The 71,219-nt window shown below is 50.2% G+C and overlaps 1 protein-coding gene and 1 non-coding gene across 2 annotated transcripts; one reads left to right on the top strand and one right to left on the bottom strand.

Annotated features, from left to right (window-relative positions):
- Positions 1-41,100: 41,100 nt before the first annotated feature.
- TMEM114 (transmembrane protein 114) lies at positions 41,101-58,447 on the bottom strand. Its single transcript, XM_023616355.2, has 4 exons — positions 58,158-58,447; positions 57,758-57,838; positions 46,351-46,488; positions 41,101-45,186 (listed from the first exon to the last, which is right to left on the bottom strand). The coding sequence occupies exons 1-4, from the start codon at positions 58,375-58,377 to the stop codon at positions 44,954-44,956; spliced, it is 672 nt and encodes a 223-aa protein (XP_023472123.1). The 5' UTR covers positions 58,378-58,447; the 3' UTR covers positions 41,101-44,953.
- Positions 58,448-61,251: 2,804 nt separating this feature from the next.
- MIR1302E-7 (microRNA mir-1302e-7) lies at positions 61,252-61,306 on the top strand. Its single transcript, NR_032926.1, has one exon. It is a non-coding gene; the product is annotated as a microRNA mir-1302e-7 (primary transcript).
- The last annotated feature ends 9,913 nt before the right edge of the window (positions 61,307-71,219 follow it).

Below are 71,219 nucleotides of genomic sequence, written 5' to 3'. Positions count from 1 at the left end.
GAGGTAGGAGAGAAGAAGAAGGAGAGAAGAGAGAAGTGTGGCTGGAGGAGGGAGAGGGAGACGCCTCAAGTCTGTTTTGAAGATACATGAAAAATAACTTGGTGGTCCAGAGTCTATATACAAACAGACTCCTGGTTTTCTGTCCTCTCTCTTCTGATCCTGAAGCCTTGATTTGGCTCCCAGCTGCTCAGGGCAGGCAGCTGCCTAGGAAAACCCTCTCCACACCTCTCACAGCCCCTCCCTTCCCATCTACGGAAGGAGGGGGGGATGGGTTTCCATGGCCTAACTTTCCTAATTACCTTCACAGCGGCTCCCAGGTCCCTGGCTGACTCTCCTGAAAGAGAGAAATCGCCTCGAGATGTGGGCCCCAAGCAGGGAGCAGGCCTGCAATTGGCCAGAGATAATTGGGCTGTTGTCTGGGTCTCCAGGAATGGCCTGTTCAGGAACATTAGCTAAGGCCGCTGGCGTCTCACTGGGCTAGGGCGTGCAGAGAGGCAGAATGAACCGAGCAGGGGGCGTGGTGGTCATCAGAAATTCGCTGGGGCCTGGGCCGCCTTGGGTCCCCTGGGGGTAAGAAAGAGAGAATGGAGCCACTAGCACTTCTGGGAGCTGCGGCATTCTCTCTGGCTCCTTCTCCCAAGAACCCTCTTCCCCTTCAGACTCGCTTCTCCACTGGCCCCTATGGGGCGTAGCGGACAAAGCATTGTGTTTCAAGAAGCTCCAAAACTCTTGGGATCTACTCCCCGCTCTGCTGCTTGAACCTCCATTTTCTCATCTGTAAGGGGAGACAATGATGCTCTCCTGCCAGTCTAGTTCAAGGATGAAGGGAAATGATGGATGTAAACGTGTCCAGAAGAGTCCTTGGAATGTCCAGTAAGTGTCGTTCCTTCCATCTTCTGCTTTTGGTGGAGCCATTCTTGAAGTGCCCTTCTTTGCCCTGGCACCCAACTCAAACCACATGAGCCCCCAGACTCTCCCTGGACTCCTCCAGCGAAGATGATCTCCCCTTCCCCATGCCCAACACCACTCTTCATCTCCCCTTTCCTTCTGTATTGCCTCCTGCCTCCTACTGAGACCACCTGATGGGTGATTAATAAGGTCCCAGTTAGAACAATAGTTACCGTTTATTAAGTGTTCACAGTGCACCAGGCACCGTGTTGAGCATTTTCCATGCCTTATCCCACCGTCATCTTCATGTCTACCCCAGGAGGCAAGTGCCATTAATATCCCCGTTTTAGAGAAAAGGAAACAGATGCTCAGAAAGGCTAAAATGCTTCCCCAACGTTGCCCAGTTAGTAAATGGCACAGCTGGGCTTCAAGCCCCTGGCCTGTCTGACACCAGCGCTGACATCATGACCACCACGCTGTACCTGGATGACAGCATCCGCCTACCGTGTACGCTGCACTTGCTCACATCTAATTTTCTTGTTCAAGATTCATGATAACCCAGAAAAGGAAGAAGTATTCTCTCTTCTCTATCATACCCATTTCATAGATGACAAAATCAAGGTCCAGCAGGATAAAGTAATTGACTCAACACCAAGAGCAGCTACATAGTAGGTAAAACATGAACTCACTTCAATTGATGGATTTTAACCTAAGGTGCATGGAGATGAGGGAAAAGGCAATGCAGCCTTTTCCCATAACACAATCTCTCCCTTAGGGAACAAAAATCTAGTTATCCTAAGACCTCACTGCTGGATGCAAACTTGAAGTTGAAGCCTCATTTCTAACTCTGGAACAAAATCATTCACCCTTGGGTTTGAGACAGAAGAATTAACAGCCGTCGGTTATTCTCTGGTTACTTATATTTTTGCTGAAGGATGAAGGTGCTAAGATGGCAGGTGGAGGCACCTTCTCTGGGGTCTGCAGCGAAGACCCCAGGAGGAAAAGAGGAGGAGTTTTCCAGGCTGTCAGCCAATGGCCTATTCTTCTCTCTTACAGGATTGCAGTTTCCTACTTTCCTACCCCAGATCTTGAGATGCATTGGTCCTAAATGCATCAGGAAGGCAGGAGGCCAGACAGTGTCACTGTCCAGCGCATGGCTGGCTCTCAATCGGGGCTGGGCTGGAGCCCAGCTCTGCCACTTACTCACAGCGTGACCTTGGGCAAGTGACTTTACTCCTCCGAGGATGAGCATTCTCATTTGGAAAATGGGTGAGAAGATAACACCTATCCCACTGCACTGTCATGAGTGTTCAATGAAACCGTGGGTGTAAAGTCGTTAGCTGGGTGCTAAGGCTTAGCAAAAGCTCAAGAAACAGTAGCTTCAAAAGCCACAAGCTCCAGTACAGAGAGCAAAGTGCCCAGCAGTGAAAGAATGCAAGGGCTTGGAGGAAAGTGTTCCCTTCTTCCCAGCAAGATGGCAGCGAGGGGGAAGCAGAAAGTCCTGGAGTTGATTCCCGACCACACCAGGAGCTCAATGACAACTGCTCTCAGCTTCACTGTCATTAAAGGATTCTTATGAGGATAAAATAAAGCACTGCTTGTAAAGTACCCAGCCTAGAACAGGGCATTCAATAAACCTTGAGCATCTTTCTCTCCATCCGGCTGCATCACTTGCCCTGTGTTCAGCAATGGGTTCAGGAGGTGCGCCATCACCCTCCAGGAAGCCAGAGCTGTTCCCCCTTTGCTGCTCTCTCTCCTCTCTGCAGCCCTATCCATTCTCCTCCATCCGCCTGAGGCATCACCCACACCCCAGTCCTGGCCGCCATCTGTCTCCCACCAAACTCACGAGGCTCCCTTGAGATTCAGGTTTCGCTCTTTTCCATCGGCTCATTTCCTCCTTATTAACTCAACTCTGCCACCTCTCCCACGAGCCGTCCCAGAGGCCCCTCCAAGGCAAAGATGAGAATGTTTTCAATATGGCCTAATTGCCCTCTGGGGAACCTGATCCCTCCCCCGCTTTTCACCGACGAGAAGCAACTCCTAAATTTCCCCAGAGCCCCCTCTCGCGTCAAGTCTGGAGACAGGCTCCTCCTCCACCCCGGAAGTCAGGCAGCTCCTCCAATTGTCTTCTCCCGAGCCCGTTGTGGTTTCTCAACCCCGTTGGCCCCGATGTGGGCGTGTCTGAGTGGGTGGACAGCTTACCTCTCAACCAACCGGAACACACCCGATTATCTAAAATGTCCCCTCACACACTCAAGAGGGGAGACCTCCATCCTCAAACACGGCAGCTGGCTGAGACGGTATCGTATTTCTGAAAAATGGGGCTCTGTTCAGGTCCAATTTTCAGCACGACAGGAATCCCAGCAGGGCTGCCAAACAAGAGGTGAGCAAGGTGTTTCCCCTGGATGTGAGTATGAATCGTGGTGAGAACAGAAGATAGAGCTAAAGTGGTAACATCCGCCAGCTCGTCTAAGTGCAGAGTGAGGCTACAAACAAAAGCAGCCTGAGCTGGGCTGTTGGGAACAAATCAGAAAGTGGCCTACGTGGTGGGTTAGGTGAATGGTTCATGGGGACGTTTGGGTGGGTGGTGTTACACCAACATGAGAGCTGACCGTGCGCTTGTCTTCCTTACTCTGTGACGTCTCGTTGGTAGCTTGTAAGCAGCCAAGATGGGAATATTTGCATCACAGTCATTGGCAAACTCTACAAATCAGAGTTCTGTCTAGTTTTAGGGGGTTTTTTTTGGCAGAAAGCGGGTTGTTAAATATTACCAGCATACCAGTGGAAGCATGGCAGAGTGGTAGCGTTAAAGGCACAGAGGTTGTAGCCAGACAGACTGGGAAATCTGAGCATGCTATTTAACCTTGCTGAACCTCAATTTTGTCATCTATGAAAAGGGTTGAGTCCCCTTAAAGGGATTCATTCAGAATAAATGCTCCCCTGATACAAAATGCTCAGCCCAGTGTCAGGCGCCTAGGAAAACCTTTCTAATAATAATCATATTATTATAGCCGTGCTCCTGGTGCCACGTAAGAGGGTTAAAGGTTTCTCTCCCTTTGGTCCCCTTCACGGTCACGCCTGCCCAGCCTAAAGGAAACATTTAGGGCAGGACATGCAGCCCAGGAGCAAAATAAAGCTGATTATATATCTGTTTCATTTCAGAAGTGCCAGAGTCAAGAAGAAAATTTCTACAACTTCTCATCTCTGCCAACTCACTTTTTGGATGTTTGTTAAAGAAGTAGAATTCAGAAAGTCAAGTCATTCTAGGAGGATTTTTCAATAATTGCCTTTTTTTCCCTTCAGATGTTCGGAGATGATTCCCACCACCATCAAGATACAGATAAAAAGGAAGTCGAGTGTTTCCATGCCGAGCCCAGCCCACCTCGCGAGCAGGCAGGTTATAACGAGAAGAGCGCTGTCTCAGAGAACAGCTCATCCGTCGTTTTCAGGACCAACCTTTACAAACTGTGCCCGTGTGGCAGAGCGTGAGTCGCTGTCTCTAACAGCCTCTGAAAACAAATGCAAAACCTTTCAAGTTCATTCAAAGTCATTACAACACTCTCCAGAACCGAATCAATTACCGTAGCCTCCGTGAGTGGGTAAAAGACTAAATTACCAGCACCCTCGGAGAGCCGAGGATCAGCAAATTAGCAGAAATTGATAATGGGAGCTTGGGGAGCAGCCCCTGGTGTATGGAGTGTCTTGATGACAAACAGCAAGATATTATTTGCGAGATTTTGTTTGATGAAATCGTCTTGTCCGCTAATGGGGCTTTGTCTTGGTGACGATTGCTTTTGCCATCTAACAAATTGACATGGGGTTTGAGCTTACCATGTGGCGCTTGACGCAAACCAGACGACCCGGTCGTTCTGATAGATCCGGTCTCCGCTCTGCGTCACAATCAAGAGGAGAATTTGGTCCTTGCAAATGAGCTCTCCGTGGTTTCTCCTCCTTGGACACCATGGGTCACGCTCTCAGAACGGACTATTATTTAGACTCTGCGCGTGGGGAGAGTTCTTGTCCCCCGCGTCTCTCCCTTCTCACGTCCTATTTCTTACTTCTCTTCCCCCTTATTATCTAATGGATCCACTTTCAGAGCCAAGTTTCTTAAGGGGCAGGATCGCTAGACCCTGAAAGCTAAGGGACCCCAGTGTAGCCTTTTCTTCCACCTCCCTCTTTCTTGGTTTCTCTTTTGACGTGTCTCAAAGCAAAAGGCTGTGCCTTGAGTGGTCTTTGCTGGGAATGGAGAACGAAAAACAGCAGTGGGGACGACACCTCCCAACACTGGCAAGCTAAGACCTCTGGGGACATCTGTCTGGCTCACAGTGATGAAACCTCTGGGAAAGGATTCTGCCATAGGACCTCTCCCTCTGCCAAGTGAGCCATAGCTGAATGACCCCGGGCATGAGCACCTGACCAAAGCTGGGCAAACTGGATTCCCTCCTGGCAATTTGACATTTGGAAGACTAAGATTCGGAGGTTCTGTGTCGCTGGAGCTGAGTCTTGGCGGTCTAAACAGAAGCATCATGGATTCTCGACACCCTGCCTTTATTGACTTTGGGGTTACTCACTACTCTCTGAGCTCCTGAGGCCACCTGAGTACCTTCCCAATAAGGCGTCACTTTTTTAACTTAGTTCACCACAGTCCATTTCTGTTGCCTGCAAACTAAATGACTTCAATACAATAAAATTCAGAGAGAGTAAAACTCTAACTGGACTGAGTAATAGGACCAAGGATTTCCACGCTGCTTCTGTGGCAAGGGGAGAGAGTCTGTGCTTTGAAATGAGACCCAGACTTGATTCTAGCTCAGCTGCACGTTGGCTGAACAGTTTCGACTGGTTACCGTACATCTCTGTGCCTTGATTTCCACGTCTGTAAATTGGGGGTAAACTGCAAACCTCTTGGGGCTGCTTTGAAGAGTTCATGGGACGCTGTATGTAAACAGCATGGGCACCTAGGAGGTAATCAACAATTACTCTCCAAACGGGCAGCCTGAGACAGAGTTGAGCGTGTCCTCCAGGGTCATGCTGGAGCCGGGAATGGTCGTGGGGGCTGAAGGAAGAGGCTGGTGCAGCCTGAACCCACCTAACTTGGTCCAGAGGTAAAGGCACAGAAGAACGGCGCTTAGAGACCCCCTCCCGGCAAGACTAGACCTCTGGAGGATGGCGTCACCGACATTGAGAAAGGTGGTGTGTTCTCCCCAACTACCGTGTGTCCCTTGCAAAAGGCAATTTGGGCATCTTTGAGCAAGAAGCAAAAGCAGAAGAAAGAACTGGGGTGATGGGGCCCAAGTCGCTGTATACTCTCCAAGCCTTGACCTGAAACCTACACTTCCTGCCTATCCGTCCTTCCAACCTCCACCGTGCCCTCCGATCCAGCCACAGCAAAATGATACCCACTCATTCCCGGGGGTACAAGAAAAGCGAATGGATGTGGGTTGAGTTAGGTTCCCGCCAACCCATGCACATTTTCCCATCATCGCTTTAAACTTGGGACATGAAGATGTTATGGGAAAGATGCCACACAAAAGGACAAATACACTACGATTCCATTTCTATGAAATGTGCAGACTAGACAAACCCGTAGACACAGAACGTGGATGAGTGGTTGCCGGGGCTGGAGGGAAGGGAGAATGGGACTTGACAGCTGATGGGCGCACGGTTTCTTTTTGGAGTGATGAAAATGTTCCGGAATTAGATAGTAGTGATGGTTGCACCACTTTATGAATACACTAAAAGCCACTGGATGGTACACTTTAAAAGGATGAATTTTATGATATGTGAATTCTATCAATCAAAAAAAATGGGAGGGGGGCCTTCCCAGTGGCACAGTGGTTAAGTTCACACGTTCCTCTTCTCAGCGGCCCCAGGTTTACCCGTTCGGATCCCGGGTGCGGACATGGCACCACTTGGCAAGCCATGCTGTGGCAGGCGTCCCACGTATAAAGCAGAGGAAGATGGGCACGGATGTTAGCTCAGGGCCAGTCTTCCTCAGCAAAAAGAGGAGGATTGGCAGTAGGTAGCTCAGGGCTAATCTTCCTCAAAAAAAAATAAAAATAAAAACTTGAAAAAACAAAATGAGAGGAAGACAGTGGGAAGTGGGAAATAAGAGGGAAGAGGAAATGGAGGAAAGTCAGAGATGAAGTGGGGCTCTCGGGAATTAGCAGGAACTCTGAGGACGAGTTGGAGACGGCAAGGGTAGGGGTGGAGATCGGGGTTCTGATGTGGGCTCGAGTCCCAGCCTTCCGCTTCCCCACTCTGCCGTCTTAGGAAGATCATTGCACCTCTTTTGGCCTCGCTTCCCTGGAGGTAATACAGGTATGATTTTGGGGTTGTTGTGAGGATGAAACTAGATAATCTGTGTGATTGACACGTTAGCCTTGTGCTTGACACATATTCGGGGAACCAGGTATAGCGTCAAGGCTGTTTGCCACATGAATTAATGAAGACACTGTGGCACTGGCTATTCTGTGCTTGCTAGGTGGAAATGCCCCAGCTTTGGTGTCGGGGAGACTCCAGTTCAAATTCCAACTCTGCATATTACTATCCATGTAATTTGGGGCTCAGTAGTTACCCAAGCCTCAGCCCCCTCATCTGTGAAATGGGTATGACATGGACAAGTCCCCGTGGCTTAGTTGTGAGCACAAAATGAGATAATGCAGGTAAAACCCAAACAAGATGCCTGGTCTGTGGTAAGATTTTTTTTTTCATCATGGGATTTTGTGTGTTTTTAGCCAACCAACAATGAGCTCTTACCTAAATCCCTCTCTTGTGCTGTGTCTTTTGATCCTCGCATGAGACCATTAAGGAAGGTACTGTTTTTGCCCCACTTTGCAGAAAAGGAAACTATGCCCAGAGAGGTGAAGTAACTTGCCTAAAGTCACACAGCTGTAAACAGTTGATAAACAGGATCTGACTCCAAATCCACGACATTACCCTGTCTCTTTCCAATAAGGGGTGGGGGGTTCGTGAGCTATTTTTAGTAAGTTGTTATTTCCCATCCCATCACCTAGGGGATACCTGCCAAGCCAGGTCTCTTGTTTCCTGACAATTTCTAATTTGTTCATCCAAAATGTACACACACACACACTTTCTCTTTTGAAGGAATCCATGAATTCTGATGAAGGAAGAAGATGCATTTCACATCTACCCGCTGCCCCCCTCCTCTGCCCACGCCCCCATGCTGTTCCAGTTAATAGACATCAGCATCCTGCCGCCCCGTCTGACCTGCTCCCCCAGACACAGCCAGTTGTCCCACAGTTTCCAATCGTCCCTCCCTCGACCTCTCACACCACGGGGGAGTGCCCCGCGGGAGCCAGAGCAGGGGGCGATGCTTCCGTCCACCAGAGCACAACAGGCTCAGAGGGAAGGAGTCTGCCGCGCTTCGTTCTGTTAACATAATGAGGGGATAACCTGGTATTCAAATTGCAGCCATAGTGGTAAATCTGCATTGTCAGCCTTCAACGTGATTTACAAAATAATTTAAAAATGCATGAACCCTCTTCTTTATAAAGCATGGGGGTGCTACGTTCGCTTCTAAATATTTTACTGCCCAAGGTGAGCTGTTTGCCTCATAGCCGTCGCTCATGCAGCCAGTGAGGGGGGCACGAGGTGTGCGAGCTTCTGAAGACCCTCTGTTCTCAAACGTGCGGGGCACTGCTCAGGAGTGGGGGCGGGCTTCATGATCTGTTTCATCGCTGGTCATTAGAATAACGCTTTTGTTCAGCATCTTCCTGAAAGATGGCTGCTGCGAGCATCCTCGACTGACTCTGGATGCCCTTTGTTCACTAGAACGGAGCAAGAGACCGTTGACTTTGAGGATCTCCTTGAGGGTACCCTGGGCAAGGATCTCTGGAAGGCAAAGGAGAACCTGCAAGGGGCTAAGAGGGATTCTCAGTGAGCACTTTAGAAACACACTTGGGCAAGCGACAGCACGCCCAGCTTCTCTGCTTCCTGGAAGAGATTGCCGCTGGCCCAGGTGAGAGGCAAAGATGACGCGATTCAGTCCATCTGGGGAGAGAAGAAATGCTACACTCAGAAGAAGGTTGGTTTTTCCTCTGTATCCCTAACTTCCTACTCAAGGTTAGGATCATGTCTGCACCCCTGGAGCTAAATGTCGAGTACTGCTGCCCCGAATGATTCTGATCAGGACTCCCAAATGCCATCTGGGACTGTGGGCCTTGAGTCAGAGCTCCAGCCCACGGAAGTTAACCCATCACCGGAGCTGGCTTCTTTCTGTCACTGGAAGAAGAGAGGAGACTGCTGGACAGCAGGCAGGGGTGTTTGTTGAAGACAGTCAAATATTACGTGGAGAGGTGGACCGGGAGCCCCCCCAGATGAACTGAATCAGAATATCTGGGGAGAGGAAACGAGGAACATGCATGTATAATGAACTTGCATGGCGGTGCTCGTGCACACTAAAATTTTAGAACTGTTGGGCTATATAGAAATTCTGAACATTGGAATTTGTAAAGAGGAACTTCGAAAAAGTACTGATGCCCCAGACTGCACCCCCAGAAATCCTGATTGAATCAATGGGAACTGTGAGATGGGCATGGAGATTTTTAAAAGCTCCCCCCATGGATTCCGAGGTGCAGTTAAGGTTGGCCACCACCGAGCTGGAGGAAATTCAGGCTCTTAGATTTCTGTGAATTCGCATCTGCACTCAGCCTGAACTTCTCTCGGTGATGGCATGCTCCCCACTTCACCAGGTAGTTCGTTCCTTGACTGATGGCTCTAGTTATAAGAACTTATTCCTCCAGCTGAACTGAAATTTCTCTCTGTACTGATTCCACTTGCTGCTCCAAGCCGCCTTGGGATGAGATCAGGTCATCCCAATGGACAAACTGTAGAGTTGATGATACTTGCGTTCGCTTTGTCCTGCTACATCCTTTTGCTTCTCCAGCCCCCTCGCCGCTTTTCCACTCTCTAACCCCACCTGGAAGCAGTGCTCAAATTTCTGTCCCTCCGTGAAAACCTTCCTCAAGGAGGTGTCTGAGATCAGTCAATTGCACGCTAGCGTGAATGAGTCCATTGAGGGGGCGAGTAGACATCGGAGACCCGCCTCCGCCTGGCTCTGCCTCTGTAGGACCGTGGACAAGACCCTTTCGTTCTCTGGGTCTCTGAGCTCCCAGTTTTAATCTCTAAAACTGGGAGATTAATCTAGATTAGTTCTTAGGGCTCTTCCAGCTCCCACAGTGTAATCTGGGAAAGGACTGGGAAGGGTAGGAAAAATGGCTAATGTAGTCAGCCAATGGAAGGAGAATGGGGGGGGGGGAGGGAAGGAAGGAGACAGAAAGAGAGGAGGGAAGGAAAGAAGGGGGGGAAAGAAAGAGGAAGGGAAAGAAGGAAGGAAGACAAGAAGGATGGAAGGAAGGAGGAAAAGAAGGAATCAAGGGAGAGAGGAAGGAGGGGCCTTTGGGGCCTTTTGAGAACTCACTAATGCCTCAAGCAAAATATTTTGAAAATTTAGACAACACTACTCTTTATATAGTTACTTATTACACGGTGCTGGTGTGCTGTTTGAATCACAAATTGCATGCTAATGGCCTAATTCATAAACCATTGACATTCTTTATGAGTCCTTAGCATTCAGAAATGAAGAATTTGTGTTCAAAATATAATTTGCATTGCAAAATTCAATAATTTAGTTTCTCATATTCATTAATGCCTAAAACTACAAGACATAACTTATCCCATTCTAACCCCCTCCTTAGGACACTGGGAAAAGAAGCGTTTCAGCCGGGAAATCAAGTACGCTCTTTATGGCCAAGTTTGGAACTGCTGTCAGAGTCGTGAGGAGGGAAAGCTATGCTGTTTTTTCTGCAGGAGAGGACACCGAAGGATTCTGTCCCGGTAAGACAACAGAGCTGGAGGCAGCTCTGAGCACTTTGCCTTCTCTACTTCGGGAACCCCCTCTGCGACCAAAATTCCTGCTGAAAGAGATGTGTAATTTCCAGTGAAATAGTCAGTGGAGAATTCCCTGAAATGGTGAATACAACATTCAGTTGAATCATCCATGGGACACTCAGAAATATAGTCCATCAGATATTTCATGGAAAGGGCTGTGGAATATTCTGTGAACTGGAAATGGGGAAACCTTATTTTGGCCATTATCTCTGCTGTGAATTGGGGACCCTGCTTCATCTATACAAAGGGCCAAAGTGGATTCACAGCATGCCGCGTTATTTTTGTTTCCTAGTCCACGGGAAGCACTGAAAAAGTTGTCGAAGGAAAGAAAAGAGAAATAGATTGTTCATGGAAGAGCCAATGGGAATGGTTCCCTGGCTCAGGTGTCACTTAAGAGAAGGTGTCTTTGGGGATTCTCCCTGGGGCGCAGCTCCAACACACCTAGCTTGGTTTGATAGGTTGTAGTGCAATATGCTGGTATAAATCTTTTCTTTTGAAATTATATGTAGGCTACTGAGTCAAACCAGAACCTTTCAGGACGCAGACTCGAGTGTCAGGACAATGAAATTGAACGAACACGATTCCTGGAGTCAGAAGACTTGGGCTTTTCATGCTCGCTCTGCCTCCAACCTGCTGTGTGAACTTGTCCAAGTCGTGTCCTCTCTCTGAGACTTGTAAATAGGGAGGTTTGGATGTCATGGTCCCTAAAAACTCTTTCAACACTGAAACCTCCAGGACTTCAAGATCTGACCCTGGTTCACGACCAAAATTGGACACTGGTCACTCCTGTCTTGGTGTCTCTCTCTCAGAGCTGGTTATCTGAGCTTCTAGAAGATCAAACAGTTTATGAGAATGTAAAGTGATCCATTAAAAGGACCACATGTGTCTCATTCACTGCTGTGTTCCAGCACCCAGAACACAGCCTGCACGTCATCAGTGCTCAAGAAATAATCACTCTTTTAGTCAGCAGAAGTGTTCTGAGCACTGGCAATGTGATGGGCTACCGTCTAGGTAGTAAGGATACAGTGATGAACAACATAGATAAAGTCCCTATCATTATGAGGCTTACATTAGAGTGGAAGAGACACATAAATCCACAAAACAAACAAATAACTTCAAATAGTGACTAGAGCTGATAAGATAAGTTAATGGGGTGGAGAGTGGTATAGATCTCAACTCTCATTTGAGTTGAGATCTAGATGACCAAAAGAAGCCAGCCATGGGAAGATTCTGAGACAGACCATTCTGGGAAAAGCGAGCAGCAAGTGCAAAGGTCCTGAGGCAGAAACATGCTCTGTGTGTTCACAGAAGACAAGCAAAGGCCCGTGTGGATGGAGTATTGTAAGCAAGAGGTCATGAGTAAGCGACGTGGTCAGAGGAGCAGTGGGAGTGGATCGTGCAGGGCCTTATAGGCTCCTGGTCAGGAGTAGGACTTTATTCTAAATGTGACGGGAAACTCTGGAATGTTTTAAGCAGATGAGTGGCATGATCTGGTCCACAGTTATAAAGATCCCACTGGATGCTTCATGGAAAATTGAATTGTTGAACGAATGGAGTACGAAGTGCCTACTCTATGCTCTTGGAAGAGAGTCAGCCTGGGAGGGTGATGCCCATCCACGCAGTCAGGCATTTCGGAAAGCCAGTGTGCCCTCTGCTACAGTGTTGTCTGATGGAAAGCCACCACCCCTGCCTGGCACCCAGCACCTCTTCGTGAAGCCTCAAGTGCCTCTCGTTTCGAGAGTTGCCCAACTTCCTCCTCCTTCTGCAAACTCAGCAGCCCTGTAGTGAGAGCAAGTCATTCGTCAGCAAATCTAAAATATTTATTATGCATATTTTAAAGGCCAAAGTACTACATCATCGAGCTCTGCCCAGATGGGGACAAGCCTTCACAGTGCCGATGACTGGGAGGAGGACGTATGGGACCAAATTGCAGACAATTAATCTGTGTAAATGGGACTCTTCAAAGGGGACTGAAGGACTCGCTTAAGTGCCAGAGACAAACCAGCCCATAATGACCGCCATTAAAATTTAATACAATTTGCTTATTTTTAAAAAATGGGATTCCTCCTGTCTTTTATGGCTATCACTTATCCTACATGGAAAATGTGAGAGAGGACGGAGGTGGAGGGTATAGGACCGCTCTCAGGGCGAATCTTGAGCCCAGTTCTCGAGAGACGGTCTCTCCAAGGCAGCTGCATTCATGGAAGGTCCTCTGTCTTGCTCTCATCACCCTTTTTCCTCTGAGAAGGATGGGATAATAAATGTAAGAGCTTGGCGGGGGTGTTGGGCTTAGAGACGCTGGTGGGGGGGTGAGCGAGGTGGTGGTTGTTGACTTTGAGCAAACCCTTTCGTCTTCTCTAAGTCTCAGGAGTCTCGTTTATAAAATGGAGGGTGAGAGGAAGACCTATGTCACGGGGCGGTGGTGAGGATTGAACGAGATGGTGCATGCAACGTGCCGAGTACTGAGCTTGGCACATGGTCAACACTGGATTGATGTAACTATTGTCATTGCCATTGGTGGTGTTGGTGCCAAGTTGTGGCTGTACCACTAGATGCTGGCTGTGGGGTTTTGGGCGAATCTCTTGACCTTTCCATAAGATGGGATTGTGGTTGTCTCTTCCCCATTGGGCTCTTGGGAAGATTAGACAAGGTAACGCCTGCCCAGCACTTAGGATGGTGTGCAAGTCCAGTGAAGAGCAGCTTCCATCATCTTCATCATCTCCATCATCTTCAGTGATTGACTTCTCCTCAGGTCAAGATTTGTCTTGGAACCGGGGCTGGTGCTAAGATGTTGTTGGGGGCGGGGGGAGTTGTCGTGGGGAGACTAGGCAGTGGGAAGTCTCGCCATCCAGGTATCTGCTAATCCCTGAGCCTCTCCATGCCTCAGTTTCCCCAATCAGCAAATCGGGCATCAGATTGGACCTGCATTCTTCATTAGCATTGCTTTTAGATAAAATGCAATAATAGATACTAAGGCAGTAAGTAGAGTTTAAAAAGTTCTCTATAAATATAAGATGTTGATGGTTATTGTTTATTAAGTAGAGAGGAAGATTTTTGTTATTATTTCGATTCCTCCAGCCCTGAGATAGCAGATAAATCAGAGAAATGTCAAGTGAGAGTGAAACATGGCTCTCCAGGAGCCAAGGTAGAGAGCTTCATCGGGGTGTTTGTATTCTTTTTGCAATCTTCGCTGAAAGACATTTGAAGTGGAGTTAATAATTGAAACGTAATGAATAATTGCAGTTTGGGGTCCATAGCACAATCATAATTGCCAGTTTATTACTTTTTTAATATATTTGCCGAGTATTAATAATATTGAAATAATGCAAGAAGATCATGGGAAATAAATGAAATATATCATTTGTCACAGAAAAAGGATTTCCAAACTGTAGGCGCTGCTCTTATGAATTTTGTGATGAATGCGGCATCGCACTGAATCCTTCATCGGGGGGACATCACCTGCAAATTGTGGTTCCTGCAGAATTCTCATCAAGTCAAATAAAAGTGTGCGTACAGAAGGCCCACTGCTTAGTCAGCCCTGCCTTCTTTCATGTGCTTCTTGGGGTGTGTGGAACACAATGCCGAAGAAAGTCCCAGAGCTGGAAATAATAATGCCCAGAATTTAGCCCTGGCTCTCTGGTTTGACCTTGGGCAGGTCCCTTCCCTTCTCAGGTCCTCACGGTCCTCACTGTAAAATAAAAGGCAGAAACAAAAATTGGATGAAGGGGTTGGACTAGATCCTGGATCCCAACTCTTTCATCTCTAAGGACCCATTTTGTTCTTTTTCTCCCCTAGGGACTGTATGTTTTTTGAAAGCTCTTCATATAATAATTTGAGTATCACTAAATTCACCAAGCCTTGGACTCTTCTCTGGGAACCGTGTGGGGATTAAACATCATCATCTGTAAGACGAGAAGGTTGATGTTGGCAGAGGCGTGTCAACATCGGTGAACCACGGCTAGCGATGGGGGGAGTCAGCGCTAATTCATTACTAAAATCAGCTAAAGTAATGAAGTCCGCGAGTGAGTCTCTAAAACGAACTAGAGTGGATTCAAAAGTTCCTCTGACAAAGCCGTTCTTGCTTCTTTATGTTCAGCCACACTTCCTTTTATCTGCTGCGTGTCTAAGGCATTTACGATATACCGGGCACTGAGCTAAGGAAATGGGGAGCAGGACGGAGGTGAGCTCACAGCTGAGGTTCTGGGGAGCGCCACTGTTCCCCGTCTACGTTGTCCATCCTCAACCTGGAGTAGAAGGCAGCTCAGCGGGTCTGGAGGGTGGGACCACCACCCCAGCGGACCTGGGGGACAGAGCACGGAGCGAAAAAGGATTACTCTCCAGCCTTCAGACCTCATGGAGTTTGCCTTATAAGTTTGAACTCACTTGGGACCTATTACCCTCTCTTCTTCCCTACTTCTCCCCTTTGGAATGAAAATGTCTACCCTACACCTGTCCCGCTATTGTATTTTGGAAGCAGATAATTGTCTGGTTTCACAATTCACGGCTGGAGAAGAATTTGCCTCAGGACGAATCATACCTCAAGTCTCACCTATTTCTGATTTAGAGGATATTTAAATAAGACTTTTCATTTCAGACTTTAGAGTTGATGCTGGAATGAGTTAAGATCCGGGGGCTGTCAGGATGTAATCAATGTATTTGGCATGTGAAAAGGATGTGAATTTTGGGGAGGCCAGGGGCACAATGCTATAGACTTGAATGTCTCCCCTCAAAATTGATGTGCTGAAATCCTAACCCCCAATGTGACAGTCTCAGGAGGTAACTAGGTCTTTGGCAGGTATTCAGGTCATTAGGATAAAGTCCTTATGAATGGGATTAGTGCCTTTCTAAGACAGACCCCAGAGAACTCCCTCGCCCCTTCTGCCGGGTGAGGACACAGCGAGAAGTCAGGCTCCTGTGAACCAGAAAGCAGACCCTCGTCAGACGGCGAATCTGCCAGCCTCCAGGACTGCGAGAAATAAATTTCTGTTGTTTACAAGCCCCTCAGTCTATGGTATTTTTGTCGTAACAATTCAAATGATCTAAAACACTGATGCTAATATCTTAATGAACATTCTTCCTAATTCATATAGATATCCATGCAGATGGATATCCGTGTAGATCCCCTTTTACATAAACATGGTGTCACATGTGCTACACTGTAATCTGGTTCTTTCCCCATTCTGTTCTGTGCCAGGGATTTCTTTCCATTACAGCAAAGGCCTGCAGAAGTTTTCCATTGTGCTGATTTACTGTTAATAACTCACTGTTGACATCCATACAGCTTTCCAAAAGCAGCTGTAAAAAGAACAAGAAAGCTTTTTTGTGTACTCAGATGGAACAGCCTCCAAGATTGGTTAAGTGTAAAAAGCAAGATTAGATCACTGTTCCCTTTGCTCTCGTTTGTGTAAAAAAACAAAACAAAATAAAAGGAAACATGGAGGGGGAAGAATATATAAACAGGTCTGCTCTGGAGAAGAACCCAAAGAACTGGTGGTTCTGGCTGTTTCTGGGACGAGACCTGGAGGGCAGGGACCTGAGGCAGGAGAGCGACGTTTCATTGCACAGTCTATTGTATCTGTGGAATTGGGGGCCACATTATTATATTAATGTAGATAAGACAAGTGTGCGTTGTGTTTTCATGTTTTATATACTTCACTGTGTGTGTGTAGAATTTTAATATGAGATAAATTTCTTGTATTTAAATCATAGAATTTATAATTTATGTATTTGTGACTTTAAAAAATACTTCATCACTATACTCCCAGTCGCCAGCCAAGCACCTAGGATGTAAGGAAGAGCTCAATAAATATTTAACAAATAACTGAATAAATCAATATATTGATTGTTAAGATAGCATATGTGTGTTTTGATTTTTTTCATGGTTACTTCCATTATTTCCCAATTTGGAAGTTTTGTCACAATCTGGGGATCGCCATGGGAGCGGGTCACACATATGAACGAAGCCCACCTTGTCTGTGGGGGTGAACAGACGTTGGAGAATCCCTGGGCTGGTTTTGCTCAGGGTCCTTCTCACTGGTGTGACCCAAATTCTGAGATAGAATCCAGGACGCGCGAGATTCAGGAGTCATTTGCCTCTGAGAAGGGAATCGGGGGGAGGGGTGGATGGGAGGAGAGGATGGGGTGGGGCTGGTGGAGGGCAGACCTGCCCAGTGCCTGGAGCCTTCTCGTAGGAGGAGGCAGAGCCTCCACTGAAGTCCGTCAAGGCTGAGAGAAGGAGCCTTTATGCAGACGAAGCTTTCACAGGGCCACGGGCAGATGCTCTGGGTAAACAGGTCTCATGTTGGAACCCTGCTTCCAGATTCTCCATCTTGCTAGGGGACCATACCCAGGGAGGAGCAAGAGCTCTGGGGTCCAGTCTTCTCTGGAGGGATCCCAGTTTCATCACTCACCCACTGGCTATTTGGATTGTCACCTTAGCCTCAGTTTCCTCATCTGTAAAATGGGAGTAATGTTGATTGCATCCAACGCAGCCAGATTGTCACAAGTCTTGAAGGAGATAATTCAAGTAAGATGCCTAGCACGTAGTAGGCACTCAGAAAATCTTAGCTTTTCTGCCTATTTTAGTAGCATCCGTCTTATCCAAGGTTGGGGAGTTAGTGAAAGATTCAGAAAGAGAGTGGGAGACTTGGGCGTTGACTGGGACAGATGAAGCAGAACGCAGAGAGTCAAGCAATGAGGGTCAACGTATTCATTCAACCAATTCTTACCGACCACTCGCTATGCCTCAGCACTGCACTAGGTATGGGAACCAGTGACAGCAAAGTGGACACAGTTCCTGCCCCCTTGGAGCTCACACTCCGGTGAGGAGGATGGTCATGACCCAATGGGTCACACAAATAAATGTCAAATGGCTACAGTGACAGTGCTGCAGGAAACAGGTGGAGGATGTTTCAAGAACTGACAACAGGAGATTCGCTCTTATGAGAGGAGTCGGGGCAGGCTCCCCTGGGAGTGACGGTTGAGCCGAGATCTGAAGGATGGTTTAGGTAGAAAGGGGAAACAGCAGGTGCAAGATCCCTGTGGCCAGAGGGGACGCAACATGCATGAAGAACTGAAAGAAGTCCATAGTTGCTGAAGAGAGGATGCACAGGGGAGGGCGTGTGAGGTGAGAGCCTTGCAGGTTCTAATGATAATAATAACCACCAATATGATGGCAGCAGTCACATGCTGATCAGTCACTCTCTGCCAGGCACTGTGCTGGGCGTGTTCCATTATCTCATCTAAACTCATGACCATATCATGACAACATCATCCCCGACTTTGAAACGAGGAAACAGGCTAAAGAGAGGCGAAGCGGTCACCAAGAACTTGACCCAGTTATGTCTAGCTCAAAAGCCCTTTCCGTCTTGGACTCAGAACCCCATAGGACTGGTCACACAAACAGGAGCAGCAAACGGGTGCATTATTAACAACGCCAGGACCACAGACACAAACCAGGAGCATGCCAAGCCGTACTGCATAATATCTCAAGATAAAGAAAATGAGAGCATTTTTGAACAATGACATCCATTAAGAGACCAGAGGGGCTGGCCCGGTGGTGCAGCAGTAAAGTTCGCATGTTCCGCTTTGGCAGCCCAGGGTTCGCAGGTTCGGATCCAGGGTGCGGTCATGGCACCACTTGTCACACCATGCTGTGGTAGGCGTCCCACATATAAAATAGAGGAAGATGGGCACGGATGTTAACTTAGGACCAGTCTTCCGCATAAAAAGAGGAGGATTGGCGGTAGTTAGCTCAGGGTTAATCTTCCTCAAAAAAAAAAAAAAAGAGAGAGAGAGAGACCAGAGACAACAAAGCTGACTGTGGGGTTCAGAGGCGGGAAAGGTCTCAGTGTAAACGGAAGAAGGCTCTCTTGAACCAATTTCTCCCTCGGCTACAAGAGGAAGCCCCGTTCTACCAGGCCCACGTCTTAAATATATTTGACATTTCAAAACATAATTAATTGTGCTGGTTTTATTAATGTTTTAAAGTATAAATTAAAAATGTGACAAATGAGTGAGAAACAGCAGTCTGTTTTAATGAAAATTTCATACTCTCCATCAATAAATCATAGACCAAAGAGAACCCAACACAGGCCACAATATTTCTTGCCTGTCAGTGTCGGGGTTACTGGAATTTGCCAAAGTTAACTTGACAGAAGGGTTCTGTTAGAGATCTGAGAAGACTCTGGAATTCTGCAGGACCCAAGAGGCAAGAGCACAATGCAGATGCCTTGGAGAGATGAGGCACAGTGGCCCCACATGGACTTCACCACACTGGGCAGCTTCCACCAGGACACCATGGTCGTCAGGGAAGAGACCCTTAATATTAGGTTGAAATGCAGCAGGCTGATAACATTGCCCAGCAGGAGAAGTCGCCCATGCTCCTCTTCATGGTGGAGATGCTGGGGACTGTCCAGGGCAGGAGGCCCTTGTCCAAGGAGGACATAAAGCCAGTCCCCTCTTACCTCCTCCACTGCAGTTTCCTCTGCTCCAGACGCTGTTCCAAATTTAGGGCCCATTCCCAGACTTTTCCTCCTGAACCTCCACTAAAATTTTGTTTTCAATTTTTTGAAGCCTTACAAGAGATGCCTTACCCTATCTTTGGGTGGCAATAAACCAAGTACATCTATTTTTATTTTTTTATTTTTTTGCCGAGGAAGATTTGCCCTGAGCTAATATCTGTTCCAGTCTTCCTCTATTTTATACATGGGTCACCGCCACAGCATGGCTGATGAGTGGTGTAGGTGCACACCCAGGATCCAAACCCACGAACCTGGGCCACTGAAGTGGAGCATGCTGAACTTAACCACTAAGCCACGGGGCTGGCCCCATCTATTTCATTTTTTTAAAGAAATCCAGAGAAGGAGATGCTAGGATCTCCCTTGGTCACCCAAGCTAGTTTTTAATCCCAAAGTCTATTCCTTTCTTCAACACCATCTTGGAAAACCCTCATATTCGATTTGAGGGTTACAAAGCATTGAGTCAGTTCACCATGACCTGGATCAGCTGTTCAGAAACTTTAAGGATGTAAGAATGATTTGAGGGGGAGCAAGGGGGTTGAAATGCAGATTCCTGGGCCTGGGTCTTATTAAGGCCGATTCCGTGGCTTGGGGAAGGAGGGACAGGATTCTGCCTTGTACACGAGCATCCTAGGTGAGTCTAATGCAAGCCGTTTGCAGACCACACTTTCAGAAGCACCGGGCTGAATGAGAATATGAGGCGTGGAGCCAGGGGCTAGTGGTTCTTTGGGGAAACTGGGATATTTCTGACCAGAACCACCTCAGTGTCAACTCCCCAATCCTCCCAGATCTTCCCCACACTCCCTTTCTACGCCAGAATTTAGCAAACCTATCTTCCGAGGCCAGATTGAAATGCCAGAATGTATGGAGATTAATCACAGAATAATACAAACTGCCGCTTATCATCTCCCATATATTTGACATAATTACCCTACAAGCAACATGAAAATGTTATACTGTAATAACTCCCAGCCAGAAGAAAAAGCGCTGTTGCTGATAACATGAAAAGAGAGAAGAATACTGAATAGAGCCCTTCAAAAACTTTTAATTAATTTTTCCCCCTTTGAGCATAATTGATGTCAGTTCAGGCTTCAATGTTTTCACAGGGCTTGGCCTCACAGCAAAGAAATTTAGAGCCGGTGCCGGTTGACTACGGAGCAAAGCTGGGTCATGGTGGGGGACTAAGGAGGAGGAACAGGGGGCATTTCTGCATCTTTGAAACACACAACTTAGGCTGTATCACTTCCTGGTTTAAAATTCTTTCTTAGCTCCCCGTTTCCTGCCCTAAGGAACCCAAAGACCGAGGTCCATTGGTGTCATTCAGGATGCTTCCCGGTGGGGCACGGGCTTGCTTACCTTGTCAATTTCACCTCTCGCCCCTCCCCGACATGCCCCATTCTTACCAAATTGTTTGCAATTTTTCCAGGGCACCAGTCTCGGTCTGTTTGGGCTGCTGTAACAAAGCACCACAGACTGGGTGGCTTATAAATCACAGAAATTTATTTCTCACAGTTCAGGAGGCTGGGAAGTCCAAGATCAGGGCTCCAGCATGGTCTGGTTCTGGTGAGAGGCCCCTTCTGGTTGCAGACTGCCATTTTCTCGTTGTGTCTTCACAGAGTGGAAGGAGCCCGAGGGAGCTCTCTGGGGTCCCTTTTATAGGGCACTAATCCCATTCATGAAGGCTTCACCCCATGATTTAATTGCCCCCCCCAACGCCCCACCTCCTCAGACCACCACATTGGGGTTAGGAGTTCGACATATGGATTTGGAGGGTACGCAAGCATTCAGCCCATCGCGCCTTCGTTCCTCCAAACCTTTGCACTGGATGCCCAAACTGCCAGGACATCCCTTCCAAACCCCTCCCCACCCGCTTCTTCATCTGGCCAACCCAACTCATCCTTCAACACTCAGCTTGGATGTCATCTCCTCCAGGGAGCCCTCCCTCCTCCTCCCCCACAGCTGAGATTTCGGCCCTGACCTCTCCTCTAACACAGAACACATCACACTGTATCATGAGTCGGCTTCTCTCTCTCCTCCACCAGGAAGTGAACGTAGCTTATTCATCTCTGTAACCCAGCATCTACAGTGTCTGAAATAGAATATGTCTCAGAAAATCTGGAGAATGAACAAATAAATGTTCTCTATAACGACTAGATTAATCCAACACTTTGTGGACGCCCATTGCACAGAAACCTCTACAGTAAATTCCTGGTATGAAACCACTCATCTCTCTTAATGAACTACTTTGATTCATTCATCAGATCAACTTATAGAACCCATTATTTCCCTTTTTGCCTCGACTGTCAGGAAGCTCAAAATTAAATGTCATGCTTAGTCATCATGACAGTGTTAGTCTAGGATTTTGCTGAATAATTTTCTCTTTTCCTCTCTGTGATTTTATTTTTTTTGTTGTTGTTGTTTCCTATTTCCACTTACCAGCCCTATCTTCTCATTTTATCCATCCTTGGTATTGCAAACAACTTCAAATAGTTGGGCTGTAAAGGGTAAGTAAAGACTATGCTCTGTAATGCTGGCTTTATGTCTAACAACAGATAAACACACCTTTTAGATACTTAACAAGCGTAATTCATCTAAGCAGTAAGCACACACTCAGCAAAAGTTTGTTGAGCATTAACTGTGATGCAGGCATTAAGCTGGGTCCTGTGCATACAGGGAATAAAAAAACATGGTCCCCTCACTCAAAAATTCCCTGTCTACTGGGGAGATGGGGAGAGCTGCCCAGAGCAGGCAATGCTTCAGCAGAGCGTTAACGGATACATAGGAGTTCGCCAGTGGAAGAAACAAGTCCTGAACTTCACGATTTGGGAGTGATTTGATATTGCTGGAGGAACACACATGGCATGGGGGTTGGTGGACGACCCATCTGTTAAGACAAGGAAACTAGATCACGAAACACACAGGGGCAGACCCTGCTGGCGAGTTTAGATTTTATCCCCCAGGCCACTGATCTATAATAACTGTTTTGCATTTTGTGACCTCTTTTCAATGTTCAGAAAAGTCATGGCAGTAGTTTCAACGCAAATTGTCTGAGAAAACACGTCACGGCAAAAGTTATGGTAAGTTCAGTGATGCATTTAAATTAATTTGTACTTTGTTCAGCCCAATCAAATCTACAGACGTTTGAAAAATAGCTGCACCCAGAAAAACATACGCTGTTCTCCTCACAGCTATAAATAAAATAGGACTGTGTCTCTTCCACGTGGTTACTCGTGTCTCCGATACCTCACAGCGTGATGCTGAGCAGTGAAATATGGTGTCTGCATCATGTACTTCCATTGTGATACCAACTCGTGGACTATTTTTATCGGATGCTCTCTCTTTTATTCAATTTGGCCCATGCTGTACCCTTTCCCTTCTCTTTCTAATTGATTTTCTCCAGTGTTCTTTATCAATATCTATTATCATTGAGTTACATTCTGATGTGTTCATCTAATTTGGTGGTCCTCAAACTTTTATGCTCATTGAAATCATCTAGAGGGCTTGTTAAAACACGGATTGCTGGGCGCCACTCCTAGAGTTTCTGATTCAGCCAGTCTGGGGTGGGGCCTGGGAATCTGAATTTCTAAAAAAAACTTCCCAGGTCCTGTTGCTGGTCCAGAGACCACACTTTGAGAAGCACGGATTTATGTTATCTTTCTCCTCCCACTATATTAGCCGTTCATCTGTGGTCTTATGGGTTTCTTACATATTTATACCTTTCTTTAAATTTTCAAGCCCTTGGTTTCATAAAGAAGTGTTCAAAATATATAAAATAATGAGATTAACAAATGAACTTCCAGAAATGCATACAATCCTTATAAACTCTTACATCTGCATGATGTTTAGGATGGATGGTACACACATTATAGGAATTCTTAACTCATTTCAAACTCAATCAATAAATGCATATAATTTGCATTACCTCTGTCGCCTGTCGTAAATGTAAACATTTATAAATTAAGAGCCAAGACTGTCATATGATCACTCTATGTTTCTATATTCATTATGAGTAAGTGAATACAAAAGCAGACAATGGCCGCACCATATATAAAAATAGAATTCTGATTCACAATCTTCAGCACCCAGCCCATTGCCGACACTCACCAGCCCGGGCATCCAGCCTGCTATCCATAAACCAGGCTGTAGGAAGTCAGGCCACTGTCTCTAGTCATCAGTCCGGGCAGCCAAACCTTTGTAACAAGTGGCCCCAAATGGCCAGGACTCGATTAACAACTGAGAGCTTTCCTAATTTTTGTCCCTTCTGCCAACTTGAGACTCATCAGAGAAAGCCAGATATACACCCCTAGCGAACCCCATAGGACGCCTTACTTCTAGGTAGCCCGCCTCCCTTCCTGTGCCAACAGCCTGCGATCGGGGCCCACCTTCACCTTCCCATTTTTCCCCTTCAAAGCTTTCCTCTTCCTCTGCCTGCGCTTAAGTCTCTGCCAAAATGCGAGGGAGTCAGCCACCATGGCTTGCATCTTGGCAAGCTCTGAATGCATGGCCTTTGCTTGTTCTCATTCATTGGTCTTTGTCTGTTTCCACAGTTAGCTGGAGGACCCAGAGGAAAGCCACAGCCAACCGAACCTTGGGGAGGTGTCTCTAGGCACTTCCTGAAAAGTTACATGTGCAAGACCCAGTAGGATGTCTCTCCAGTCTACCTACAATGGTTGCTGTGCATTTGTGTTCTCAGGCCACTTTCCGTAATTACGTGGAAGGACCGTGTGGCCTTGGTGATGGCAACCACTGCTGTGGGCACGGGGGAGCCCCCTAGAAATTTTTAACCTGAGATGTGTCATGATCTATGCATTAAAAACATCATCCCAGAAGCTGTGAGGAGGATGGGGAGGAGGCAAGGTCAGGATTTGTCAACCAGGGTTTCTTTAAGGGGATTGAACAAGAGCTCTAGTCCAGATTCCATCGCTACAGTGGAGATGTTCCCCGTGCTGAAATGCATTCCTGTTGCCCTGGGAGAGCCGAGCTTGCGTTCCTGATCACAAAGGATGGCATCATTGTCTTCCCAGGCAGGTCCTTGCGTGGCCTCGGTGTGAAGCCGTGTGCAGCAGCAGGCCACTGGCGTGGTTATTTAATTAGCACCGTAACTTTCATCAGGCAGCCAAAGGGCACGCTCACAGCTGAGAACCCATCTCTTAATTGCTGGGCGTGGGAGGCCCATCGTTCCTTTGATGGGCCTGTGGCTTGCTCTTTCTAACCTCCAACATCTGGACTTGCTGGATCCATGGAAATGATTCCCCATCTGGGTGACAGGAATCCCAGGAATGAGACCCCGGCCAGAACATTTGGCCAGACTTTTTTAATTTCATGAGGAAGGGGAAATGAAAGCTCCATGCTTTCAGAGCTGCAGCAAGCAAGACCCCAAAAAGCCTGATCTTCCAATAAGTACGTCAGAGGCCCCAAATTTGATCCAAGCCCCAGCGCTCAGTAACGGTGGGACACTGACTGCGAGTGTCGTGCCCTCCCCAACCCTCAACATCCCCGTCTGTAAAAAGGGCAGAGTGCGAGCATCTGCCTCTCAGGGGAGTTGTGAATCTACGCATTTGGAGGGCTTGGCAGTGTGCTTGACCCCTGGGAAACTCCGACAATTATCACACACGCTTCTCAAGCTCCGGGTGGCACTTATGCTGTGTCCTGCAGTCGGTCAAGATCGGCAATTCCCAAACGCCAGTCCCTTAGGCCTGTGTGCATCTACAGCGGTGCTTTACAAGCTTTGAGTCAGTATCACCTCCCTAAAGAGTCCTTTTAGACTCCTTTTCTTTTTTTTTTTTTTTTTTAAAGATTTTATTATTTCCTTTTTCTCCCCAAAGCCCCCTGGTACATAGTTGTATATTCTTCGTTGTGGGTTCTTCTAGTTGTGGTATGTGGGACGCTGCCTCAGCGTGTTCTGATGAGCAGTGCCATGTCCGCGCCCAGGATTCGAACCAATGAAACACTGGGTCGCCTGCAGTGGAGTGCGCGAACTTAACCACTCGGCCACGGGGCCAGCCCCTAGACTCCTTTTCTTAATTGCCATCCCCACCCATGAAGTTTTAATAACACAGTTATGCTGCGTGTCTGCGTATGCACAGTGGTCCTTTGGAGAGCCAAAAACCATGGTATTGGCCAAGATTTTTTTCACTCCCCAAGAGCCAATTTTCCAAGCAGGGATGAAATCTTAAACACATCTTTTCTTGTTTTTCTTGCCCCCGGGGAAGTGAGCTAAGAGTCACTGTGTACATCCGTGTGCAAAGCATATGCACACATATACGGACTATGGTTAGTTTTACTTTAATTGATGGATGTGACAATGTAAAATATTTACATGGTCAGTGGAGGAAGTAGTGTTCAAAGAAATAAAGCGTTTCCTAATTTTTTTTTAAAAAAATCCAATTTTCAGTCATGTTAAGAAAGCAGGATCTCCAAGTGAACTGAGAAAAATAAGGAAGTCCACAAGTATTCAATTTAAATTTCAGCCTTTGGTTCCAAAATATTTCCCTTCCAGTGTGTGTGTGTGCACGTGCATGACATGGTCAGGACAGGAAATGGTAGTGACTGTCCTTTTGTGCGAGGGTTTGTGTGTCTGTGTGTTTGGATGGTTGTTTAAGTGATGCACTTATTTGGCAAGGCAAAAAGCAGGTGGAAAACCTTGGTCTCCAGAATTTTTCTTCCTATTCTGGGAAATCTGAAATCTGGGTCCCTCTTAGCCCTCTGGCTCTCAGGGCTCCGAAGGCCCACTTCCCTCCTGCTCGCCCATTCACACATGCTCACGGTCCCTCCCTCGCTCTCTGGCCCCAGCTGGGCCCACTGGGTAGACCGTCCCTTGCTCCCCTCAGAAGGGAACTGCAGAGGAAGAAGCATGGACCCAGCATTAGGGGCACAGCTATTCTGCACCTTGCCGTGTGCTTGGCATCTGGAGGTACAAAGGTGGACAGTCCACGGTTCATACATTCAAGGTGCCCAAAGTCTAGCCAAGGTGACCCCTCTCTCCCACCTTCCTGCTCCTTCAGTCTTCTCCTGTTGGCCCCAAAGTCAGCTTCCTGGTGGCCAAAGCAAAAAGAGAGAAACTCTATAAGTGACAAGATTCCCAGTTTTCCAGGATAAAAACCTACTAAAGGTTGAAGAGGACCATTGTCTTCTGTTCCCGAGGCATGAGAGAAATTCTTCCTGCAGACTCTTGTAAAGAATGGCACAGCTGACATCGTGGGGACATTTAAGTCAACACCCTTAAGTCAGTTTAACCGTGTGTTCCTTTGGGATGTTTTTGGAGGGCCTCCCCCATTCAACCCCGTGTGCCATTCTGTGAAAACAACGGTCACAATTGCCAAAAACTGGAAACCACTCGAACGTCCCTCTACAGGTGAATGGATAAACAAACTGTGCCACATCTGTGCCATGGAATATTACTCAGGAGTGAAAAAGGAATGAGCTCTTAATGCATGCAACACCTGGAGGGATTTCACAGGCATTATGCTGAGTGAAGAGCAGCCAGTCTCAAGAGGTTTCACACTGTATGATTTCAATCATGCGATATTCTCAAAGTGACAAAACTCTGGAGATGGGAAACACATCAGAGCTTGCCAGGGATCAGGCATGGGGTTGCGGTGGGGGTGAGACTGTAAATGGGGAGCAGGAGGGAGCTCCTTGGTGGTGATGGAAAAGTTCTGTATCTTGATTATGGTAGTGGTAACACAAATCTACAGGTAGGAGAAGATTGCATGGAACTATGCACACACACACCCAAAAATAAGATCTTTAGTTAACAGTGTTGCACCAATGTCAATTGCCCGACTTTGATATTGTACTGCTGTTACATAGGATGTCACCACTGGCGGAGTCTGGGGGAAGCAAGAGGAAGAGTTCACCAGACTCTATGTACCCTTTTTGCAATTTCCTGTGAGTCTATAATTATTTCAAAATACAAAGTGGAAAAAAAAGACAATGGCTGCAATCCTACCTGCTCCTGAGTTCTCCGACTCGGACTTCCTGCCTCCCAGCTTGAAGGTGAAGCCTTGCTGTGTCAGCACACCCCTCCCCGCCCTTTCTACAGCTCTCGATTTGCACACTTACGCAGCTCCCAGGGCCGGCTGAGCTGTGATTCTGAAGTCGTCTTTGATCCCGCACTTTAGGTCTCTTACCTCTTAAGCTGTCTGTGTTTAAACTCTCCCTGAGCGAACTCCATCCTTTCATCCACGTCCTTTGATGACTTAGTTCCGGTCACTTGCTAATCCAGCTGAGGTCCCTGCTCCCCGCCAGGTTTTCTTCCGACTTCTCATCGTTTCCTTTGTTGCTGGCCCTTTGCTTAGCAGAGAGGCCAGGATGGAAATGCCATGGGAGCACAGGAGTGCTGACCACCACCGTTTCATCCTCCAGTCCAAGGAACCCTAAGCGGACTCTGGGGCATCAGCTCAGTGATCCTGCCTTCCAAACGAAGACCTGTGATTTAATTGGCATCGTCTCATAATACTTTGAAATTGGAGTTCTGGAAAAATCTGGCAACAGGTGGTCCCTTCTGTGGGTATCTGTGGCCAGAGAACTCACTCAGGAGAATGAAAAGGGTCATGGAGTTGAAAGAGCCAGGAGGTGGGGATTCAAGTCGTTGCAGCCTCATTTACCAAGTCTCTTTTCCTCTCCTGGAGATAGAAACGACCGTTCTTTCCCTACAGATGTACTCCGAGCTTCTAATGAGATCACAGCTAGAAAGGGATCTGCAAAGAGGAGAGCACTTTGCAAATAGGTGTAAAATTTTATTACTCAAGTTTCATCCTCCTCCTCCAAGAACACTTTCTGGGTTGCCTCATTCACCATCCCATCAACGTGATGTATCATTGGGCCCCCAAAGGCAAGGGAGCCAGAGCAGCTACCAACGCCACCCATCACAGATGAAGAGCTGCTCCCAAGGGTCCTAGCTCCCCAGCACTTCCAGCCTGCCCCAGGCATTCGCCAAGCTGACTCCTGAGGCCAAAGAATGCCTCAGGTGGAGGGTCATGGACGCTCGCGGTACGAATCCCTCAGCGCAGAAGAGAAAATGGTGAGGGCCAAGAGGAGATGGCACCTGCTATAAGCAGAATATTCCACAGCCAAACTGTGCCATTTATCTAGTGCTGCCTAAGAGACCACGCTAAAACTGAGTGACGTCACAGTGACAACATTTCCTCTGCTCATGAATCTACAGGTAGGCACGGTTGGGTACAGACAGCTAGTCTCTGCTCCACTCAGCCTCAGCATGCAGCTTGAAGGCTGGGGTCTAGAATCACCTGAAAGCCACTCCCTCGCGTGTCCCAAGGTTGATGCTGGCTGTCGGCCGTGACCTCAGCCTGGGCTGGAGCTGGAATACTACGCGTGGTCTCTCCATGAGACTGCTTGGGCTTTCCCACAACATGGTGGCTCAGTTCCAAGGGCATATGTCAAGAAGGGCAGGGGAGAAACAGGCAGAAGATGTCTCATCTTTTATGACCTAACTTCAGAAATCACACATCCATGCTGCTGGCACCTATTGGTTAGAGGCGAATCATCAAGTCCAGCCCACATTTAATAGAAGAGGAGTTAGACTCCACTTCTTCATAGGGGGCGAGTCAAGGAATCCGCAGACATCTGTTAAAACCACCACACTATGCATTTCAATTCAGTTTTACGAATACAGAGCATTTCTTCTATGCCAGATACTTTCCTAGAGACCAGGGAGACAGAAATGGGCCGCTCATTTGGAAAAGAGATTTAAAGACCAACTCTGGAGTCAAAAGCGTCTGAGCTCATCGCCCTACTTATCCTGACTGTAATTTTGTAATTTGCATGAATTCCGTGTGAATCTTTGATTCATACCTGTGTCTCTGAAAAAGATTCAGAAATATCTACATTACTCGAGAATGCTTTTGTGCACAGGGCTACCACCTATCGTTGGGCAGGTTGGGCACTGCACAAAGGCACCCTTTTGAGGAGCCAGGGTGGGATGAAATCTAAATTGCACCTGCTCACCAGACTGTGTGCTCTGGTGCCGGGCTGGTTTGCAAAAGGATGTTTTCTGGTTTCACCTGCTAAGCCAGGTCCCTACCTGGAGGGGGCGCCTTTTGCAAATTTACACAACGGTGCCATGCCAGCTGGTGCCACACTGGCTGGTACTGCATGGGCTGGTGGTGGCCTCATTTATATAAGCAGATACTTTAGTGAAATGTAAATACATGCCTGAGGACAGAAGGGAAACACATAGATGCTGGAAGAATTAGGGGAAACCATCTAGATAGTTGACTACGTTTGTGTGTGTGTGTTTTTACCAAGCAAGTTAAGTGGATATAAAGACTAGAAAGAAATGCACTCTATACTAACATAGGTCTTTCCTGAGTGGTTGCACTATAGGAGATTTTTACTCTCTTTCTCTTGTTTATATGTATTTTTCAAATTTTCTACAATGAGCACATATTACAATTGAGAAAAATAATAATAATAATATATTGTTCAAGTCATCTGGATCAATCTGCTACACTGTACCTGTCAAGCTGTCCAGGGCACAGAGCAGAAAAATCCCCCTGCTGGAATTTGGCCCAAGTTCTGACGTTTGGAAGCTGGATTTGTGAACTAGAGCAAAGCATTTTCTTTCTCTGTGCCTCGGTTTCTGCATCTGTGAATGGGTGAGCAATACCCCCTGCCCTGGGTGCTTTCTCGGGCATTCAAAGGCTCAAAACAGATCTCAAGTGAAAAAGGTTTCCCTCTGGAAGCCCTAAGATGCTATGGACACAGGAAGGACATTTCAACCCAAATACCCCAAGATAAAGGGTGGGTCCAGCAGGAGCCCCACCAGGGTGAAAACTAGGCTGAGGAAGGTGAGGCACTCGCCCTGGGAGCAAAATGTAAGGGAGCAGCCAATGACTCATCATCCGGATGGGCAATATGGCAGTGCAATGCTTTTTTAAAGATCCAAATTAACACCCCCAAAATCCATGATGAACAGAATATCAACATTTTTCAACAAAGACGGGGTCTGACTCTGCACTTCTGCAAAACCGCCTCACCTGTCACCCCGGTCTCAACCCCAAGGCCTGGACTCCAGTGTGGGAGTGACTGAACTTTTAGCGTCTGGGAGGAGAACAGCCTGAGCTCAAGGTCATTCTATGGGATAAGAGGTCAAGCCCAGACCAGAGCCCAAATCTCTGAGCCTTTAGCCAGAACTTAAAGGCACCTTTAACCAGAGTCTTAACCAGGAGTGCTTTCTGTCACACTGGGTGGCACCAGCCCTGCCAGGAAGATACTTCAGAGGAAGGTTGGTGTGTGTCCTCTGTCCCCACCGTCAGGACTAATACCAACCTGTACGAGCAGGCTGTTTTCTCCAGAAAAGCCGAGACATGTGGCAAGCGTCTTTAACTCTGGCCCTATTTTTCTACTTTCTCATCCACGTTAGGGGTCTTTCACACCAAACCTAAACCTGAGGGGTTTGAACCCCTTTCCATAGAAATAACAGGTCCTAAGCCTGCTTCACAGGAATCCTTCAGCCAGGACCTTATGAGATGCGTTCAAGAGGGCTTCCATCCTTTCCTTGGTCCCTCTTTTGGGTGTCTGGGTCCCGCAAGCAGGTGTAGAAGCTGGGCACAGAGAGCGTCTCGGTCTTGGTCTCTCATTTCCGCATGCGCTTCTCCATCATGGTGCTTGCCTCATTTGTAATGATGTGGGTGACACTTGATCTGTATCTGCCTCCCCATGCCCCCCAAAACATGCTTTCCATGGGGCGGCTCTGCTTCCATTCCACTCACTGCTCTGCCCCCAGGGGTCACGCACAGTAAGTCTCCCAGACGTATTTGTTGGGTGTACGAATGATGGAGTTAATTAAATCCATGAGGTGAGGCAAGGTCCGAGGTCTGGAAATGAGTAGAATAGTAAGAACAGGAACACTGATTCACAGATGAGAAGCCCCTGTCCTAAGGCCTGTGCATGCGTTAACTCACATGATCGCCACAACAATCCCGAAGGCAGGTACTGATATTAGCCCTGGCTTGCGGATCAGGAAGTGGAGCACAGGAACGTAAGCCATTTGCCCCCTAGTTATACATATGGCCTGTGTTCTGAGCCGTCATGCTCTGCAGCCCCCCAAAGGTAAAAGAAGAAATGCGGAGCTCGGGGGTAGCTGGATAAAGGAAGGGGCAGGTAGCGTTCATCACCATGATCTGCCCATTTGTGGGATTTTCCCTCCTTCCTCCTCCCTGGTCCCTCCTTCTTAATAAACCTGTGGTCTCCTCCGGCTTCGCTCCGCTGGAGTCAGGGTTTATCATGGACACATCCTGGGCCTTCTCCTCTTCTCATACCCCGCTGACTTTCTGAGCATCTCGTGCATCCCAAGGGCTCACTCTACCATCTAGATGTCGATGACGCCCCGTGCATCAGACTGAGTCCTTCTCAACCAGGGCAATTGTGCCTCGCAGGAGACATCTGGCAACGTCTGGAGATGTTTTTGATTGTCATGACTGGGGAAGGGTGCAATGGGCATCTAGTGGGTCAGGCCCAGGGACGCTGCTAAACAACCCACAAGGCACAGGACGGCCCCCCACAGCACAGAATCATCTGGCCTCAGATGTCTCTAGTTCTGAGGGTGAGAAGTCCTGGTTGACCCAACCCCCCGTCCTAAGAAAGATTTCCAGCCGCCTCCTTGACATGTCCACTTGGACGTCCCCCAGGGTCTCAAACTCGGTATCCTCCAGAATGAACCATTATCCACTCCTCTCCCCCACACCACCAGCTGGCTTGCCTTCCAGCATTTTCCAGCTCTGTAAATCCCAATACCATTCACACTAACATTTCACCTGGGAATCTGGCGTCATTTCCCCACGTCAAGCGCTCACCAAGTCCAGCGTTTCTGCCACGTGAATGCCAACTCTGAATTCTTCCTGCCTTCCCATGACCTCTGCGCTGGCTCAGGCCACCGCCTTCTCTTATCTTCACTAGTAACAGCCTCTTTGCTGGCCTTTATTCCTCAGTTTCTCCAGCCACCCCCTCCAGCCCATCATCCAAGCAATCAGCAGAGAGATCTTTCTAGAGGTCAAAAGTGTCAACTTCTCCATAAAAACTCCCCAAATGTCTCCTTTTGGGGTGATGGAAATGTTCTGGAACTGATGGTGGTGATGGTGGTACAACATTGTGAAGCTACGACACGCCGCTGAACTATGCATCTTAAAATGGTCAAACAGTGAATTTTACTCCAATGTATTTTGCCACAATTTAAAAACAATGACAAAACCTCCCCATTGGCCTCTGTGCTCCTCTCTGTGGCTTCTGTGATCAGGCCTCTGCTCCCCCTCCAGCCTCCCTTATTGCTGGGGATTCAAATAAATCACTGGACTTTGCTGGGGCTCAGAGCAAGCGGGTGGCTGAGGTCCTGAAGACGGAAACAGTGAACCAGCAAGCCCGAGAAGCAGGTGACTCTGGGAGAGGGTGGCATATCATATTTTCTAAGGATGGCTCCAACATCGACTCCAAACCCCACCCTCTTCTGGTAACGTGACATTGACGCTCTTCCTGGGGAGCTTGGGGTCCATGTTCCCTGCCTGTGAGGGAGGACAGACTTGTGACTGAGGCAGAAGTGACCCCCTATGGGCTCCGAGGCTAGGTCACAAGACACAAGGCAGCTTCTGCCTTCCTCACCGGGCACTTACACTGGACCCTGAGCTGCCACGGGAGCCCTGAGGCCGCCACGTTGTGAGGAAGCCCAATGTCGCCCAGGCAGAGAGACTCTACGGAGAGGCCGTGAGGAGACATGGAGAAATAGAAGTGCTCAGCCTGTCCCGGCTGCTCTGCCCCTGCCATTCCAGCTCCAGCCACTGCAGAAGAGAGAACAGACCAGGATAGTCCCACCGAGAATTCCTGAACTCCCAACCCTCAAAGACCCCAAGAGATATAAACGGATGGTAGCTGGTTTTAGCCACTACACTTTGGGCGATTTTGAGGCAGCAACAGAGAAGACAGGCGGATGTGGGGCTTGAGCACACAGATGCTGGGCAGCCAGCCGAGACCCACATCTTGCCAGGGCTGCCTGCTTGGGCGATTATGTCCTGTGCCGAAGCCTCAGTTTCCTCATTGTGGGAGAGTTAGTAACGGCACCCGCCTCACAAGCATCTTGGGAAGATAAAGAAGATAAAGCATATTCAGCATGAGGTGAGCACTTGATGGTGTAGCTGTTATTATTATTCTGATGTTTATAACAACCCTGTGCTATAGGGCCTGTAGTAATCTCTCATAAAATGACTGCCATAAAAATGACCACAAGCCACGTGGCTTAAAACCCCAGAAATTTATTCTCCCACAGTTCTAGAGGCCAGAAGTCAGAAATTGAGGTGTTGGAAGGGCCATGCTCCATCTAAAGGCTCTGGGGGAGGATCCTTCCTGCCTCTTGCAGTTCCTGGTGGCTCCAGGTGGTCTTTGGCTTATGGCAGCATCACTCCAATCTCTCCCCGTCTTCACCGGGCCTCCTCTCTGTGTCTCTGTGTCTCCAAATGGCCTTCTTATAAAGACACTAATCCTTGGATTTAGGGCCCACCCTAATCCTGTTTGACCTGTCTTCATTTAACTAATTACATCTACAAAGACTTTTTTCCCCAATCATGTCACATTCAGAGCTACTGGAATTACAACGTCAATATATCTTTTGGGCTATATACTTGAACCCACAACAGTCCCCTTTTCAGGTAGGCAATTACAGTGCCCTGAGCATGCATGTCACCTCACAGGGCCTCACTGATAAAAGGCAAAGGTCAGAGGTGGACACCATCCCATCCAGGTCTGACACCACCTGGTCCCATGGTGTGGAATTGGGACCAAGACCCAGGCGAGAAGCAAAATCAATGGCTGACTCCGAGAATTACAGAGGAGCCGTCAGCTCGCCCTTTGGGGTCCCTGAGGCTGCTGCTTCCAGGCCTGGACCCTACTTTCCTGGGGGCACAGGAGGGAGGAAGCCGCGCGAAGGAAAAAGGTGGAAGGGGGCTGGGGAGCTGGCTCTCCCAATGCATAAATATTTTATTAGTCGTCAGATGGTTGTTCCTCCTCTGGGGCTCTGAGTATTCCGTTAAATTAAGCATTTCTAATTGAGGAAATGGAAATGAATATGGAACAGAATCCCCATGTCACCCTTACAGGGGGAGGTCCCCACACACCGCGGTTGCAATGCTGTCTATTTACTGTGGTTGCTGATGAAAGAGCGGCCTGTGTGTGAGGCCCAGGAATCCCCAGGCACAGCAGCAGCAGCATCAGGATCACAATCAAGTGCCACCAAGGATGGTGGATGGGGGGGCAGAATCTCATGGCTTGGCTCAGCGGTCAGAAGACCAAGTTTGAGTCCGGGTTCTGGCTAATGACCTTGGATAATGACCTTGGATACGGCTTTGGCCTTGCTGGGCTTCTGTGGGTTTGGCCATCAGTGGCAATGATGGTGGATGCCCCCTCCTTGCAGGACAGTGAAAGGATCAGACGAGAGCTGGGAGCATGCTTTGGAAACTCTAAAGCTCTTTGCAGCGTAAGAAAGGCATTCGTGCCGCGTGACCCATCTTAACAGTGTCCCCAGGGGGCTTCTAGAAGAGGCCAGAGAAGAAGACAATGACTTTCAGCCAAGCGCAAAAGAGATGCCACCTGGAAACAATCAGAGACATCTGAGCATCGGCGAGGTGGCATCACACAGAGGCTCCACACACGTCCTCCCTTGCCGTCCCTCAGTCCTCCCGTGACAAGCATACACCCAGTGGGTAGGTGAGAAACTGGGCCTCAAAGACAGGAAGGCTCTTCCTCAGCTCACACGTCTGGGAAGCAGAAGAAGGAGTTCCCAGGCACACGGCTGCCTGACTGCACACCCACGCTCCCACCCTGCCCTGGCCTGCCTCTCCCCAAACCACACTTCCTCCACCCGCCATCCCCAGCCTCAGCCCCGCTTACAAAGTCTCTCTCGGCCAGGGCCGCGCGTACGAGAGAGCAGGATGGGAGAGCCCTGGCCCCCGGAGCGGCAGACAGGGGATGCCATTCCCTAAGCTGGACTTTCTAGACCCCAAATTCACATCCACCACTGCTTTTTCATCAGGATCTCATGACAATTTGTTTTGTTCACTGGTGCATCCCCAATACCTGGCAGAGGACTTGGCACGAAAAGGCTGCCAGGAGACATTGGTGGGATTGTATTGGATGAGACGGACTGGGCAGGAAGATCAGTGGGCAGAGATCTGTGGGCCCATTTTACAGGTAACAAGACTGAGGCCCAGAGGGAGACAGGGATTTCCCCAAAGCTGCACCATCGAGCTGAACAGCGAGGGCTGGAAGCTCAGGTGCATCGGGCTGTTCCCTGCCTTCCTCAGACCTCTCCACCCTAATTTTTCACGGCCAAGTCCCAGCTGGGCTGAGAGGCGATCCTGGGTGTCTCCAACCCCCTGCTAGAGAGGGGTCTGTTATTCTCTAGGGCAGAGGTTGAGGCAACCACAATGGAGAGAGATTGGGACAAGCATCTTCCCCTCCCACTCACCTTGGAGGAAACTTCCTCCAGGTACCTGGACCCTGCCCAGCTCCTTTTGCATGAGAGATGGGCAGAAGGAGTCTCAAAAGAAAAGCCAGGGTGCACGACGTCCTTGTCGAGCTGTGTGCTCCCTCCAGCCCTCTGAAAGAGACCTGTGGCCCCTACGGTTGATTTTAATATGATTCAGAAGAAAATTTACTCCCACCCAGGAGAATCCTTGAAGAGATGAAATGGAGGTGGGAACACATGATGCGAAGATGCGGACAACACTGGCTTGGAATCCTGGCTCCACCGCGTAGGCGCTGTGTGACCGCGGCCGGGCCATGGACCTCTCGGACGTTCTGTGTTCTCCTCAGCAGCCCAGGGACCACACTGCTGCTCTCACACGGCTGTCGTGAGAATTAAATCCCATCCTGTGGCTATGTGGGGTCTGGTGCATAGTAGGTGTGCAACAGATGCCAGCTGCTTCTCAGCGCTCCCTCCTCTGAGTCTTTCTACTTCTCCCAGCTTTCTCTCCCTCTTTCTTACCCTCCCCATACAGTAGCATCTATACTCTAGGAGACCGTCAAATCTCAGGGAGCCAGGTGACCCATGCTCCCAGGAAGGGAAGAAGCAGGGGCTCCAGGGGCCATTCTTGTGGCCAGAAGCTGAGCGCTGCTTTAGGGGCTGCAGAAGGAGGTTGAATGTCACCTGCCAGCTGGAGCACAAGCTCACGGGGCACCTGTGGGCGCAGCAGCTGAGTTCAGGGGTCACAGCTTCTGCAGAGCCCTGTGCCCCATGGGCAATGGGATCCTGGGCCCCCAGGGGTGCCGGTGAATTCCAAGAAACACAGAGTTATGAAAGCAAAGCTTCCCCCCCACCGTCAGCTGTCATTCCAGCTCTGCAGACCTCAGGCTCCTGTGGGATGGGGCACTCAGCCAATTCCATTCCCTCCTTCCTGGACACAGCCTCAAATCCCCTCTGAGGTCCTGCCTGGTATGTGTACTTAGCCCCAAGCCTTCCTTCGCCTGTCACGTCCAACCCCTCCCTCCTGTTGGGGACTCTCCAGCATTCACAAACAGCCTGCATGCTGGCCCCTTCTCTCTACCCCCCACTTCCCCCCCCACCATCAGAAACTCAGGCTCTTCCTTGCCTTCCTCAGGAAAAAAGGACTCACCACCAAGAGGCACTGATGTGGGAGGCAGCAGCTACTCCTCAGTGAAGAAGGGATTTCCCTCAGCTTCACAAAGCCCCTCAAGGATGTGGTGTCACCCGCCCACCTCCATCCCCCATGAAACTTAAGAAAAGTTGCTCTATTTTTAAGAGCAGTTCAGTTCTCCATTCATCCCCCACATCCAAGCTCATCTCTGGATCCTTCTCTCCACATCCACCAAGGAGTCATTGCCGAGCTGTGCTACACCACGGGCGGGCGGGACACGAGGTCTCACCCTTTCTCCTCCCCTGACGGACTTTGAAGGAAAGGGGGTGCTCTTTGGGGCACTTGGCGTTCCTTTCGGCTGCCCAGAATCTGACCTCTTTTCTAGGCAGGGGATGCGCACTCTGTGACTCCCAGAGGAGGCATTGCACCAGGCTAGCTCAAAATCCAGATCCTTGATTTCCCAGCTGCCACTGCAGCTAGGGCACGGGCACATGACCTAGGCTCAGCCAATCAGATCCAGCTGCCATGGAGGGGCGTGGACACAAAGACATTGACAACAGCTGACGGGACAAGATCAAGTGCTGGGGACAGCCAGCAGAGGCAGTGTCAACAAGGCAAGCTGTGGTGTTGAGCACTGCTGCCCTCAGCACATCCTTTTGACAGCATGATTTGGGACATCGTCCCATCTTCATAACCCTAAACCTGTTCCCCAACCCTCTCAAAGGTTTTAAGAGCCACCCAGCATCCTTGTCTCTCCTTTTGTGCCGACATCAGCCAGAATCCGTTTCTGTCGCTTGCAGCTGCGAATCCTGGCTGAATCCAGCAGGGTCCCCATCTATTTCCTCACCAGTAGGAATCATGTCAACCCTTCCTTTAAAGGACAGAATTGCACACAGTGTTCACAGAAGTCACCTTGTTGTTTTGAATGTCATCTTTCCTTCTGTTCATGCATCACTTCCTTCCTTCTTCCTTCCTCCCTGCCTCTCTCAAATGATCAGTGCAATCCTATTTCATGTGAAGCACCCTCCTCGGCTGGGGTCCCAGGGAGTCTGTTTCCTTCACCACCGTATGCACGTGTTTCTAGCACACAGTAGGTGCTTCATAAATTCTTACTGAAATGAAGGGATGCATGTGTCTGACTTCACCAGGGAGCACAGGGACGCAGACACACCCAACACAACCAAAAAAGCCTGGGTCTTGGAATTTTTGACAGAGCAGTGAGCCAGCCAGTGCACCCGGGACAGGGGCTGGGTGGAAAATTTGCTCAGAGAAGAGGCTGGAGGGCAGAGTCTGGGGTTTACAGATTTATGCAATGAGTCGTTCTTAAGCACTTGCTATGTGCCGGGTGTGGTCTCAGGAATCAGCAAGGGATAAAGCAGACAACACTCAGATCTGCACGGAGCGCAGAATCTAGTGGGGAAAGAGGCGACAAACAGGGTGTGTACAGAATACGGCATCTTAGCAGTAAGTGCCAAGGAGATGGAGGAAGCGAGGAACCGAGTGCGGAGTGTGAGTTGGGGGAAGGGCTTGCCTTTTGAGCTGGGGCACCAGGGACGGTCTACCTAATATCTGGTAAAGAATGTTCCAGGGGCTGGCCCCGTGGCCGAGTGGTTAAGTTCGCGCGCTCTGCTGCAGGCGGCCCAGTGTTTCGTTGGTTTGAATCCTGGGCGTGGACATGGCACAGCTCATCAAACCACGCTGAGGCAGAGTCCCACATGCCACAACTAGAAGAACCCACAATGAAGAATATACAACTATGTACTGGGGGGCTTTGGGGAGAAAAAGGAAAAAAATTAAAAAATCTTTAAAAAAAAAAAAAAAGAATGTTCCAGACTCTGGAATAGTCCGTGCCTAAGGCGTCTGAGGAACAGCAAGGAGGCTGGTGTGGCTGGAGCAGCGTGAGCACCTAGAAGAACAGTGGGGTCAGACAGCAGGGGCAGGGCTGCCAGCGTTAGCAAATTAAAACACAGGGCGCTCAGTGAAATTGGAATTCCAGAGAAGCAACACACTGTTGTCCAGGATAAGTATGTCCCATCTATAGCGTGGGATAAGTATGTCACTTCTCTGAAATTCCCGTTGAACTGGGCGTCTGCATCTTGTCTGGCAGCCCTGGGGAGGGAGGCAGAGCCCAATCACAGGGGGGCCTCCTAGGTGACGGTGAGGTTTCCATTTTCCCTCCAGGAGAGGTGGGAGCCATGCGAGGGTTCTGAGCATTCTCTTCCGAAGATAACTCAGAAGGAAAGCGAGAGAGTTATTGTCCCCGTTTTATAGCTAAGATGTGCCTACATGATGTCCATGCCCCACCCCCCACCCCGGCCAGTAGAGGACCAGATGGCCACCAGTAGCTTCCCAAAGCCCCCAGCCTCCATCCCCAGGGCAGGAGGAGGTGGGGAGCAGGTGCGGGCTCTGCTCCCAGCCCGCTGCTGTCTCAGGGCTGCCTTCACCCACCAGGGAGTTGTCCCTGCACCCCGACTGTCCCTCAGTCCAGGGGGGGGACCCGGGGCCCTGCCCTGAGTTCCCTCCCTCGGCCCCAAACAGTCCCGGAGTGCCCTTCCTGTCTGCAGCCCAGGAAGGGACCACACGGCCACCTTTCTGCCCACCACCCCCTGGCTCCGAGGGTCTCTTCTGCCACCCGATTCCCCTGCATTGCTGGCTTTTTCTGTCTCTATGTTTCTCTCTCGGGTTCTATCCCTTTCTTTCCACGTTTTCTGAACCTCCTTCAGTCTCTTCCTTCTCTTCTTGCTTCTTCTTCCTGCTCCTCTCTGCACACTGCTCTTTCCTCCTCTGTGTCCCTCTGCCCTCTCTCCACTCCCTCCATCTCTACCTCTGTCTTTATCTCTCTCGCTGAGTGTGTAGATTTCCCTGGGCCTCCACGTGTCTCTCTGGGTCTCTCTGGTTTTGCTCTGTGTGAGTGTGTCTCCCTCACCCCCCACCCTCCATACACTCCAGAGGGGACCTAACTTGTAAGTATTTGAAAACGCAGAGGCTGCTGTTGGAACAAGACCAAGATTATGAGTCTGCGTTCGACATTCACAGAGGCCCACTGTCAGGGTCCCAGCTATTGGGTGTCATGTGCTGGGAAAATGACAAGTGGAAATTCACTGAGAGGATAAGCAGAGACCACGGATTGCTCCCCTTTTTTGCCGTAAATGAAATCCAGGCTGTTGACTCTCAGGGGAGGGAGCGAGCAACCCAGGATGTCAGAGGGAGGGACCCGGAGTGACGACGCTGGAGCCTGGGTTTCGGTCGGTCCCGGTTCCTTCAGCTGCAGCGCCCCCAGAGCAGGTCAAATCCTTCTGGGGGCCTCAGGCTTCTCATCTCCAAAATGAGGGGAATGGTGCCTTCTCTGCACCCTCCCAGGCTCCCCTAGACTCACTCCCCTCGCTGTGTCCCGGACGCCATCTCAGCGCCGAGGTTCATCTCCAGGAAAAGGCAGCAAAGTCCGCCTGGGGAGACTGAGGCTGGGTCTTCCCTCAGCCCCGAGAGTCCAGGGAGACCCTCCTCCCCCAGCCCACAGGAGGGCCCGGAAAATGCTGATCGAACCGATTCATGATATGCAGGTAGGACAAAGAGGTGCTCTCTCTCCAGCCATCTGCTCTCCGCTCCCCAGACCCAAGGATGCAAAGCAGTGGTTTTCACCCCCGCTGCACAGCAGAGTCACCTGGGAAACTTTTTAAAAATACCAGAGGCCAGGCTCACTTTTTGGGGTTTTGATTCCATTGGCCTCCTCTCCCTCCTCCTCACTTCTCTGACTTCACCTCCTACCTCTCTCCCTCAACTCTTCTTCTTTTTTTCCCTCAAACACATAAGAAGCTGTTCCCACCTCAGGGCCTTTGCACATGCTGCCATCTGCCTGCTCTGCCGCTTCCCTACGTGGCGGGTTCCTCATTCGGGTCTCAGCACCAGGCCACCACCTCCAAGAGGCCCTCCCTAACTGTCCTTCCTGGAGGAGCATCTCTCCCAGCCACACTCCAGCTCATCATCCTGTTTTATCTTCTTACTAACTAACTAACTAACTTCTTACTATCTTCTTACTAACACTAGTCACTCTCTAAACTTCTCATATGTATTATTGGTTCATGTGTTCATCGACTGTTTCCACGGAAGCTAGGAAGGGCAGGGATCTTGTCATCCATTCCCACTAATGTGCCCTCGGGCCCTAGGACAAATCTGAACACACGGCGGGTGTTTGATAATATTTATTGAATGAACGAGATCCTGGTCAACCACGCTGTCGGTTCCTGGGGCACACACGAGCTTTCTTCTGCTATTATTCCTTTCTGTTATTAGTCCCCTAACCAGGCTTTTCAGCCAGGGCACCACCGCCACGTGGGATAGATCACTCTCCGTTGTGGGGCTGTGCTGTGCATCGCAGGATGCTGAGCAGAACCCCTGACCTCCACCCACTAGATGCCAGTAGCACCCATCCCCAGTTGTGACAACCAAATACGTCTACAGACATCCCCAAATGTACCACGTTGGGGGGGGGCGGCAAGTCGCCCTAGCTGAGCGCCCCTGACCTGCGGTGTTGAACCCATTGCTGGGCTCCCGGAGGGCGGAAAACAGACGTGCTGGGCCTGATCTGAGCATCAAGTCCCGCCTCTGACGCAGTTCCACCAAATGACCAGCAGGTGGCAGCAGAGACCGCCCTCTCGCCAGCAAGGCAGCATCTTCCTGAAAACTTTTCCTTTCTTTTCCCAGCCTGGTAACAGGTTCTGCAACCGCGCTCACTCGCCCCCGGGGGGCCTTATGAGCAACCCACTCAGTCTGCACTTTTCCAGGACAGACAGAAAGGGAGGCGGCGGCAGTGTCCTGAATCCACAAGCTGACAGACAGCCGAGGGGCGTGGGTATTGGCTGAGCGGAAAGAAAATCATCTTGGAATCACGCCGATCGAAATTCCAGTCCCAGTTGTATCCATTTCTCTCCTTGTGCCCTCGGGCCAGTTAACTCAACCTGTCTGTGCCTCAGTTTCCTCCTCTGGACCCTGCCTCATTTATCTCCACAGTCCTCACGTGTCTCCTCCATCGTGTGGCGGCTCAGAGAGCAAGGGCTTGCTCTGGTGGGGTCACTGCCCGTCCCTCCTAGCATGTAATGGCCTCCCATCGGGTGTTTGTTGAAGGACTGATTGATGCACATGTAAAATAATGTAGGAGCAGAGAAAACACTGAATGGGTGTCAGCTGCAATGATGACCACGCCATGGCGAGGATGATGATGTCACAGTGATGATCATGTCATGGTGAGAAGGAGGATGTCATGGTGAGGAGAAGAAAGTCATAGTGAAGGTAATAATGTCATGGTGAGGATGGCGATGTCATGGTAAGGGTGAGGAGGTCAAAGTGAGGAGGATGATGTCATGGTGAAAATGATGACGTCGTGGTGAGGATGTCGTGATGTTGATAATGGTGTTACCGTCTCATGCCCCACCCCGTGGTCCCCAAGCCTCCTGAGCCATCAGTACTTCTGGGGAGTTTCGTAAACTTGAGGCTTCCCAGGCTTCCCTGCATCTCGCAACTCAGAGTCTTACAGCAACAAGCTCTCAACCTCAGCGACACAGTGGAATCGCCTGCAGAGCTCTTGAAAAATACCGATGCCTGGACTTCACCCCAGAGACTATCGGAGCTTCTGCCCGGGCATCAGGATTTTCCAAAGACACTCCAGGGATCCTAATGTGCAGCAAGGTGACGACGACCCCTGTGGATTAACACGCTCCTCCGGTCACGTAATGCAAAGGGACGCCCGGGCCAGCAGCCTCCGCATCACCTGGGAGCTGGTTAGAAATGGGCGTCCCCGGGCCCCACCTGGAACTACTGGCTCGGAGACCCCTGGGGGTGGAGTCCAGCCAGGTGGGCTTGGGCAAGCCGGGAAGTCCTGGCACCCTGAAGCGAGAGCAGCACCCCCCGGGGGGGTTCAGATGTACAGCCAATTCGGAGACCCCCATTCCCGTGGGCCAAATGCCAGGATGAAAGGAGGGCCGAGGGATATGATCGTCCTGTCAATTGACCAACTCATGGGCATCTGTCAGCTTCGGGTTCTAGACCAACCCCCACCACCCACGCTGCAAAAAGCCTGCGTCACACCGAGAGTTATTTCTGCCCAAAAGCAGCCACAGCTTCCCTGGACAGCACTCAGAGCCCACAGGGCCAGGAGGGGGGCACGTTCCCCGCCCACAGCCACCGAGGCCACACGGCTGCTGTGGCACGTCATTATCACCCAAAAGAAGAACGGTAATAGCGTCACCAGGACTCGGCCCATGACCGAGTACAGACCTCCTTTGTCAGTGCAAAAGCAACTTAAAAACCCTGCTGCTTTGAAGGAGGACAGAAGATGGGGTGTGTGTGTGTGTATGTGTGTGTGTACTTCACAAACCCTCCTTACTCAAAGCTTGGTAGAGATGCAGAATTGCCAGCCCCGCCCCCCACCTACCGACTCACAGGCTGCATTTCCTAAGATCCCCGTGAATTTGAGACACCCTGGTACAAAGCAAACCCCAGGCCACTCTCCTTCTCAAGATTGTTTCAGATGCAACCTCCTGTGGAATCGAGAAAATCACAACAGGGTATATATAGTAGAAACACAGAAGATATAGAAAACCTGTGGTTATAAAGCCACAGGCACGCATCCGTCTGGGTTCGAAGCCAGCCCGTGGCTCATCCCAATTCTGGCTGGACCAGAGCATTCCCGAAAGCTGATGACGCTCGGACCCCACTCTGAGAAACTGCGACTTCCTTGGCCCGGGGTGGGACCCGGGCATTTTTTTAATTCCCCAGGTGATTCCAGCAGGCAGTTTGGGTTGAGACCTGCCGAGCCCAGTGCGCAGGCCTTATTCGGGGGATGCTGGAGGACTTAGCAGATGACTCTGCTCATGCATTTCCCCGTGTGTTTGAATCTCATCAGCCTGGACTTTACACCAGGGAACCAGGCTCAGTCAACACTTTCCTGTGCTAATTACTTTTATCAGAGGATGGAGGGTGCCGTGAGCTAACAGTTGGCTTTCGGATTGCAGACTCATTGCCGAGATGAGCATGTCAGAGTTCTGATTACGTCCTTGGGGACCTTCTTTCCGGGCAGAGGGAGCGTGCTGGTAATTCTCCTGCTGCACAGGAGTTTGCTGATTGCTCTGTCTCATGAATTGCGAGGCTGCTGACGCCCTCCCTGCTAACTCTGAGCACGCTGATGGCTCTTCTCTCCCTGTGGAGGCCTCCTGCCAATCATGAAATGACACCTAAGGGGAGCAGCACGCTGACCACCTGGTGTTCAAGAGGGGCCTTCATCTCTGGGCTCCTGGTCACCGAGAATCAATGTAGAAGTGAGCCTTTGCTGTCGAGTTTCGGGACTCTAGACCGGACAAGCATGAGCCTGGAGGTGAGGGAGGAAACTCCCGATGCCTCATTGTTGAGAAGCCTGGATTCTGCCGTCTTCCCTCGGGGTTTCCCACTGTGCCCCTCCAGCCTGGGTCCCAGGTCATGTGAAGCCTGAGGCCCAGCGTCTGAGATGAAGCATTCTCCACTCACAGTAACCACGCTGCAGCCAGCTGGTTGTGAGCCTGCTCAGAAAAGCTGCGATAAACGAGAGAGCACTGTTCTTGGAGCAGGGAATATGCCACTAGCTCGCTGTGCGCCTTTACGCAACTTACCTAACCTCTCTGGTCCTCCATTTCCCTAACAAAGAAGAAGAGCTAATCCACAGGGCGGGGGTGAGGAGGAGATGAAGCCAGAAGAGGCACAGGGAGGTCGCCATCTGTGAGTTCTGTTTCTGATTAAGGGTTGTTTTGGTTATTTCATGGGTTCTGTGCTCCCTCGGGCCTCCGCTAGCCCACACAGACACACACGTGCACAGACATGACACACAGCACGCCAGGCAGCACGGATGGCACTGGGATGACAGTGGTCAGGAGCTCAGGCCTCAGCGGTTCTCAGGTTGGACCCCTGACTCCACCGGCAGCCTCTGTGGAACAGGAGGCTACAGCCCACCGTGATTGGTCGATGAAGCCCCCAGGCCACATGCCTCCTGCCCACCAGGACCCCACGCTGGGCTCATACGGCCTGGTCCTGCCTCCGTCTCAGGCTGAGCATACGGGCTGCTGCCAGGAAGGCCGCCCCAGTGAGCAGCTCGGTGGTGAAGCTGATCCAGCCCAGCGCCAGGGACCAGCCAAAGCGGATGTCCACCTGGTCCAGCAGGGCCTTCTCCTCCAGGAGACACAGCGCCTCGTGGAAGGCGGCAGCTGAGTACGCGATATAGACACTGATCCCAGCGAGCGTCACCAAGGCTGCAGGGGAGGCAGAAGGAGAGAAGATCAAACTCCCAGCACTGCCCTCCCCTCCTTGCCCAGCCCAGCCCAGCCCAGCCCAGCCACACTGGCCTCATCCTGCATCCATGCTTCCTCCACCACACGGCCTTTGCCCAAGCTGGCCCCTCTGCCCAGTGCACCCTTCCTTCCTTTCCTTTCCCCTCCTGCCATCGGTAAGTCTTAGCCATCCTCATATCTCAGCTTGTGCGTCATCCAGGGAGCTCCCTGAACCCATGACCTCACAGCAGCATGCTGCCCTCCGTCCCCACCCTGCTCCTTCAGAACTGCAATTCTGAAAGGACTTAGCTAATGTCTCTCTCCCTCGACAGACGGGCTGTGAGCTCCAGGGCGCTCGACCTGGATCCCCCAGCCCCCAGAACAGCACCCAGCACATAGTAGGTCTCCATGGACACGGGATTGGAGCTGTGCTGCGCAGTCCCAGAGCCACTGGTCCCACGTGGCTATTTAAACTCAAGAGAACATCTCAGCCCCTCGCAGGCACCTGCCACGTGGCCAGCGCTCCGTAGGCTGGTTCGTGGCTCCCCCACGGCACAGCGCAGATAGGAGAACTTGTCGCCAGCGGCAGAAAGTTCGACTGCGCGGGGCTGGTTTCAAGAAAGGGTGAATGATTAGTGCCGATATTAATGATAATGGTGGTGGTTGGAAATCAGAGCCTCGCGGTATTTCCGCCTCCAGACATCCTTTTTATTTTTCCCTCCCTGGATTCCCAGTGTCTTCATCCTTGTTCTCGTTCTTTTTTAAGGAGGGATTGTTCCAAGCTCGCAGGAAGGACAGAGGCCCTAGAACAGCCACCGTGGTCCCCAAATAAAGGGTATGAACCCAGGCGTTGCCTGTTTTTTAATCGGTCAGAACAGCAGGGGGCCTGACGGAGGGAGGAGCGCGGCCGAGGGAGGGTCTCCCCATCTCCATGTGGCTTCTTTTGTGAAATCGTGAAAATGATTCTCAGAACGTGCTCCCCGCCCTCTGCTTCTCTCATGGGGCCACAGACCCGGGGAGCCCGGGCTGGAAACCGCTCAGCCCTTCCAGCTGTGACAACACAGATGGGGAAACTGAGCCCCCGAGAGGCGACAGGCCCCCCGCCCCCTCCCTTGCTGAGGGTGCGTGCGCAGGGTGGGCACCCACCTCCGAAGAGGAAGAGGGTTCCCGTGAGCAGGAGGGGGATGGAGGCTCGGAGGAGGAAGCTCAGGAAGCCCGTCATCCCCGCAAAGACCATCAGGATCAGGCTGAGCGGCAGCAGAATCACGAACGTCCCGTGCATGGCTTCGAAGAGACATGAGGCAGAGAAGGGTTATTAACACTCCTCAGTCAATCAACAAACATTTCCTGAGCGCCTCCGATGGGGGCAGCACGCAAACGCCAGGGGAAAACATCAATGCTACTGTTACTGCTACTACTTCTAATGATAATAACAATATTAATAACAACAGTATGGAGGCTCATCTCTGTCAGGCTGTCTGAGCATCATGTTGCTTAATTCTCATGCACCCTGTGAGGTGGGTATCACGGTTCATTCACTTACCGACTCAGCATATGTTTATTGCATTCTCGGCACGGCGGACTCAGGGGCAAATACGTCAGAATCCCGCCCTCGTGGGGTTGATGTTCTAGTGAGAGGAGTCAGGCAGTGGACAAGTAAATAAGTGACAAAGTTGAGAGATGGTGAGAAACGCATGGGGCAGTGAATCAAGCCAAGAGGGGGCCTAAGGCCAGAGCTCCGCTGAGGATGTTCCGGTGAAGACCCGAAGGAGGCGAGAGAGGCGGCAAGAAGGGAGAGGTCACAGGCCGAGGGAGGAGCAGGAACATTCTGTGCCTGGTGAGATGGAGGCACCTGGGCAGGTGGGTGAGGGTGGCGTGGAGTGAGCGAGAGGAAGGATGCAGGACGTGAAGACAGAGAGTTGATGGCAGACCGCGTGGGGCTCACGAGCCATCAGGAAGAGTCTCACCTGCTCTCGGAATGAGAGGGGCCACCGGATAGTTAGGGGCCGAAGAATGACAGGTTTAGGTTCAGTTTGTGAAGGTCGCGCTGGTTGCTGTATTGAGAGGCGACAAGCAGAGGGTGTAGCAGATGGAATGGTGGCTCAAAGATTCACGTCCAGCGGGAACCTGAGAACGTGACCTTGCTTGGGACAAGATTCTTTGCAGATGTAATTAGGTTAAGGGGGTCCAGATGAGATCACCCTGGACTGGAGTGGGCCCTACATCGAGTGACTGATGTCCTTGGAAGAGAACGAGGAGACCGAGGAGGAGCGAGGTGAAGATGGAGGCAGAAAGGAGGGATGCGTCCACAAGCCAAGGAACGCCCAGGGTGGACGGCGGCCGCCGGAAGCCAGCAGAGGGGCACGGAATGGGTTCTCCCTCAGAACCCCCAGAAGGACCAACCCTGCCGACCCCTCGATTTCTTCGGACCTGCAGAACCGTGAGAGGACAAATCTCTGCCGTCTTAAACCACCAAGCCTGCGGTAATTTCTCACCAGCCCGAGGAAACAAATCCAAGGGAGCAGGCTGGAAGCGTGAAGACCGCTGGGGGATTATTGCCTTAATCCTAGGAAGGGACGAGGGCCGCCTCCTGGACGGGGACGGCAGCCGTGGGGTGGGGAGAAGTGGGCAAACGCCAGGCATATGTTAAAGATGAAACAAGCAACAGCTTTGACGAGGCTGCGAGATCTGGAGATGCAGCGCCTGAGCCCCTGGACGGATGAGGGGCCCTCTGCCGAGATGGGGAAGATGAGGGAAGGAGGGGTGCGGAGGGCGGGGACGTCAGGACTCGTTCAGTGTGAGATTCCGGTTACACTCCAGGCAGAGACACCAGAGACAGTGGTTCACGGGAGACCCGAGCTCGGCAGGAGGTCTGCCCTGGGGGTGTCGGTATGATACCATTGTTACAGAGGTCGGAGCGGAGACTGAGCTCAGAGCCTGGCCCTAGCCCAGCCAGGTGTTCGAGAAAGTCCCCTCAGAGGGGGCGGAGCCATAGCCAAGACAGGAAGAAAGGTGTGGCTTCCACAGAGGACAGAGGCGAGAGTCAGTCAACAAGTGTTTATCCAGCACCTCTCAGTTCCAGAGACTGGGCAGGGAGCAAAGCCAGCAAGGATGCAGGGAGGTCATATCCTGCAAAGAAAAATCAGGGGCTGCCCCAAGCACGCCCAGCCCCTCTCTTCCCCGCTCCTAAAAGCATCCTCTGCTTCAGAGACGGTATTTTCTAAAGACCCAACTTGCCTTTCCTCCTCCACATGCAGATCTCTCCCTGGTCCGCCCCCTGCCTGCCCCAAGCTCCACAGGGCTCCCCATCCCAGGCAGGGCCAGGCTGAGTCTCTTCGTCCCCCACAGGCTGCTGCTCCAGCCTCTGCCCATCACTCTCCACGGCAACCCACCCCTCAGGTGTGGAATATTTGCTCCAAGGATATCTGAAATTCAATTCCCCTGGGTGAGCTGAGAACACTGATAGGCGAGAGATGAGCAGGTGAGGGGAGAGGAAGGCCAGAGAAAGATCATCTCATAAAAGTCTGCAACTGGCATTCGGTCCCCTACCCCTCTCCCCTGTCCCCAGACCACAGATGTCTTCTGAGTCAGAAGTACATTACAGTACAAGGCGTGATTAGAACTTACATTACAAAATCAGGACGTAGAAAAGGATGAATTACCAGAAAGTCAAGACCAATAGTGGCAGGGGGAGGGGAGAGGAATGGAGGAAGTCTGGGGGTCTCAAGGTCTCAACATTTGCCACCACTTTGGCTCTGAGCTTCCTGGCAGCCAAAGCAGAAAGGGAAACAATTACAAAGTTCTTTTTCACCAGTCATTCATTTACCAAATATTTACTGGTCATTTACCACGAGCTGGGCACGGAGCCTCTTTAAATCCTTTTGGCAACAACAGAGGCATGAAAACAAATACTTTCCTCATCCTTCAGAGCAAGCTAAGCATCATTTCTTCTGTGAAGTCTTTTCTTACGGCCATGTCCACCACCATCCGCACAGTCAGGTGCTCCAGCTCTGTGCCCCCTCAGCTCCCCAGGGTCAGCCCATCCTGGCATTTTCTCCCTGGCGTTGGTGCCTCTTGGTCACTCTTCTGTCTCATTGTGAAACCGTGAGCCTTGACGAGGGACATCTTGTCCCCTCTTGTACAACCGCATCCCTGAGTTTCTAGTAGAGCTCTGAGGATATGCGAGTGTTCAACGGGCATCTGTTGACCTAATTAACTAATTAAGAACTAATTAGACAGCGTGACTCCAAGGCAAAAAAAATATGGCAGTTCCTAAGAAATAACCAAGAAACAACGGAAGCTTAAGAGATGACCTCATGGTGGTTAAAAATATGAGCTTCAGAACCAGATGCTCTGTGTTTGGATTGAGGCTCTGACTGTAGGACGTTGGGCATCGCTTCATCCAGCAGAACCGCCATTTCCCCATCTATGGGGTGGAGGTCGTGATACGTGGCTCCCCGAATTATAAGAACAATATGCGTAAAAACAACAGGGCAACAGGGGGCAGGGTAAGGCGTTCAGTGTCGTGTCCTATAGGGTAAGCACTAAATAAATCACAGCTCTGCCAATAATAAAGATGGAGACGACAATCATTCAGTCTGACTTTCATTGCGACCTAATCACTTTGTCTTCGACCCGCTAAATGCCACCAGCCTTGGAGAGTCAGGGAAACAAGACGGATCTCCCTCCCAGGACGGTCACAGGAGAAAATGCGGTTACAGGGGACAACACTCGTGGTCTTCGTTCCTTCCTCCCTTCCCGCCTGCCCTCCTTTCTTTATTAAGGAAGACTCTTGGTCAAGAAAGCACGGCAGGTGGTGTGAGGACCTGGTCCTGGAAAACCTGTTCCCTGCATAGCATCGCCTCCAGACTACGCTGAGAAATGAAATCATTTCTCATTTAGAAATTAATGAGGTTTCCTGGAGTTGGTTCAGCCTTGGTGGCCCGGCCTGTGAGTTCCCCAGACACACTGTGAGCTGACTTGACTACACGTTCAATTAAATGTCTGGGCAAGAACAGGCTCCCCTTGGGAGAGTTGTAAATCTGCTGCTGAAATTTGCTTTCGCTTCTTTCGTGTGCGTGTGCCTTAGTCTTTGTTATTTTTTGATTTTTCAGGACTGCAGCCTTGGGACACGAATATTGATTCTGAGTTCTGTTCTCCTTGGAAATGTACCCATCTCCAATGACATCTCATTCAGAAGCAAGTATCTGTGGGCCCCCAATGAGGGCCGAGCTCCAACACGGAGCCCGGGGACACGACAGTGGACAAGGTCCCTGCTCTGACGGGATCGCAGTCCAGGGCAAGAGATGGACTAGCAAGGAAACAAAGGAGGTCGTTATAGACCGCGATGCGTCACAAAGGAAATAATGATGAGGAGGCGGAAGAACGGGGTGAGCAGTGCGTAGGGGGTGCTTTTCCAGAAAAGGTGGTTGCATCGGTTTCCCCCGGCTGCTGTAACAAGTTACAGCAAACTAAATGGCATCGAAGCAGCAGGAATTTATGCTCCCACAGTCCTGGAGCCCAAAAGTCCAACATCAAGGTGTCGGCAGGACCGCACTCCCTCCAGAGGCTCCAGGGGAGAAAGCTTCCTGCCTCTTCCAGCTTCTGGCGGTTCCCGGCAATCCTTGACATTCCTCGGCTTGTGACAGCATCGCTCCAATCTCTGCCTCCATCTTCCCAGGGCCTTCTTTTCACTCCCCTGAGATTCTATTTTTCTTATAAGGACACTTGTCAGAGGATTTAGGGCCCACCTGGTTCATCCAAGATAATCTCGTCTCAAGATCTTTACTTAACCACGTCTGCAAGGACCCTTTTTCCAAATAAGGTCACATTCACTGGTACTAGGGGTTAGGACGTGGGCCTGTCTTTTGGGGAGTAACATCTTCCGATCCACTACAGCGCTTACAGCAGGCTCTCAACAGATGATAGCCGAGATGACTATATAGAATTTATAATAATAATAATGTTGACCTGGCGTTGTTTCATCAAGGGCAAATGTATATCCAAGTCCAAGAGATCTTTTTGATTCAAAAATGCTTTGTTGCAGAGGCCAGCCCAGGTGGCATATGGGTTAAGTTCACATGTTCCACTTCAGCAGCCCGGGGTTCGCCAGTTTGGATCCAGGGCACAGAGCTACACACCACACATCAGGCCATGCTGTGGCAGGTGTCCCACATAAAATAGAGGAAGATGGGCATGGATGTTAGCTCAGGGCCAGTCTTCCTCAGCAAAAAAAAAAAAAAAAAAAAACAAAAACAAAAGAGGAGGAGTGGCAGCAGATGTCAGTTCAGGGCTAATCTTCCTCAAAAAAAAAAAAAAAGCTTTGTTGCAAGTACATGAAACAGCAAACCCAGAGAGAAGCCAAGATGTTCACACCAAGGAGAACTGTGTTTGTGGCTGCTCCATTATCACACAGTTCAAAGAACGGCCTAATAGAAAACGAGGCTTCCAGAATGCTGGCGAGGTCAGGGAGCCCGGTGCGGTTAGCAAAGTAATAGTTCTGCTCTTAAAGACAGCAGGGCCCATCTTTCTTCAGAGACATCAAAAGCTCTGACAAAAGGAGAAAGTCTCAGGAACCATTTCGCAAAGGGGAAAATGTCACCGTCTCTATTTTCGAACCTTGTCAACGTGACTTTGAGATTCCAGGAAGTTCTCAGAGATATTCAGTCCTATGTCACCTGGCAAGGAAGGGGATTTTTAAAATCTTTGTAAATATTTGTCCTTGGGTCTGTTGTCACTGGAACATAGCCCCCGGGAGGATGGGGGCTGCATCTTGATTATCTTGATCTCCAAGACCCGTCGTTGTGATATGGGGAGAGCAGGCCTCTCTGGGCAAACACCTGGGTTCAAATCTTGACTCACATCTTCCCACGCAAATCACATCTCTCACAAAAGCCTCTTTCCCCACCTGTCAGCGGGACCTGGGCTCCGACTTGGCCAAGCCATTGTGGGCACTGAACGTAAGAATAATTACTTCTTGACCTCAAACACCTTAGGCTCCGCCAGGTAGGAGTTCTTAATTCCCATTTCCCAGATGGGAAAAACTGAGGTTCAAGGGATTTACGTCAGTTGCTCAAGATGGAACAGCGATGAGTGTCAACCGGAATGGAACAACAAAGGAGGGTGACAAAGAGGTGGTGGAACGGCAGACAAGGGACGTTTAACCCAGCCTGGAAGTTTGAAAGGGCTTGCGGGGTGGGAAGCACTCAGCTGAGACCTGGACGGCTGAGAGGTGGGGGTGCGTGTTCCTGAAAGAGGGGATAGAATGTGCCAAGACCCCAAAGCAGGAGGGATCTGGAAGCCCACGCAGGTCTCGGCTCCTGCAGCTAGAGAGGTGGGCGAGGGTCCCAGAGAGCTCCCTGAGCCACACTGAGGAGAAGTCTAAGCATGACGGCAGCCCTCATGGAAGTTCCGAGAACGTTCTTCTCGGAAAAAAAGTTAAAACAAGACGTGTTTGCCCACCCTCTCAAAGCCTTTCCTTTCTCCAGAATGAACCTCCATGAATGCTTGGAGGCACATCTTTCCAGTCTTTTTTCCATATATTTACCTCTTTTCCTCGATATTTACCTATTTCTCTAATTCTAAGATGCACACGGTCACACTTCAACATATCCGAAAACAGGATATGTTTGACCATCCACAGCATCTCACAATTATAATTTGCAGTGTTGTTTTTTCTTAATGGCATTTAAAAGAAAGGAGCATCTCCAAATGTTGGCATATACCCGTAGAAAAGACAGACTTTGGGGAATTTGGGGGGAAAGCATAACAGATGGCCTCACACTGCCCATTACCCTCTGTAACTTGTTGTCTTCATTCCACAGTGTATCTCTGTGTTCTATCCATTAGTATATTCTTTTTCCAGACTATGTAATATTCCATAGACCACACGTAAATGGTTAGCCACATCTCCATCCATGGGCACTGATGTCGTATCTTGTTCTCCACTGTCACAAAAATGGCATGGTGAATCTCTTCTTAGAAGCCTCACATGGTAGATACCAAGAAGTGGAATTACTTTGAATATAATTATTTTTTTAGTGTGAAGTGTGTACTTGACTTTCAATGGGCGCCCCAAGTAGCAGCCTGATGCCCAGGCGTGCATCTCCGAAGATGTGCAACCCCAGGCACCTGCTGCCTCCCTGCTGGCCCGCAGCCCAGCTAAGCATAAACCACACCCAGAACTCCCTCCCGGGCCCAGGCAGCCTCTTCACGCCATCCTGTCCCCTACCCCTTCATGTCTGTGCCCGTCACCTCCACTCTTGCGACCTGCGCCAGGCCTCGTGGGAGGGCCGGTTTTAGTTTTCCACGCCACTGCAACAGCCGGGCACCCAGAAAGACTGGAAACCCAACCCTGTGATTTTCCAACCTCACCTCCTCAGAGGACAGCCAGGCCAGGCCACTGGCCCCCGGCCCAGCTTCTGCCACTGAGGTGCTGTGTTGGGCAAGCGTTTGACCCCCCGGGTCTGGGGTGCTTATGCGTGGGATGCCCAGCCTGACCTTCCCCCTGGGCCCTTGGGAGAGGCAGCTGAAGAAAGGCACAGGGAGAGCTCGAGGGGCATCTAAGAAGCACTTTCTGTGCTACGCTGCAGAAACACCGGGCTTGCACTGTCTCGGGAACGCACCACGCTCAGTCCTGCCTCACGGCTCTGCACTTGCTGTTCCTCCTCATGGTGTAGGTCTCTGGTTCCCTGTCCGAAGGAAGCTGTGCAGGATGGGGGACTACGAACCCAAGAAGCAGGCTAGGCGTTCCTCCTGTGGACTACCATGGCTTCTGGTCTTAGCACACTCACATTATACTGAAATTATAGTCAAGGTAGAATCATTCTAAAAACGTAGAAACTGCCTGGGTTCAAATTCCAGATCGATCAGTTACTGTGCAAACTTTGGTAACTTACCTAACCTCTCTGTGCCTCGGTTTTCTCCTTTGAAAAGTGAGGACGATAATAACAGTACCTGCCTCATGGCATTGTGGCGAAGATTAGCTCCATTTTACAGATGAGAAGCTGGAGGCTCAGGGAAGCAATATGACTTCGAGCAGGAGGGGGAGACGTTAATGGACCTCCTACTTTGTGCAGTGCCCCACGCTGCGCGCTTTGCTTATATGATCTCATTTCATCTCAAAGCAGCCCATTTACGGAGGCAGGGAACGCGCCAGAAGTCACGCAGCTGGTAAGAGGCGAGGCCTTATCTATGATGAGGCTGACCCCACCCCACCCCTTGTTACAAGTACCACATGACTCAGCCTGGCCAATCGGCACATCCCATCCCCTCAGCCTCAGTGATTGGCTGAGGCCTGGGCATGGGATCCAATGTGGTCCAATGAGAGGCCTTTCTGGAGGATTTGCAGAATTAGTGGGAGATAGAAAGTCTCAATCTGCTCGGGTTGCTAAGACTGGAGACAACTTAAGTGAAAGCAAACCCCAAACAGAAGCCAAGCCCAGAGAGGAGAAGAGAGAAATTGAGTTCAGCTCTCTGGATCCCAACAGACTCAAGCTTTCCAGTTCCACGGGCCGGGTTTCCTTCCGGTTTAAACAAGCATGATTTGAGTTTCTGTCACTTGCCACCAAAAGATTCCTGGCTGGTTCTGGCAGCCTGGTTGGCTCTAGACCGTGACTCTTTTATTTACACTGGACTGAAATTGGTGACCCCCTCTCCACCAAAAATAATTCCAGTCCCTAGTGAAGGAGGCAGACCCGTGACATCCCGGAGCTAATCTGGAAGACAACACATCGCAGCAAGATGGATTTTTATTGGGCACCAAGGTGGTCTGCCTGCTTGGGTTTTCCTGGAGGAAAAATCAAGGGTTCTGGAGGATTTGTCTAGGAGGCTGACTCGGAGAACACGCCGCTTGTCAAGTGGCTTCTCTCCTCTGTGGCCTCTGCAGCAGGTCCTTAGAGGACTGAGACATCTTCACAGGATAAAAGAGCTTGGGCAAAATTCAGAGTTCATTCTGGGGATAAAGAGATTCTGGGAAACAGCTCTCCCTGGGGGTGATCTGCAGCGAGCGCCCCGTCGGAAGGGACAGCCTGTTCTCTTTCGCGGATAATATGGTGGTAAAAACAGCAGCCACCCCTTAAGACACACTTACAGGGGCCAGGCACTGCGTGAGGCTCCTTAAATACACTCCCCCAGGATCCTCACAATATCCTGATGAGAGGGATGACAGTGACCTTCATTTTGCCCAACAGGGGACTGAGGCTCAGACAGGTATAGGAAGCTGCCCAAAGCCACAGGCTTAGTAGGCAGTGAAGCTGGGGGTTAGGTCCCATGCGGAAGCACAGGAACAGACTCTGGATGTAAGTTTTGCCTGGTTCTCAAAATCCTGGAGCACGCAGGGCTGTCGCATTATCATCTTTCACAAAGATGCCAGACCAGTGCCCGCTGTAGTTAACCATCCAACTTTCCCCTCGATGTGGTGAGGCTGAAGGCCAGCACCCAGGCCAGCAAAGCGTCAGCACTCCACAGCTGTGAGGGCATCTAAAGAGGCTGGAAGGAAAGGTGGAGGGACCCACATTTATCGAGCACGGACGATGCGTCTGGCACTTTGATATCAAATCATTCTTTCGTGCAACATCAAGATCCCACACAACCAGGCATTATGCGAGGTCCCACGTAAGGCCAATTCTTTCATCCAGCTAGTTCGTGGAATCCTGACCACACTCCCTCACAGTTTTGACATCTCCCTTCAGCAGATGTGGGAACTGAGGCCCAGAGAGGTTAAGATCCTAGCCTAGGATCACAGAGCATCCTGGGAAGGCTCCAAGCTGGGATTTGACCCATGTCTCCCTCACTTCACAGGCAGGAACGCTTGATTATTCTTGAAACAATGCTCTGAGAACACCCAAGGTTCCTCCCAGGGCAGCTTGGGGCTCAGGATGCGGTCCCTGGTACCTCCACCTTTCCTCGCCTCCCGCCATCCCAGGTATCTAGGGGACGGCTCCTTCAGTGCAACTCCCTGCGCTGGAGCCGGATTGCATCAGCTCACAGAGCCAAGGGTTAGGAATTTAGTAATTTTGTGAGCCACTTGACATCATGGTGATAGCTTGAAATTGACCACAGCAGGAAGATTTATACCACGGAAATCAGCAAACGCTACAAGTCAAGATTTCGCCCTCTCCCAGAGAGCCAGTGGTTAAACGTTTCCCAGTACGCCACTGGACTTCAGAGAAACAGTTCTGGTTCATTCATTTCCTCATCCATTCATTCACAAAGATTTATCAAGCTCCACCTCTCACATAATATAGTCATGCCCCCTCACGGCCTGCTCTGTGCCAGACTCTGTGCTAAATGTTGGGAATTCAGCCGTGGCAAGACAGACGTGGTCCCTGCCCTCATGAAGCTCACAGTCTAACGAGGGAGGCCGATTTCAACCCCCTAAATGTCACACATCGTGTAACAGGAGTAGAAGCTGATCAAGTCAAGCTGGCGGGATGGGAGCAAGGAGACTCCAGTAAAGGGAATGGCATGTGCAAAGTCCCTGTGGCAGAAGGAAACCTGGCATCTTCCAGGAACTGGAGAGAGAGAGCGAGCAAAGGGGAGGATGGAGTTGGAGAGGGGCCCTGGCAGCTCTTAGGGGCCGTGCCAGAGACAAACCTCAGCAAGTTTATCAAAAACTGCCCACATTTTTCCAGGCCAATGAAACTCAGCCCTCATTCCCTCCTCAGGGGCTTTCTAGGGTAGATTTCTGGACTTCCGTTTCCTCACTGGAAAATGAAGATAAAAATGGAGATGATGATAACTTCAGAGGGAGGCTGGGGGTGGGGGGGGGGATTCAGTGGAGACACAGATGAAAAGCATTTAGCTCCAGCTCTGGTCCACCGCGAGCCTCAGTGAACTAAACGATTACATTTATTTCCCTCCTGCCTCAAAGGTTCCTTCAGCCGGGGTTTGCTTTCTTGCATCTGGTCCTCACACCTCGAGGGAGGTCCGAGCACTGCCCTAGGCACCTGGGAAATCAGCCGTCACCCAGGCAGACACGAAGGCTCCTGGGAGAGGGAGCCCTTCTCTGCCTCCTAATTGCCTTCCTTGAACCATTCAACAAATATTTATTACAACCCTGCTACCACCCAGCGCTTGTTCTCAACAGAGAGGATAAAAATAAAGCCGGCCTGGGGCGTGCCTTCTGGTCTATAGGATAAGACCTCCTCTCTTTTCAACATTCACTTCCCAGTCTGGTTTGGGGGTCTCCTTGGGGTGCCGCCCACCCTCCTTCACACTGCTTGTCACTCCGAAATATAGCTGCGTATTTCCACCCCGGCTAGTCTGTGAGCTCCCTGAGGGCATGGCCTGGGTCTTAAGCACCAGCACGGTGCCTGGCGCACAGAAAGCCTGCAGTCAACGTTTGTCGAATGAATCCTAAACCACACAACGTTACAGGTGGAGCAAGACAGGCCCCGCCCCCTGCTCCTAACCCAGCTCCCTTCTCCCTCCCGGGGTCAGAGGCCACCCGGGCCGCCCCCTCCGCAGTGCCCCGACCCGATGTTTGAGGAAGAGCTCCACAAGTGGTGGCCAGACCTGGGGCTCTCCCCCATCCCATCCTCCTTGGACTCACTGAGGAGTTGTCGGCTGGAGTCGCTGACCGTCACATTCTCCTGCCAGAAGGGGTTCATCAGCGGCGCGCACGGGCTCTGGACTGGACCGGGTGGAGGAATCACCGGGCGGGGCCCTGGAGTTCGGGTCCCGGTCCGCGGCTTCGCCCCCACGCCCGCCCTAGATGCCCCACCCGGGAGGGCGCGCGGAGAGCTGGAGCGGCCCCGGGCTGAGCTGGGCGCCTCTCAGAAGGGCGTTGGCAGCCCCGGCCCTCGGCGGTCTTCCCCCGGCCCCCAGGCACCACGTTTGGTGCTTTGGGGTTTGGAAGAGGGGTGCGCGCCAAGCAACAGGTCCCCAGAGAGCAGAGCACCGCGCGGGGGGCGTTGGCGGCCACCGCCCCGGGTCCCCGCGTGCGCCCTTACCCCGGCAGGTCCGCCAGAGGCCGGAGTGCGAGCTCAGAGGCTCCAGCTGGCTGCGGTTGGCGGCCCCCGCGGGGTCCTGCGCCCCCCGGCCGCTCTGCTCCAGCCGCTCGGTGTCAATGATGTACCAGAAGTCCGTGCCGATGGCGGCCGCCAGGAGCACGAAGCTGAGCGCCCCGGTCAGCGCCGCCGCGCCGGCCAGCGCGCCCAGGGGCACCCGCATCGCCGAGCCCGGAGCTCCCGGCTTCGCCTCCGGAGACTGGAGCAGGGACCTGGAACCCGGGCTTAGGGCCTCGATGCCTCCCTCCGACCCCAGCTCCGCCCCTCAGACCCCCTCACCTGCGCCCTCGAACCCCACCCCTAGAAGCACGCGGCAGCCCTCCGCTCCCAGCCCAAGCGCCCCCCTCACTCCCGCGCCTCACTTTCCCCCAGACCCCTTTCCCTCGGATCCCTTCCTTCACCCTCCACAACCCCCAGCTGTTGCCCGCTCTGCCCTGCCGCTCCCTTTCCGCGCAGCCCTCCTTGATATCCCCACATCACCGCCTCAACTCCCCACTTCCCACCCTGGGCGCCAGGAGTCTTCCTCGCCGGCCCTTCCCACGGCTCCCGCTCCGCGCCCGGGCGCAGCGCACAGTGCGCCCCTCCCCGTGGTGCCCAGCGCCCAGCCCAGCGCGGGAGGCCGGGTGTGTGAGGGAGGGAGGGCGGCCTTCACAGGCGCTGAGGGAGGAGGAGGAGGGGCGCCTCACAGTCCTGCCCAGGGTTTGCAGATAATCTTCAATAGCCCCTGTCCCTCCAGCCTCAGTTCCCCTTCCTCCAAAATCCATCTTCCGTTGATTTTCCAAGGCTGGCTACAGAAGGAAAAGGCAGATCTGTTTTTTATAAAAGTTCTTTAAAGTGACGAGCTAGACCAGGTGCTCTGAGTCTATCCTTTCTACCAGGGAAGACTTTCCTTGTCATTATCACCGCCACCAGTAGCACTACCACCATCATCATCACCATCACCACCATCACCCCCACCACCATCATCATCATCATCACCGTCACTATCATGATCACCACCACTACCACTATCATCATCTTCACCAGCACCACCATCATTACCACCAACACCATCACCATCATTAACATCATCACCATTACCACCACCATTATCAGCATCGCCACCATCACCACCACTACTACCATCATCATCACAACTGTTATCATCTTCACCAGCACTACTACCGTTGCCACCATCATCATCACCACCACCACTACCATCATCATCACAACTGTTATCATCATCACCAGCACTACTACCATTACCACCATCACCATCATCATCATCATCGTCACCACCACCACAATCAGCATGGCCGCATCACCATACTCATCTTTACCATCACCCTTATCAATTCCACCACCTTCTTTACCACCATAAAACCTTTCATTCTTTCAAGAAATACTTCTTGAGCACCTACTCTGTGCCAGACACGATAGCGTGTGTTAAGACTATAGCCGTGAACAACCCAAACACAGCCCCTGCTGTTAAGAAGTATATAGTGTAAGACTCCCAGCTTTTCAAAGCAAGGCACCTGGAGAAAATAATCATATTTGTATGGCACACAGGGGTAAATGGAAGAGGCTTCTAGATGCTGGAGATGACCAGCCTCAGGAGCTGCAGCTACCAAAAGCCCCTGGAGCTGCCCTTACGGCTGAAAGTTCAAAATCTTGGCATTCCTTTGACACACTCTTAAGGAAACATTGTGCCAAGACCCAAAAGTTGAACTGGAGAGGGAAGCATTCAACAAAGTGTGCCTAGAACAGGGTGCTGTGGGAGAAAGTAACAGAGCGGAGGTCTCACTTGGACTCAGAATCCAGGAGGTGACTTTGATGCTGAGACATGAAGGATATAAAGGCAGTTCATGCCTAGTGGATGGCTTACATGAAGGGTTTGGTACATTCTAGAAAAACTGAAAGGAGAGTAATGAGGCTAGAAGACAGTGAGAGAGGAGCGAGCAGAGGGAATGAGATGGGGGTACAGGTCTTGGAGGTCTTGAGGTCCATGATAAAGGGTTTGGATTCTAGTCTAAGCCCCGGAATGGTTTTGAGCAGAGAAGTGAAAGGCTCTAATTTACATTCTAAAAATCTCACTCCCCTGACTGGCTTCAGTGTGGAGCATGGACTGTAGGGGACAGGCAGGGAGGCCAGGAGGCCAGTTAGGAGGACATGGCAGTAGACGCAGCAAGAGATACCGGTGGCTTGGGCTGGGGTGGTGACAGCGGTGGGTAGGAAGTGGAGTGAATAGATATTTTTAAAAATTGAGTGGGGCAGAATTGATAGGACCTGGTTGATAGACTGGGGTTGAGAATTATTCTTTTCCTTATTACTTTATTCCCCCTTACCAACGCCATCTTAATCCTCATCATTGGCATCCTCATCTTTGTTATTAGCAGCATCAGCACCCGGAACAGAGCTATGACCAGCAAGAACGCAGCCTCCCCTTGATTCTGCACACCATTCTACTCCATCACTCCTTCAGCCGCCATCTTGATTAAGAGTGATCTTTCCCACAGCCATCCCCACTGATGGCTTTGCTTTCAACTCCATCACACTATTGCTATTATCTTCACGAAACAGTCGTTAACTGTTCCATCAAGAGTAGGGACCTAGATGAAGGTAAAATTCAGTGAGGCTGTTCCCAGGACCCCCAATGGTGTCTTTAAGGTTTAATCTCCTCTCTCTTTCTCTCCATCTCTCAACTGTTTTCCTCTCTCTTGGCTTCATTCTTAAGCAGATTCTCATTTGTTGGACTCCAAGGGCTGCCGTTCACAGCTTAGCAACCTCAAGAAAAAGAAAGAATCTCTTTTTCAATGGTGCAAGCCAGATTTCCAGAACTGAAGCTCATATCCCCATCTCTGAAATAATCCCTAAGGGTGAGAGGGATAGAATGCGCCGATTGGCTGAGCCTGGATCACCTGCCGGCTCCTGGAGCCAAGGTATAGTGGATCAGTCCCATGCCAACCGTTTGAGCTAAGAGGTGTCATGGCTGCCAGAAGTAGCAAAGGAAAATACAGGATGCCCAGTTAAATTTGAATTTCAGATAAACAATGAATCATTTTTTAGTATAGGTATGTCCCATGCAATGTTTGGGATATACTTATACTAAAAAAAAATTGTTGTTGTTTAATCTGAAGTTCACATTTAACTGAGTCTCCTGCATTTTATCTGGCAAAGCTAGCTGGCTCCCCAAAGGAAAACCAAGGTGTTATTACCAGAACCAGGAGACAGGACAGTGGCAGACACAAACACAGATGCCCCTACATCCAGCGTGTGTGTCCCTTCACTGGTCCCACTTTCCTCATCTACATAAGGAGACCTTCTTCCAGGCACTTTTTGCAAAGATAGTTCTTGTAGTTCTGATCCTTCTATTTGTCTTGAGGATTTTAATATAATCTACCTGAATCATGCTCAGTCACTCTAAAAAGAACAGAAAGTAATGTTTTTCAGTGAATCTGGGCAGGGGTGGAGCGCATTAAACATCAGATGACCTTATAACTCAGCCGGTCAACTGAAGAGGCAGGATGAAGCCTGAAGGCTCCTGGGGCAGAATCCAAATGAGCCACGGCATCTAGAATGAAAGCCACACCAGGCACCGGGCTGGGTACTGATGTGACAGAGAACAACATCAATGGGGATTCCAGAGGCTGCTTTTGAGTCTTAAATTGGCATCTTTCAGGCTGTGTGAGCCCAGAAAAGTCACCTCCCTTCTCTGAGCTTCACTTGCTCAACTGCAAAATGGGGGTACTCAGACCTAAGAATCCCAGAAGGGCTCTATGAAGGTGGGACAAGAGTGTGAAGAGGGTACCGACGTTATCATTAAAACATGTAGAAAACGCTTTGAGAAGTGGGGAGAGGTGCATGTTAAGAATGGAAAGAGGAAATATTTTAAAAGAAAGAGGAAGAGAGCAGAAGGGAGGGGAAATGTCAGGATATCAGGAAGAAAGTTTACCTCTCACTACAAAGCATAGGGGTATTGTGGAAAAAGCGATATTTTTTGTAATTGGTGAGACCTGGATTTTCACAGCTCTGCAACGCTCAGGTCTGCTTGCCTCGCCAGCCTCACACTCCCAGGCCTTTCTGCTCCTTGAACACGTTTGGTTCTTTCCTGCCTCTGAGTCTTCACATATGCTGTTCACTTTATCTGGAACACTCTTATCCCCACTTTTTTTTTTTTAAATCTCAACTTAAAAATTACTTCTTCAGAAAGGGCTTAGCTGACACCCCAACTTAGGTTAAAGGCTCTGATGGGAGCGCAAGATGCTGATTCAGGTGTGGTTAATGCCCCGCCGCATCCACTCAGGCACTCAGTTCTCCAGCCCATGCCTACAGCGTCCTACTACACACACCTGTGACTCTCTACATATGGACTTTCCTCTCTGAGTGCGGGGGCTGGAGTGACTAGAGTGTAACAGCCGAGGATGGACGGGGTTGGAGGGTAAACAGCCCCGCCCAGCTGTCTCAGCCCTTAGAGGAGGGGAGAGCTCTGAGACGAGTTCTCCTCTGTCTCCCAGAGTCCCCAGGGCACTGAGCCCAGCTGCCCACCGCAGTGACCTGCTCCAAGGCACATCTTATGTTGGCTTTCTTCCTTCTGCATCTCGATTGCCCACTCCTGCATCAGTAAGTCCCACGATCACCCCTCAAATAAAATCTTCCCCTAAAGTCCTTATCTCAGGGTCTGCTTGAAGAGAAACCCAACCTAAGACGTGTGCTATCTTAGCCCTCTTTCTTTTTCGCAGAGACTCTGCTAACAATACTTAAGGACAATTGACTGATGAAGTTCTTGGCTCCCGACCTGCCATCCAAGCGCGATGATAGATACTATAGGATGGCTCATTCAACAACATTCTGACCCACCTCCCCTTTCACATTGCTAGACAACTTTCAGCCAACAGCGTCCACATGACATAATTCAGACCAATGACGTAGAAGCAGGATCTGCTGAGAAGGGAGCCCTCAAGAAAAAAGACAAGACCTTGGGAGGAGAAGGCATTTGGTTCACCTGGAATGTAGATGTGATCTCTGAAAGCAGTGTAGCCATCTTGCAACCATGAGGACAAACCTCCTCATGGGTTTGTGGCAAAAACAAAAAGATGCAGAGTCTGAAGCTCTGACAGCATCGTTGGACGGCTGCCCCATGCTTAAATTTCCTACCTCCGGAATTCTTGGTGGAAGATAAAAATAAGCCCCTATCTGTTTAAGCCACCACCCTATGGCTGTCTGTGTTTGCGACTGAATGCGCGGCGAACTGATGCAGACAGGGATGATGTTGGTCCTATCCAGTGCATATCATTGGCTTTGAGGTTAGTGCCTGATACACAGTAGATGCGTAATGAAGATGTGTTGATTTAATAAACAAATCCTCCCCAAAAGTCTCTACTTGCAAGCACAGAGCTTATTTTGTGTGGCAAAACCATGAGGAACCAAGTCAGAGCTCAACCATACGGCCAGGATATCTGTTCAGTGATTAGGATTGTTGCACTAGCGAGAAACGGCCTCTGTTTATTAAGCCTCGTGAGGTCATGATGTTCTGCTGGCCATTCGGTCTCCAGGGGCGTGACCTGCGCATAACCATCTAAGTGCACAGCCTCCATGTGTCCATTAGAGACTTCTAGAGAGCTGGCTGCCATTCTTCATATCCCATACGACATAATTAGTTTAGAATGAAAAGGGATCAGTAACCCACTGGTCTGATGTTCCCATTACACGCCTGGCGTGATGCCAAGAGATGAAGGCTGAGCTGCCCCTCGCTCTGTTTCAGGAAACCTCTTCCCACATCGGAATAAAAATCTCTCAGCCAGAGAGAGGCTGCTCCCAGCAGCAATGTGGCAAAGGAAAGAGCGAGGACCAGGAGCCAACGCGCCTGGTTCCGGCACCTCTAGCCTGCGGAAAGATCCAGAACTGGTTACTTGCCCTCTCTGAGCCTTGCTTTCCTCGTTTGTAAAAAGGGATGGTCAAAGTCCCCTTCTGGGAATCTACTCTGGCGACAGCTGCCCTGCTGGATCAATGTGGCAGGTGCAGCAGGAGTGTTTCCATTTTGAGTCTTCCCACCAATTCTTTGAGAGAAAGACGCTTTTTCTCCCAGTCTTATAATCGGTATAATTGGTATACCAAAAAAATGGCACAAAATTAATGTCTGCAATTTTGTGAATTTGGACACACATAGACACTTGTGTTACCATCACCACGATCTGTCACCACAATACAGGTAATAAACATATTCATCACCGCCAAAACTTTCCTCGTGCCCCTTTGTTGTTTTGTGGTTGGCGTTTTGGCTTTGTTTTGTGGTAAGAATGCTTAACCTGAGATCTACCCTCTTAACAAATGCTAATCTCCTCCGAGAACACCCTCACAGACACCCCCAGAGAGAACGTCGAATCTGGACGCCCCACAGCCAGTCAGCTTGACACAAAATTCACCATCACATGAGGAATGACTATAAACAGGCGTGAGGTTGCTTTCGGAGCTGAAACAAATGATCTAAAATTAGATGATGATGATGGTTGCAGAACTCTGTAAATATGCTAAAAACCATTGAATTTATACATACATATATGCAAATATATATATATTCAAATTTATAAAAGTTTAGGTCAGACTTGCCCAGGACTGAACAAAAGGAAGGGGAAGGGAAGAGCTCAGGGCTGATGAAATGGTGATACGGTGGCGTAGTGGTTAAGTTCACGCACTCCGCTTCAGCAGCCCAGAGTCCACGGGTTCAGATCCCAGGTGCAGACCTAGCACCACTAGTCGAGCCATGCTGTGGTGGCATCCCACATACAAAATAGAGAAAGATGGGCATGGATGTTAGCTCAGGGCCAGTCTTCCTCACCAAAAAAAAAGAAAAAAATGGTGATGATGGAATGTGGTGGAGGTGACAAGGATGACAGTAATCACAACAGCACTGGTTACTAAAAGTGGACGCCTGCTATGTGCCACACACTGTGGCATCCATCACCTCACTTCATTCACGCAGTAATCCTGGGAGGTGGCTGCCGTTAAGAGAGGCTGGGGGTCTCCAATCGGCACGTGGGCTCTGGAGGCAGGCTGGTTCAAACTGTACCTGCAACCCTTCCTAGTCTGGGACCTGGGCCAAGGTCCAAAGCCTCACTAAGCCTGAGTCCCAGGCAACCCACAGAAGCAGCCAGTAAACATTAGCTCTGGCTATTAGCGTGGGTCTCTGTTTTATAAAACAGAACACAGCAGCTCTGAGTTTGACCCAGCAAGTTCACACAGCTAACAAGGCACGGACTTGGCCTTCAAACCCAGGCCCAGCTCCAAACTCTGGGCTGTTGCCACTACCTGGTTATGAATCTAGACAGTTGGGTCTGACCTCTTGGCCGGCCCCAGTGCTGCAGACAGCAGCCAGCCTGCCCCAGACTTCCTCCTGAAAGCAGGAGTTTGCAGCCCCCAAGGAGACAGCATCTCTCCAGGCTGTTAATACCAGAATTGCCACATCAGTGCCCAGTGCCAGCCTTCAGCCAGCTCCCCACAGCCCTCCGAGGCTGGGGCAGGCAAAGGCCATGCTATAAATTGGCTGATAGAGATTCTGAACATCGCAAGGGGTGGGTCTGCACCCAGCCAGACCTCCGAGGTCATCATGTTCCTTGAAACTGCCTACTGCTGGGGCTGCTGTCACTCCCTTTCCCGGCTGGGACCTGCCAGGAGAGACCATGGGAGACAGATTTGGTCCTTCTCCTTACCGAGGTTCAGTGGGGGCCGAGGGAAGGGGAGAGGCACTAGGATCATAGAGGTGGGAGAACCCAGAGCATCAGCCAGTCCTCTTACAGAGGAGGAAAGTAAGACCCAGACAAGAAACGGTAGCCACTCCAGCCCTCACAGAAGACAAGCAGATGGCCATGTCTGTTCAGCCTGGCATGCACTAATTTACTGAGCAGCTACTATATGCCAGTCACTAAGGATACAATAGGAAAAGGATAAGATCCCCTTCATCCTCTGAGGACCTCACAGAGTGTATGCAACACTGTGTAGCCCATGCAGTTATAGAAGTAGGTGGAAATCCTCCTATTTGATCACAGCTACCACTTGTGGAGCGCTGACTTAAAAAGCCCCTCCCAGGGGTCAACCCAGTGGCAGAGTGATTAAGTTCATGGGCTCCACTTCAGTGGCCCTGGATTCACAAGTTCAGATCCCGGGCATGGGGCTAGCACCGCTCATCAGTCATGCTGTGGCAGTGTCCCACATACAAAGTAGAGGAAGACTGGCACACGTTAGCTCAGGGCCGATCTTCCTCACCAAAAAAAAAAAAAAAAAAAAAAAGCCCCTCCCATAACAGGGTATTCAGATAGCCACCCCCCCACCTCCACCCCAACTGGCTCTCCCTCACAGCTTGTCACGCTGATTAGATTTCATCTTCACAGCAGCCCACAGGCATGAGTTGGCCGTGGCTGCTGTGCCAAATTATCACGAATTGAGTGGCTTAAAATAGAGAGGTTTTTTCTCTTTCAGTCCTGAAGTCAGTTTCCCTGGGCTACAGTCAAGTTGTCTGCAGGGCTGCGCTCCTTCTGGAGGCTCCCGGGGACGTCCGATTCCTTGCCTTTCCCAGCTTCCAGAGGTGGCCTGCATTCCTTGGCTTGTGGCCCCTCCCTCCATCTTCAAAACCAGCAGCATACCAGCTTCTCTCCCCGCTGACCTCTGCTTCCCCCTTATACCTTCTGGCTGACCCTCTCGCCTCCCTCTTATAGGGACCCTGTGATCACAGTGAGCCCACCCAGACAATCCAGGAGAGTCTCCAGTTCTCAAGATCCTTAACTTAATCACATGCGCAAAGTCCCCTTTCCCACGGAAAATGACGTAGTCACAGGTTTCAGAGATTAATATGTGGACATCTTTGGGGGTCCATGATTCTGCCCAGCACAAACCCTAATAAGGTAGGTACTCACTATCACCCCCAAGTTAGAGATGAGAAAACTTAGAAAGGTGAAGCAACTTATCCAAAGTCACAAGAAAAGCAGAGATTTGAACCCAGGTTTACCCGACCCCTAAGAGCAGGGTCTGGTCTCCACTCTGCCACAAAAGACAGTGGGAAAAAGGCCAGAGCAGGCCAGTGAGAGAAGGCTTCCCGGAAGAGGAGGCCCCAGGCCAAACTGCATTTGCAATTGGGGCATAAGTTGGGCATTCTGGGGCTGGCCTGCAGGACACCTAGCTACGCTCTCCACCGCTGCTCCCCAGAGTGTCATCTATGCATGCGATGTAGGGGGAAAGAAGCTGGATGGCTGATGTCCCCAAAACATGCCAGACCCATTTCCCCCGTAGTTTCATATCATCGAGACAAAAATAGCAGCTTAGGTGCAAGCTTCAACGATTCAGCCAGTCGTCTCCACTCCGCAACTCGTTTGAATGTCTGAAGCCTCTATGAGCATCTGTCTCTCATCCGAAAAATGGGCATAATTGATGCCTGTTAATGGAAGAGCATTAAGCACATCCTTAGCTCCTTCCAGTCTTCTCCCTGGGCTCCGAGGTTTATTCAGAAACATTCTTCCAGTGTTAAGAAGTGTCTCATTTCTACAACAGCCAAGGGAAATAAGACATCTAGACACAGGCCAGACAGGCCTGGCCTTACCCAACCTCGGCCGTTACTTAAAGTCTGAATAGAATCCCCCAGAGAATGTGCCATCAGAGACTCCAGGGGTGGTTCAGGCTGGGAAGCAGTGGAAAATATTTAGCATAATAGTACATGACCTTTTTCTTTTAATCTTGGAAAAAGGAAGAAAAGAAAAGTTGTCTATTATCTCACAACCAGAGAAACCTCTATTAGCATGTCAGGTGCACTGCTTCCTACTCTTTTTTCTATCAATGAGATGATGACAATAGCATGTTTTGAGCTTTCTCTGGGGGGCGTGGCCCTGGACTGAGTGCTTTGCATGCATCGTCTCAGTCCTCACAGCGACTCTCTGAGGTAGGTGCTGTCATCATTCCCAGTTAACAGGTGGGAATGTGGAGGCAGAGAGAGGTGAAGTGATAGAAGGATAAATAAATAGAAACATAGATGAATGGAAGTGGAAGCCAAGGTGATGCAGAAGAGTATTGGCTTTGATGGCAAACCATCAGGGGCTGTTTTCTTTTTCTCTTACTTTGCGTATTCCTTGCATAGGTCATGTTGACGCAAGTTGTAAGCAACACAAGTTTTAAAATTCGGAAGGTACAGAATGCGCAACTGTAGGTCTCCCTTCCTCTCCCGATCCCGGTGCCCACAGGCGATCACACTGAGCGATTGCTTTGTGTCTTTTCAGAGATGTTCTGTGCAAGATAATATACGGCTCTGTACACGTGTGCGCGTGTGTCTGTGCGCGCATTCCTTTTTACAGAAATGCCAGTATATTCTACACCTTGCTTTGTTAATTTAACAAAATATCCCGTGACATATTGCACATCCGTCGAGGGTGGGTCTAAGTTATCAGGTGCATAGCACTGAGAAGACTATTAACTAGTTCCTCCTCCATCGGGTCGTCGAGAAGCAAATGAAATAATGCAGGTAAACACTTAGCTAGAGCCTTAAACATAGTATGCACCCACAATATGTAAGATGATATTATTAGAATTGTAATCAAACTGCTTGTGGAGTTTTCGCTTCAACTATAATTACATCCCTCACTCGGGCATCCTATGCAAAAGTAAAAATAAACCTCCATCTTTACCTTGTACTACAAGTAAAAATTAACTCTAAATGGATCACAGACCTAAGTGTGAAAACTGAAGTTGTAAGACTAGGGGAGAACATAAGAGGAAATCTTTGTAGCCTTGGGGTAAGCAAGATTTCTCAGGCAGGACACAGAGAGCACAATTCATAAAAGACAAAAGCGATGGTCCCCAGTGATCTCACCTCCTGGTAACCACACCCCTTGTGTAATCCCCCTCTTTGTGAGTGTGGGCGGGACCCGTGACTTGTTTCTAATCAAGAGAACACAGCAAAGGTGATGGGGGCTCACGTCTGTGGTTACATTACAGGAGACTGTAATTTCCGTCTTGCCGGCAGACTTTCTCTATTCGCCTTCTCGGCTTGCACATTTCATGTTGGAAAGGTCAACATGGTCAGGAACTGTGCTTGGCCCTCTGGCCAACACGAGTGAGGAAACGAAGCCCTCAGTAAACATCCCTGGAGGAACTGGATTCTGCCTACAACCCAGTGAGCTTGGAATCAGACCCTTCCCCAGTCGAGCTTTCAAATGAGGCCCCCAGCCCACAACTGTCTTTCATAAGACAGTGAAGCAGAGGACCCAGTCAAGTCATACCTGGGTTCCCGACCTACAGAAATGCTGAGATAATAGATATGTGCTCTTTTGAGACACTAAATTTATGGTGGCTTGTTACGCATCAACAGATAACTAATACAATTGGCATGCTCCTACAGAGCACTTCAGTGCTGAGTGTTGAGGACCTTAACAAGTCAAGCCCTTTGATTCTGCAGTTCCACTTTGGGAAGTAGAGAGGCAATTGCTCCCAAAAGCACATACAAAAATATCCATCATAGAGTTCCCTAGTCCAAGAACAGTATCTGACATTTAATAAGGACCTACTATGTGCTGGGTGCTTCGTATGCTTTACTTCACTCAAGCCTCACGACAATCCTATTCTTACAATATTACACCCATTTGACATACCAGCAAATGAAGTCTCCAAAATGAACCAGACAATGCATGTTAAACTCTTAGCACAGTCTCTGCCATGAGGCAAGTGCTCGATAATCTTACAGTGTTTGTACTCATTCAGCTTCAAGTTGCAGAAACCTGGTCCAAAGTAGTCAAAGCTAAAAAGAACCCACAGAACTGGGGAGTTCAAAGGAGGATCTGGCTCCAGGCATGGCTGTATCCAGGAGCTAGAAGGCTATCTAGCATCAGTACTCTCTCTTTACCCATCTGTTAGCTCTGCTTGTTTCTGTTTTTCAGGCTCCATCCACATGACAGGGTAAAGGTCCCAAACTCATTTCCTCCTGGCCTAGAAAGCCTGGGAGAAGAAGAGAACCCCTCTTTCAAAATCCATAGACTAATCCCAGAGAAGAATCTGATTGGCCCTCTTTGGATCACATGCCCTTTTCTAGAATTATGTCACCAGAAGGTTGGGGCTCTATGATTGGCCATCCTGGATCACATGGCCATCTTCCAGGAGCATGAGTGTCATGATTGACAGTCCCTCCCAGAACCACAAGGGTAGGGCAGAGTGGTTCCCACAGGGAAGGAGCTCTGCAGACAGACTCGGCACAGCCACCCCATTTAGCAATAATTACTCCAGGATGGGTACTGGGAGGGGAAGACAGCAGTCAGACCACTACCATCCAGCTCTGGGGCTCATGGCGTTTCCATTATACACGCCTCATCTCCCGCCTCCTTGCTCTAACCTTTTCAAACTTCAGGGCAGCTCAGGAGATGAGAACTGACGGCTGCTGTCAGCGGGCCTGGAAAACAACTCATTTGCCCTACAGCGTGCAGCAGAAAGCGGCTGGGAAAAGAGCCTCGGCGAGTGAAAGGCAGCTGGATGCAAAGGTCAGAGGCGAGCCGAGCTGACATGCCACCCATCCTCGCACACAACGGCTCGAGTGCTGCCAGCATCCTCAGTGACACAGCAAGCCCAGGAGAGGCTCGCCAGCAGGCTGAGCGACTGGCAGCTCCTCCATGGCCCAGCCCAGATAATGAAAACAATTATAACAATGGCTACTGTGTGTTGAGGACCTACTGTGTACCAGGCCCTGTTATAAACACTTTACCCGCCTTGACTCGCTCAATTCTTGCAACAACCCTGTGAGGAATGTGCTATCATTACTCCCCTTTTACAGATAGGCAAACCGAGGCACACACAGAGGGAAGTAACTGGCCCAAAGCCAAACTCCGTAACTCCTCCAATTCCTGCTGCAAAGATGGGCAAGATGCTCAGAGCCCACCAGATGGAGACCACATTTCCCAGAATGCCTTGCTTTTAAGGTCAGGAATAGATTCACAGGAATTGCCAATGATGCTCCCTTCCACCTCCTTTGAAGAGGGGCAGGAGGGGTCTCCCAGTCTCCCCCTG

This window comes from Equus caballus, chromosome 13 (assembly GCF_041296265.1).
Source record: "Equus caballus isolate H_3958 breed thoroughbred chromosome 13, TB-T2T, whole genome shotgun sequence".
Taxonomy (NCBI): domain Eukaryota; kingdom Metazoa; phylum Chordata; class Mammalia; order Perissodactyla; family Equidae; genus Equus; species Equus caballus.
Note: the sequence above shows the minus strand (reverse complement) of the source record. Positions and strands in the feature narration are given on the sequence as shown.

Coding starts and splice junctions, on each gene's coding strand:
- TMEM114 (XM_023616355.2), bottom strand. CDS start 58,377: ATGCGGGTGCCCCTGGGCGCGCTGGCCGGCGCGGCGGCGCTGACCGGG. Junction 57,839..58,157: donor CCTCTGGCGGACCTGCCGGG/GTAAGGGCGCAC, acceptor CACCCGGTCCAG/TCCAGAGCCCGTGCGCGCCG. Junction 45,187..46,350: donor AACCCTCTTCCTCTTCGGAG/GTGGGTGCCCAC, acceptor CCTCCCCTGCAG/CCTTGGTGACGCTCGCTGGG.